Source organism: Quercus lobata, chromosome 6 (assembly GCF_001633185.2).
Source record: "Quercus lobata isolate SW786 chromosome 6, ValleyOak3.0 Primary Assembly, whole genome shotgun sequence".
NCBI classification, from domain to species: Eukaryota; Viridiplantae; Streptophyta; class Magnoliopsida; order Fagales; family Fagaceae; genus Quercus; species Quercus lobata.
Window position 1 is genome coordinate 24,465,390 of NC_044909.1, and position 72,089 is coordinate 24,537,478.

Genomic DNA, 72,089 nt, shown 5'->3' on the forward strand with positions numbered 1-72,089 from the left:
AACACTATTGGAAAATTATTGGTGATGAAGTGTCGGCAGTGGTTCTAAATTGCTTGAATTCAGGTTCCTTCCCTCAATCGTTAAATAATACTTTCATTACACTTATTCCTAAGGTTAAAAGCCCTTCTCTTGTATCTGAATTTCACCTTATTTCTCTTTGTAATACTCTCTATAAAATAGTGTCAAAAGTTGTGGCTAACAAGTTGAAAAAGAATTTTACCTAACCTCATATCGGAGTCTCAGAGTGCTTTTCAGTCAGATAAAGACATCTCTAACAACATATTGGTTGCCTTTGAAACCTTACATCATATGAAGAATTAGAAGTAAAAAAAAAAAAGGATTCCTGGCTTTGAAGCTTGACATGAGTAAGGCGTATGACCGAGTTGAATGGGGGTTTCTCAAAAAAGTCATGGAGAAGATGGGATTTGGTGAAAAATGGGTGAAGTTAATCATGGAGTGTATTAGTACGGTTTCCTACTCTATCTTGGTGAATGGAGAACCAAAGGGTGATATTAAACCTTCTAGAGGAATAAGACAAGGTGATCCTCTATCACCTTACTTGTTCTTGTTGTGCTTAGAAGGCTTAAACCGGTTGCTTCAAGCGGCAGCTAGGGAGGATGAGATCAGGGGTTTTTCTTTGTGTAGGAATCGACCACAGATCAGTCACTTGTTCTTTGCAAATGATACCTTGCTCTTTACTAGAGCGGTAATGGGTGATTTGGTTAAAATACAAGAGATTTTGACTCTATATGAACAAGCTTCGGGCCAGCAAATAAATAGAGGGAAGACGACAATCTTTTTTAGCAAGGCTATCACTGAGGAAAGAAAAGAAGAGATCCCAAATTTTTTAGGGGTGGAGGAGGTTAAGGAGTATGAAAAATATTTGGGCTTATCGGCGGTGGTGGAAAAAAATGAGAGAGCAAGCCTAAACTATATTAAGGAACGAGTATGGAATAAATTGCAAGGGTGGAAATAGCAACTTTTATCCCAAGCAGGTAGGGAGGTTCTTCTAAAAGCCGTGGTCTAAGCCATTCCAACTTTTGCCATGTCTTGTTTCAAGCTTCTGGTGGGCCTTTGTCATGACATCGAGATGTTAATAAGGAAATTTTGGTGGGGGCAAAGAGGGGAGCAAAGGAAAATTCATTGGAGAAATTGGGAGGTAATGTGCCAGCCAAAAGACCAAGGCATTTTGGGTTTCAAAGACTTGGTAAAGTTCAATGAGGCGATGCTTGCAAAACAGGTCTGGAGGTTGCTGCATGATCAGTCTTCTTTATTTTTCCGGGTATTCAAAGCCAAATATTTCCCCCATGGGATGGTGTTTGAAGCAAAAAAATCATCTGGGTCGTACGCATGGCAGAGCATCTTAAAAGCTAGATCAGTCATAGAAGCTGGTTTCATGTGGAGAGTAAGGGATGGCTTAACCATTTGGGTGTACTGGGATGAATGGATACCTGGAAATTTCCCCTCAAAGATTAGCTCACCACAAAAAATTGCCCCTAGAGATGTGCGAGTTGCTTACCTAATTGACCAAGATACTAAGTAGTGGGATGGTGCGAAGATTAACCCCCTCTTCCTACCGTTTGAAGTAGCAAAAATAAAATCCATTCCTTTGTGTACCACTAACCAGGCTGACTGCATTGTTTGGCCAAGGTGTAGGGATAGTGTCTATTCAGTAAAGTTCGGATATCAATTACTTTGTGAGCTGGACGCTCAAAACAGAGCATCAGGATCAGATATGACAAGCAAGAAAGCTTTTTGAAGGCACCTATGGAAGATGAAGGTACCGAATAAAATAAAAATTTTCTATGGCGTGCATGCTCTGAAGCTCTGCGCACAAGATGCAATTTACTCCGGAGGAAAGTGCTTGACGATCCGACATGCCCATAGTGCGGTACTGAAAATGAAAGCACGTTGCACGCGTTATGGGGGTGCAGTCAGCTACGTTTGGTATGGGATAAGGTCTTTGGATGGATTTTTAAAGACTACCCAAGTGTATCGCAGGTCACTGATCTGGTCGCCCTTGTTGTTGAGCACGCAAACCAACTGGAATTGTTTGCTATGATAGCGTGGTTTATATGGGGCCGAAGGCATAAGGTGAGGTGTAATGAACCAAGTGTACCATTGGGAAAAATATTGAAGAGTGCCGCTACTCTATTGAGGGATTTTCAAAGCCAATCCCGGTATGGTATGAAGGCTTCAACACAGCGAAACACTAAATGGAAACCACTAGAAGGGGCGGTAGTGAAGGCAAATTTTGACGGTGCTATGTTTGCTGAATCGAGCCAGGCAAGGATTGGGGTGGTTGTCAGAAATAATAGGGGGTAGGTCATGGCGGCTTTAGTAGAGAAGGTAACCAAACCAACGTCCACAAAAGTACTGGAAGTCTTGGCAGCACGTAGAGCAGTCCAGTTCGTGCTTGAACTGGGTTTTGAGCATTCCATGTTTGAAGGTGATGCAGTAACGATTATTAAGGCACTTGCTGATGGAAATTGCTCTATCCCTAGCTTCGGCCACATTGTAAAAGACATTGAGTCTATTAGTGGTTTGCTACAAACCAAATCCTTCTCTCATGTTAGGAGGTAGGGAAACACCGTGGCCCATGCCTTAGCACAGAGAGCGAGGCCTTCTTTTCCTGTTTTAATCTGGATGGAGGATGTTCCACCAGATATTTATCATTTTGTATTTGCTGATTTTTCTAGAGCTTAATAAAATGCTACTGAGTTTGGATTCTCAAAAAAAAAAAAAAAAAAGCTTTCCCGTGCATCACACGAGTTAGCAACTAGTAATCTGTGAAAAACCAAACCAGGCTTATAATCGATAAGCACATGCACATAATATGACATATATGCCATTTAATAAACCATACCAGGCAGGCACTAATAGCTTAAACTCCAAACTTTCTGAAGTACGTCAACGATTAAAAACTATGGCCCTTCTTTTATTCTGCCCATACCCGTCCATTTATTTAATTAAGAATTGGTGAAAGATGGTTTATTCATTGCATATTTAATATGTAAAGTTGAGAGAAAATTTAATTAGGTTTTAAATTGGATTCTAATTGTTGTCTAATTTTGAGCCACATATCCTATTTAAGTTTTTAAAATTTTTGTTCTAGTTCAGTTAATGAGGTGCAAAAAACGAAGGGTCTAATTTAAATAAATCATCAACATCTCAATAAACAAAAAAAGAAAAAATAAAAAAAAACAGAAAGAGTAAACTCATGTGTATATCTAAAAGAAATTAAAAAAAAAAAAAAAAGAGTATAATTTGAATCCATATATGTGTGTAATTATAAATTTTTTTAATTGTACCGTGCATATGTACGTGTTATACACTAGTTGAAATAAAGGTCGGCAATTGATGATTATAGAATTAGGGTGAATATTGTATTAATTGTAACATATATATATATATATATATAGTATTATATTAATTAATTGGTCATAGCAATTGGTTGGTGGCCCAGGCTGAAAACAATAATTAAAATAAAAAAGGATGGAATTATCAGTTGGTTCATCATCATGAGTTGAGAGTTGTCCTCTTCTCTCGATTTCATGGCTTTTTAATTAACTAGTCGCTAACCCGTGCGATGCACGGGAAATGTATTGAGTACAATATATAATTTAATCTTTGTTTATTTTACTACAACACCAAAATTGAATTTGTAAAATAAAATCATATAGTTAAAACATTTGTTAACAGCTATACGTTTCAGACATTTATTAAACTATATTATTATTATTATTATTATTATCAACTTTAAAGTATTTTAATATATGACACCAACATGCTTCAAGAAAATGTCCAACATTGAAAACAATTTCGAAAACAAACTCAACTAAACAGTTTGATGAATAAATATATTACAATCTATAATATAAGCCAAGAAATAAACTTTGAAACCAATATGAACAAAATCCACGTCAAACAAAACCATTTCGATCATTAAGAATATGACTCACTAAAGTCATGAAAAACACAGGATTCATTACAAAAAAAGAAAAAAAAAAGAAAAAAGAAAAAAAAGAGGCATCTTTAGTCTTTATAGATTTTGCCTAAGTATCTAGATACGATGACACATACTCACACAAAAATCATTAAAGAAAGAATCAAAGAACATACACAACATGTACATATGCTATGAAAGTAAAAATAAGAAAAACAAAAGAGACGTAAACACGGACAATTAAAGAAAAAATATAGGAAAAAAAAGTTAGGAATAGAAATATAAGATAAAGATGGGTTACCCTCAAAAAGAATAATCCATGGATATTCATTGAAATCTTCTAGATAATTTCTGATAATAGAAAAAACAAAACCCAAAAGTTATGATGTTAAAACTTCCAAAAGGCCAAAAAAAAAAATTAAAAAAAAATCAGAAGATTCAAAGCTTCAAAAGTATTGAAACAAAACAATATATATATATATATATATATATATAATTACGCAATAGAGAAATACAATAGAAAGAAGGGAATCCATGATTATAGCTTTTCTACTATTGAAATTGGCTAGACAATTAAATGTATTGCAAAAAATGAACTTAAAAATTCATATGTAAACCAAACAATTAGAAGATTTTGAGCCAAGAATTTATTAAAACAAAACAAAAATTATGTGACTACACAATGGAGAAATATAATAAACAAAAAAAATATGTCTACACAACATAGAAATATTAGAGAAATATGAGTTACCTTTTAAATGTTAAAATTCAAAATATTAAAACTTTTAAAAGGTTAAAAAAATTTGAAGATTTAATTAAAAGATTCAGGCCTAGCAATTAAATAAACAAAACAACAATTGACAAACTTATAAGAAAAAGCAACAAATCTATAATTTTTATTGAACAAATCAAATAACCCTAACCTTGATGCATTGACCGAAGAAGGAGAGGAGTCCAATACATAAGTGGAATATGTGAATTGTGAAGCATGAGCCGCCCTCAAAAAAAATCTTGAAGAAAAATAAGTTTTAAGGAGAAAATTGTGTTGCGGCAAAAGAAGATAATAGCAGATCTAATCATAAAATCTAAAATAAAAAGAATTTAAAATAAAAAAAATAAAAAATAGCGGTGACCAACGGCCATACATATAGATATAAGATATTGACCAACCTTTATAAAAAGATGTCAGTTTCAATATTCACTTTGTGGTGAGGGTCCTCAACCCAGCGAGTGCCATCTCTCTGCGACAAGAATCCCTAATCCCCTTTTCCTTTCTTCCTTAGTTTCTCTTTTCCATGACTCTCATACCTTGTAAAACCAACGTAATTTATAGAGACTAAAATTAAGGTGGGCGTACTCTTTTTCTCTATCTTCATGGAATATTTACAATGAAATTACTAATACAGTGCAATGAAGTTGCTCATATTTTGGAGGGACTTTTACTGTCAATGATTTGAGTAGGAACGGTCATAACTAATAAGCATTGTCAATGTTCATAGTTAGAATATTTCTACGAAACTTACTGGTAATTAAGTTTGCTTTGCGGAGTAGGTTAGCATTGGAGACTTGTTGATTTGGAAGAGACTGGTAGACAACTTCGATGCTTTCAGTTTGGCCGTAACCTTTTCTTCTAATTTTGGGGCTTAGGTTTTCTACGCAAGCAATTCTTAAATAGGAGAGAGTAGAGGCGGTGGGAGAGTGTCCTTATTTGGCTAGAAGTCTAATTTGATTTGGAAAAAGAAAACAGTGATGAGGTGGAAAATTTAATTTAATTTAAATTTAATTTAAATATTGTGCTGACGTGAAAAATTGTGGGAGTTTCAAAAGCTTCGGTTTTATATATATATATATATATATAGATTTGTTTGGTTGACTTCATGACCATAATATATATAATATGTCACCCTCGATCTCTCTCTCGGTGACTCGGTCCTTCTTAATTCTTATACGTACAAGCTAGCTAGCACCTTTAATTAAAAGTAATAATAAGAAGTTGCTTTCGTTGAAGAGAGAGAGAGAGAGAGAAAGAGAGAGAGCAACCTCCATTATTCACTAATGTCTTATTCTTTTCTTTTGAGAGCAACGTTACGTTACTACCCCTTTTATTTTATTAGGTGGAGAGAGAGAGGACCCTCCTCAATTGCACAAGGATACATTTCATTTTGTTAATTTTTATTTTTTATTGGTCACTTTTTTTTTTCCTATCAAAAAAAAAAAAAGTGAAAAATTAGATTTGCGTATGCCATTAATATATATATTTTTATTATATATGGAGATTAATTGGTACACTGAAACAAATGTATAATACACCATTGTATGATCATGATGCAATGCAATAGAATATGTAACTTGGCTGCCGGCCGGATTACTCCATGCCTCTTCCTGATGTGTTTTATATATATATATATATATATATATATATATATATAAAAGAGCAGTGACAATGCCCAACCTAGACACATTTTTCCAAAATGGTTTCAACATATAGTATATGATCCACTTTTGACCGATTTGGTTCATATTAATTGGAACTGAAAATGCAGCACCTTATTTCATTACCGCCACCCCTCAAATGCTTGAAGAAATTAAGACAACCAGGCTTTGGCTGTCATTAAACATATATATATATATATATATATGCTGTTTAATATTATTTATAATGTTCCTTTCTCCAAGTGAGTTCTATAAATAAATGTTATTTTTTTAATTAGCCCAAAATAATAATAAGGTTCTATAAATTAATGTTAAGCTCCTCCTAATTTATATATGGATAGTGATAGGTAAGGTGGCCAATTACATGCATCTCAATCAATTGTTTTGTTAATGAATTATCAATTATTATCTGCATTTTTATCTCCTGTCCTCCTGCCCCTCCTCAACACAGAAAACAACAACTTATTTTTATTATTTTCCGCTTATTTTAATGGTATGGACCACATTTATACTAACCCCTTGATTGTGCTATCTATGAAAGCTACCTTGGCTTCAATAAGGCAGTTGTACAAAATTTGTTCTCTAATTCGCAGCCTAACACTTTCCCAAAAAAATAAATAAATTGCAGCCTAACAATGGCTTAATAATCATCTTTATTATATTTTAGCTGTAGCACTTTATTTTTTTAGTTTATTTTTTCGGACCATCATTTCATTAATTCATGAACTTTAATTTTCATGTTATGTTTATAATATTTTTACAATAAATTTTAAGTGACAAGTTGTTAGTTTTTGTTATGGATGGGTAAAAAAATAATTTAAATTGTGTATTCAAATTAAAATTGATGATGCCGTAAATATCACTAGCGAGCTACACGATCGTCGCACGCTCCTAACGATATTTGCACAGAAAAGAGAAGACCTAACAGAGAGCATCGGTGTGGTGCTGGCCGAATACCCTCTGAAAGTCAAGTTAGAACTATTCTCACAACTCTAGAGTGCTAGAGAAGGGTAAATTATGCGTACCTCGATTTGTGAGGGTATTGGAGTTTTTATAGTAGTCAAAGGTTGGTCTCTCTTTCTTGGTGTAGAAGTCTTTTCCTTATAGGAATCCTCTTGAATAGTCCCAAATGTGATGGACAAGACATTTCCTTGTAGAGAAGATCTTCATTAACGCGCATATCTTCCAGAATCCTCTTTGTGCTAGAATTCTATTTACCTTGGGATTCTATGGTGATTAAGTGTGTGTCACAAGTATTTCCCATCTAGGGTTTCTGCTGTATCTATCCACATCAGACCTTTGCACAAGTTGGGCTTGCCCTCTATCGGCCCACGGACATGGATCCGTCAAGCCCATTTAGTGGAGGTTCGTCAGGCTATATTTTTACCCTCTTCAGTTGCTCCCTTCACCCCATGGGTTTGCCATCCTTGAGTGGAAGGACCCGTGGGGTGACGGTTCAAGGTTCTGGGGATGACGATTCAAAGGCCTGTGGGTCGATGGTTTCAATGCGGATGTCGTGGACTGCACCAACGCCTGACAGGTTGTCTAGAAGCCATTATGACGTATGACACATGTTGCTCTTCGATTGGATTTTACCTCGGATCGAAGCATCACTTCGTCTTCCGTGCACTTCCTCTATAAATACCATACTCTTCCTTTCTCATTTCTCCATTTTTAGTTGAAACACACTATCAGAGTGCTACTGTCATCCTTGTCAGAGACCACTCCGTTCAGTCGCTATATCCGTCACCAACACACTTCCTCCGTTCATTCACAAAATTGGTAAGTACTTTCTTTTTACAAGCCTCTTTTACCTGCAGATATACTTTTTTTATTTTCTTAGACTTTATACACTCGTCATCACTTCTAGATCCATTAGAGTCTTAGGTTTTGTCGTCACGTGTAGACAATGTCTAGTGCGTTAAGTAACCAGTTAGTTATCCGTGACAGGGCGGATTACGAGGAAGTATACCCGTCCGGTCACAAAGACTAAGAGAGTCCAGGCGAAGAGAGGAGTCTGTCCTCCTCTTCCTCGTCCTCAACAAATAAGGATATGGAGATGGCTGAACAAGAGGAGGTTTCTGATGACAGCAAGGAACAAGCACTAAAATCCGTCATAGGTGCTGATGGACTTAGGGAGTTCATCATGCTACCGGAGTGGACGGTGAATAATTTTAAGTTCACCATCAAGGAGAAACACTTCAACATTCTTAGGGATAATTTCCAAATTCCAGATAACATCCCCATCTGTCTGCCCTATAAGTCAGAGAAATGCTATTATGAAGGGGTAGAAGGTGTCGGGGTGTATGAACAGATGTTGAAGGCGGGACTTAGATTTCCACTAAGCTCCCTTCACCATGAGCTCCTCAAATACTTGGGCCTATCCGTCAACCAAGTGTCTCCAAACGCCTGGAGGGTCTTCATAGTGATGGAGGTCCTGTACGGTGCTATTGTAGATGGTGCCAGGAGGCTGATGGTGAGGGAATTCCTTCACTGCTACCATCCAGATGAGATAGACAAGTCAAAGGGGATATATAGTTTCGTGCCTAGGACTCTGTTATTGAAGGTTATATTTGAAATACCAGACTCCAATAGGGATTGGAAGAGCTGTTATTTCTTCCTAGAAGGTGACGAATGGATATGTCGTCCAGGGGACACGGAACACATGCCCGTCGACACGACTTAGGGCATATTGCATCCGTCCAGTATGCACCCGTCCTAGTGTGTGAACTTTTTACAACCATTCAGTTTATTATAACTTTTCCAACAATTTTAATTTTTCTTCTTCTTTGCAATTAGACGATACCCACAAGTTGAACTTGAGGAGTTCAGCTTTCTTAAGAGAATTTTTTCTAAGACGAAGCCGGAGGAAAGGACTTGGGCAAAATTAGTTACACTTAATACCATCCATTGGTATTGTGACGGACCTGAGCCAATGCCAGCAGCTGTCAAATACGAAGCAAAAATTCGCAGACGTAAGTCCGTCGTCCTCATTCTATTTGAACAGTCTTCATTTTTATCTTAGTAATTAACTTCACTCATTTACCTTTACAGAAATGGACGATGCTAAGAGGAGAGCACTAATTAAGGCACAGGCTGCCAAGAAAAAGGAGACCGGCGATATAGCTCTAAAGGGAACGGACTCGAGCAACCCGTAGACAAAAAGGAAGCATTTGTCCAAAAGGGACCATCCTCCCAAGAAGCCTAAGGTCCCTTTGGAGCCTGTTGTAGGGCTAATGGCTAAGGGTGCAAAGACGATCACTCTAGTGAAGCATGGGGCAAGCAAAGGCCCTATGAAGGCTCTGTCCACCAATCAAGAGAAGCCACCCGTCCTCCTCCGCGAAGACTCTAAACCTGCCTTGGAGCAACTCTCATCCATCATTTTGTTGGAGGATTATGAGGACTTAGGCAATCACTCCACGGATGCCATGGGGGAGACGGGTCTTTTTGCAATCACTTAGGTAATCATGCCCGTCAACTTTATGTCCATCCTTTTCAGTTGGCTTTCCATCTAACTCCCCTTTTTCTTGTGTTTCAGGCCATGGTTATGATGAAAGGGCTGATGGGACAGTGTCTTACACATGAGACAGCCTTGGAGCGTGTACAGGCAAAGGTAGAGCTGACAGAGGATGAGCTGAACCAGCTCCAAGGCTAGAAATCCAAAAATGGAGAAAAAGTTTGAACTTTTGGGGAGGGTGAGAAAAGAGCTCGAGCAGAGCACGGAGGAGGCGAAGAAGGCCCTTGAGGCTAAGGACAAAGAGGTACAGGACTTGAAGGATAGGCTCTGTCAGGCTAAGGAGGTGGCAATATGTGAGTACCATGACTCCAACGCCTTGCTATCCGAGCTGGGAGACTCTTTCCTGCAGGGTTTTGACGACGACGCCCTCCGTTAGGTTAAGAAGGTCTACCTCGACCTGGATGTTTCAAACATTAAAGTTAAAGATCAAGCTCAAACCTTCGTCATGCCCGTCGCCTCAGAGGATACTGACAATCTTTTTGCTGAGGATGCAACTCAAGGCGACGGAGAGTCAGCTCAGGCATAGAATGCCTAAGGTCAAGTTCAAATTGAGGCTGATGACACCCGTCAGGAGAAGGACGAAGACCCACAGGAGTAGATTTATTATTATTATTATTATTATTATTATTATTTTTATTTTATTTTTTTATTTTTTGTAAACTGGGAGAAAAATCTTTAGCTTTATCCATCATTACATTATCTATGTTGAACAATTCCCCTCAAAGGGTTGTATATTTCTATCTGCCCATTTTGGTTTAATTGCTTGTTTCATGGATGCTTTGAATGTAGTGGGACCTTTTTTATATCCGTCCACTATATGCTTTAAAGGCCTTTAATTTTACGGCCATTGAGCTAAAAACCCGTCTTTAAAAATGAATCCGTTCACATTGTGTTTTGGAGTTTAAGTTATGTTCGTCTTAATGTCTAGAGGGATCGTCCTCCTTATGGACTGTTTAGACTTCCTTCCTCAATGGATGATCCGTCCACTTTAATTTTCACTTTCTCAGGTGGAACCGTCCACTTTTAATAGAATTTTCATCCTGTATGGATGAACCGTCCACTTCATGGACTAGGTGGTTTATACCGTCCATTTTTAGACTTAGAATTTTCATCATTCGTCCAGTCTCTGGACTTTGTTTATATCCATCCACTTTTGTGGACTTAGAATTTTCATCCTCCTGGGATGATCCATCCAGTCTATGGACTTTTATTTTATACCCGTCCACTTTTGTGGACTTAGAATTTTCATCCTTCTGGGATGATCCGTCCGGTATCTGGACTTTGTTTATACCCGTCCACTTTTGTGGACTTAGAATTTTCATCCTTCTTGGATGATCTGTCCAGTCTATGGACTTTGTTTATATCCGTCCACTTTTGTGGACTTTGAATTTTCATCCTCTTGGGATGATTCGTCTTGTCTATGGACTTTGTTTATATCCGTCCACTTTTGTGGACTTTGAATTTTCATCCTTTTGGGATGATTCGTCCAGTCTATGGACTTTATTTTATACCCATCCACTTTTGTGGACTTAGAATTTCCATCATTCTCGGATGATTCGTCCAGTATCTGGACTTTGTTTACACCCGTCCACTTTTGTGGATTTGGAATTTTCATCCTCTTGGGATGATCTATCCACTCTATGGACTTTATTAGAATTCAGGCAGAAAAGACATAAATGTGTCTGAATATTCTTTTTTTTTAAAAAAAGTGTTTGTAGAAAAGTACCTGCCCCCTTGGGCTTAAGAAGAAACTTAAAGTATTGTAGCAAAAATTGTCTAAGTAAAACTGGTAATTGTAGTAAAAACTAAAAAAACTGGAAAAAAAAAAATCATCGTTGCTCTTCATATTATCCCTATTGGTAGTATTTCTGTAGGTGCTCCGTGTTCCATGGGTGCTGAAGCCTTTGCCCGTCCAGTGTCTTGAGATGGTAGGTGCCCTTCCTCTGCCATGATGTGATCCTGTAGGGTCCTTCCCAGTTGGGGTCGAGTTTTCCTTACGAAGGATCTCTAGTAGTGCCCATTACCTTCCGTAGTACAAGATCTCCAACCTGGAAATCCCGAAGCCTGACATTGGAGTTGTAGTGTTTCGCCATGAGATTCTGATACCGCGCCATCCTTTGCTCCGCTATCACTCGTACTTCGTCCACTAGGTTGAGCTGAAGGCGCATGGCTTCTTCGTTCTTATTCTCGTTGTAGTTCTCCACTCGATAGCTTGTGAGCCCTACTTCTGCTGGGATGACAGCTTCACTTCCGTATGCTAGTCGGAACGGTGTTTCTCCAGTTGGTGTTCTTGCTGTAGTTCGGTATGCCCATAGAACGCTTGGTAGCTCGTCCGGCTAGATACCCTTTGCCTCCTCGAGCCGAGTCTTGATGATCTTGAGCAAGGATCGGCTCGTGACTTCAACTTGTCCATTGGCCTATGGGTGTGTGGGTGACGAGTAGTGATTCTTGATACCTAGCTCTGACCAAAAGTCCCTAAATGCGCTGTTGTCGAATTGCTTTCCGTTGTCGGAGACAAGCACTCTGGGTATCCCGTACTTGCAGATGATATTCCTCTAAACAAAACTTCTAATGTTCTTCTTCGTGATAGTGGCTAGGGCTTCTACTTCCACCCACTTAGTGAAGTAGTCGATACCAACCACCAGAAACTTTAGCTGCCTAACTGCTGTTGGGAAGGGGCCCATGATATCTAGTCCCCATTGAGCGAAGGGCCAAGGGGCCATCATGGGGGTTAGTTCTTCGGATGGTTGCCTAATGAGATTACTGAACCTTTGACACTTGTCGCAGGTCTTGACATAAGCTTGTGCGTCCTTCAACATTGTAGGCCAATAGTATCCTGCTCAGATCAACTTATGCACTAATGATCGTGCCCCCGAGTGGTTTCCACAGATACCCTCGTGGACTTCTCTCATTACGTATTCTGCTTCCTCGTGGCCTAAACACCTCAGGTACGGTCGAGAGAACCCTCTTTTGTATAAAACATCTTTTATCAGCACAAATTGTGATGCTTGGACCTTCAACTTCTAGCGACGTCATTCTCGTCTGGTAAAATGCCAGTCTTCAGGTATGATACCAATGGCGTAGTCCAATTGCTTTCAGAATTTACTTCCTGCACATTTGTTCCGTCATCAATAAGTGAGGAGACTTGGACAAATGACAATACCTGTTCGGGGACAAGCATAAATTCTGCCGAGGTTGCTTTTGCTAGTCAGTCGGCGCATTTGTTTTCCCCCATTGGGATTTGAACGAATCTGACTTCGAGGCTGTCGATTCGATTCTTCACTTCTTCTAGATACCTCTTCATCCTTTCATTCTTACACTCATAGCCGCCATTAATCTGACTTGTTACTACTTGTGAGTTGCAATCCACGACCACGTTTTCAACACTTGCAGCTTTTGCGAGGTCTAGCCCTGCCACCAAGGCTTCATATTCGGCCTCGTTGTTAGTTATGGGGAAATCCAGTCAGATCATGCACTCGATCTTATCCCCCTCCGGGGTTTGGATCACCATGCCAGCCCCTCCCGCTCGTTTATTTAAAGATTCGTCTGTATAAATATTCCACTGTCGTGTCTCCTCTGCCCCCTGGCCATCCTCGAGGGTGAATTCAGCGATGAAGTCAGCCATTACTTGCCCTTTTATAGCTGTTCGCGGACGGTATTGTATGTCAAACTCGCTAAGCTCCACTGCCCACAAAGCCATTCTGTCACGACCCAAATCCATGGAACATGAATTCAGATGCATGACTAACCTGCTAAACTTATATAACTCCATAAACATAATTAATCCAAAATAACTTAATAATCCAAAGAAACAATACTCTTAAAAACCTCTTACAAAAATCTAAACTCCACAAATTGGAAATAATCTCCACTGTATAAAACATGAATTGCAAAATAAAGGTAACTAAAATTCTATAAGTCTTCAAGTAATACTTAAATCGCCTACAACTTCCATGCTCTACCTTGCACCTTACAAAGCGATCCAAAGGTTCTATATTCCCAACTACACTTTAATCTGAAAATTGTAATTGATGGGGTGAGCCACACATCCAGTAAGTAATTATAAAGAATACACAACGGAATAGAGTCAAGCAAAGCACGAGTATTTTGATTTTTCACAAACTCATTCAATGATATCAAAATAATTATTCCAAAACATATAATGAATCACTTAATACATATGTAATCGTATCTTAAAGTCATTTGAAATCACATACATATAATTGATCAGAGCACAGTGTCACATATACACATCACATATTCTCACATACAATCCTGTGAGCGGATACCAACATCTAACCCCTGCTGGTGAGGGATCAACACATATTCTCACATACAATCCTGTCAACGGATTTACACATATATCCGATATATCTAATCAATTCTAAAAACAATTATTTTGAGTCACATATCACAAAGCAAAGTTTATACAAAATATAATAATTTACTTGATATTAACAATTTCTTTTCAAATACAGAGGCATATCAAAGATCACAATATCGAATAGAACATAAATCAAAGGATGCTTGACTTTCTTAGAGAGTGAATAAGAACTGAAGAGTTTATATAAATATTTTACAATTCTTGAGTAAGTTTGAAAGCTCAATTTTCTAAAAGAAAAGTTTCAAACACCATTTGGAGAATAGGAATATGACTTTAAAATCACTTGGTTTTACACAATTTAAAGAACAAGAACCTTTTTCGAAAACTTACTTTGAAACTCAATTATTTTTGGAAAATAGTTTAGTTTAGAAATCATCTTTTAAATGAGATTGGGACATTCAAAACGTCATTTAAAATTCGAAGTTTCTCTTTAAAACATTGTCTAAAAGTCGAAGTTTCTCTTTCTATGATATAAAAATAATGCTTTCCATAAACTTTAGAAAACGTAAGCTTTAGAAACATAACTTTTGAAAACCTTTGACTTCTAAGAACCTAAAGAATAAAACTTGTGCATATTATGCATAATTACTTACAGCACTTGAATCACTCTGAAAGTCTAGCTGAAACACCCTCCAAAAAGTCTCAAAATACTCTTAAATAGGACCTATAATCAATCATGAAAATTACTTAATATCCTCCACAAAATATAAAGCTTATAGAACTATACAAATAGACTCACTAGGATTATACTTTGCTGAACTAATAACACTTTCAACACTAAATTAACGTTTCTCTAACTAATGGTATTCTAATCAATCATATGTCCTTGCATTAATCGAAACTCATTTAACCATGAGGAATGTAGTAGCAACACTTTAGGATTTAATATATAATCCCAATGCAACCGGTGGGCCAAAACCAATATGACTTTGCTCATGAATTTAACATTCATTGACCCTACGGATTTAATATGAGAATTTTGGTATGAAAAACTCAAATCTGTCCTTATCCTTTTAAAAAATATTTGTAGACGTGTTGAACCCTGAAATGGTTCATTGTGTTTGGAATTTAGTCAACACCTAGACAATAGACTACCAAAGCCATCAATTCATCCGTCAGAGAACTTGGACCTTGACATAGGTGAAAGCCAACTAGTGGCACATGGTGGGGTCGGGTGCAAATTCTCCAGCAAAACATAAATAAACCTTATGGTATAGATCAGTAGCCCATAAGTTCTTATAGCCTTAGAAAAGTGATGCAAGTCTTATGCATAGATTTAATATATAATAATCCAACGAAACAACGTTTAAGCCCTCCTAACGTTAAACCCATCCTGTTATATATATATATATATATATATATATATATTAATCCACAATTGAAATTTTTCAGCCGTGTTCTTGAATTAGGAATTGAAATTCCACGAATCTGTTCAAGAACCCACATACTGGGCAGTGGGCAATCCAAAATTTAATAGCGTAAACAACAATTCTAGGAAACCAAAAAGAAACCCCTTTTTAACAATCTAAATATCACTAAAGTTTTCCATGATAAAATTCTAACTCCTTAATAATTTGTTTCTAACGGTGAGAAATCATACCTTGAACAATTGGTTGCCTCTTCAATTAACTCCAAGGAAAAGTACACCTCCTAGCCTCCTTAGTGATGAAACCCTTTTTATGAAAACCCTAATTATCTTTTCCTCCACCTTATATTTTAACACTTAAGAGATGTGGGCTTGGTGGGGTAGTGGGCTGAAGTTTAAAATCCACTTGACCTTATCTCTTTAGTTTCCAAGAAGCCCATAAAACATCTTCATCCTTTTTATTTATTTATTATTTTAATTGCCGCACCAAATTGTATGCACTAAAATTTTAATTTTCTCACCTATTTGTAGCACCACAAAATTGTCTACTCCCATCTTTCTATGCACACACATATAGTACCTCAACTCTAGATTAAAATTGACAAGGTACAGTGATAATCATAAAATCAAAATTGACTGTAGCCTCAGGGCTATTCATGGCTCTTCTCAAGGGCTTGTCTGTCAAGACAACGATGATATGTGCTTAGAAGTACAATTTGAGTTTTCGTGCTGCGGTTATCAACGCAAAGGCCAACTTTTCCATCTAAGGGTACCTCTCTTCTGCTCCTCGAAGCGCTCAGCTTGTAAAGTAAATTGGTCTCTGAGATCTATCTTCCTCTCTCACCAAAGCTGCGCTAACAGCGGCTTGTGAAACAACTAAGTATAGGAAAAGCTCTTCTCTTGGCTTGGATGGACTGAGCAATGGGGGAGATGAAAGATACGCCTTTAAGTTGTCAAACGCCATCTGGCATTCATCCGTCCACTCAAACGACTTTCTCAGAGTGCAGAAGAAAGGCAGACATTTTTCCGTCGCTTTCGAGACAAACCTGTTCAGGGCTGCGATTTTGCCATTCAAACTTTGCACCTCCTTGATCATCCTCGGCTGTTCTAACTCTACTATGGCCCATATTTTCTCTGGGTTAACCTCTATACCTCTTTGGGATACCATGAAGTCCAAGAATTTCCCTGCCGTCACTCCAAATGCACACTTGCCTGGATTCAACTTCGTGCTATATGATAGGAGGGTGTCAAAGGTCTCACGGAGGTCACCTAGGTGATCATCTTTGTACAGGCTCTTCACCAGCATGTCATCAACATAAACTTGTATGTTCCTCCCAATCTGGTGCGTGAACATCTTGTTCATTAATCTTTGGTATGTCGCTCCAGCATTTTCGAGTTCGAATGACATCACCTTGTAGCAAAACAGTCCCTGGCTGGTGACAAAAGAGGTCTTCTCTTGATCGGCTTCTTCCATTTTAATCTGGTTATAGCCTGAGAAAGCGTCCATGAAGCTCACAAGCTGGTGTCTTGCGGTTGAGTCTACCAAAGTATCTATCCGAGGGAGTGGATAGCTATCTTTGGGGCAGGCCTTATTGAGGTCTGTGAAGTCTACGCACATCCTCCATTTTCCATTGGCCTTTTTTAACCATGATGATGTTTGCTAACCAATCGGGGTAGTACACTTCTCGGATGAAATCTACTTCAAGCAACTTTCGTACTTCCTCAGCAATGGCTTTGTCCCGCTCTTGAGCGAATACTCGTTTCTTTTTCCGGATTGGGGAAAATGAGGGTGATACATTCAGCTTGTGAACCATAATTGAGAGGTTGATTCCTGGCATGTCCTCATGACTCCAGGCGAACACGTCTTGATTGTCTCTTAGGAATGCCGTGAGCTCTTGGCGTACTGGCCAACTTACCAGTGTACCCACTCTAGTTGTCCGTTCTGGCCTTTAGTCATCAAGGATCACTTCTTCTAATTCTTCAACCGGCTCTGCTACTGTCCTTTCTTCTCCTATGCACATTGTTTACTGATGATCATCCATCTCCAACATAGCAATATAGCATTCTCGCGCTGCTACCTGGTTCCCGTGTAGTTCTCCTATTCCATACTCCGTAGGGAATTTGATCATTAAATGTAGGTCAAAGTTACAGCCTTCCATGAGTTGAGGGTGGGTCATCTGAGAATGGCATTGTAAGCAGAGGAGTAGTCGACTACTAGGAATGTTACGTCCTTTGTGATTTGCTGGGGGTAATCACCTACTGTTATTGATAACGTGACGGCTCCAATGGAGAAAACTCTCATTCCTCCGAAACCAACGAGAGGGACATTTACTGGGACTAACTGTTCTCTATCAATCCTCATTTGCTGAAACTGCAGTTGTCGACCAGAACCCGGTGCATGTTGTAGTCTCATACCCTCAAGCTGACAACAAGCGCATTGTCATGTAGGTGGTGTAGCCTTCGAGCATCTTCTTCTGAAAATCCAATGACAGGGTTGTCGATTCGTGCCATCTTGGGTATAGTGCCCGTAAGCTGGACGTTCTGGAGCGTTCTCAGGTAGGTCTTCTAAGCTTCTTTGGATGACCTAGAAGTTGCCGTGCCCCCTACGATTATCTTTATGTCTCCAATGGGCGGCCTTGCGCGCTCATTCTCCCGTCGCAGGGCCTACTCTTGGGATGGATCCGTTCTTTCCTTACTAACAAACCTCTATACCTTCCCCTGTCTTATAAAGGCCTCTATCTACTGTTTTAGATCATAGTAGTCAGTTGTGTCATGCTCGTGGTCTCGAGGGAAGCGGCAGTACTTGTCCCTTGGCCTCTTGCTGGGATCTCCCTTCAACTTGCCGGGGAATATCAAGGCTCCTTCGTCTTTGATCTGCATTAAGACCTGATCTATTGGGGCAGTTAATAGGGTGAAGCTTGTGAACCTCCCAGTGGGGGGTTTGGTGCGTCTATCATCCCGACGTTCTCCGGTCCTAGCCACCTTTCGCCCTCTATCCTGCCATGTGTCCTCTTGTCTTTCCCTTTTTTTGGGCTTATCCTCACAGGCTAGCAATGCGTCTTTCGTGTTCATATATTTGGTGGCCCTATAAAGCACATCTGACATGATCTTTGGATCGTTCTTGTATAGAGAAAATAGGAACTTACCCTTTCATAACCCATTAGTGAATGCTGCTACGAGTATCTTGTCATCTGCTTCATCAATTGAGAGGGCCTCCTTGTTGAAATGGGTTATGTAGGACTTCAACGTCTCATCCTCCCGCTACTTAATGTTCATCAGACATGCAGAAGACTTCTTGTATCTGTGCCCTCCAATAAAGTGCGAAGTGAACTGGGCACTCAGCACCTTGAAAGTACTGATAGAGCTAGGCATTAACTGACTAAACCAAATTCTCACAGCACCCTTCAGTGTTGTAGGGAAGGCCCTACACATGATTTCGTCTGCAACTCCTTGACGGTGCATCAAGGTCTTGAAGGTCTCCAAGTGATCTAAAGGGTCCTTGATTCTGTCGTAACTGTCTATCTGTGGCATGCGGAATTTATGCAACAGAGGGAAGCAATTGACGGAGGCAGTGAACGGTGAGTTGGTTCGGTTGATTAGGTCGTCAAGATCGCTGGATACTCCTCCCTTGAGGGCGTTCATCATAACTTCCATTTGCTCCTTCATTGCCTGCATCTCTGCGACAATAGGTGGAGCCGTATCCATGAGGGTTGGGAGGCTTATGTTTTGTCACTTCGGTCTGCTTGGGGCATTACTACCCTCCGGTTTCTCCTGGTTCTTGCGATTAGCACTGGCACCTTCTTGATCTTCTTCTTGGTTTCCCATCACCGTGTTCTTCTGCCGCAACTGTTCCTCTAGGGTCTGGTTTTGTCTGGTGAGTTGCTCCACTGCCGCTGTAAGGGTTAGGACCTGTCTCTCCAGGGCAGTAGGTTGTGGCTCGTCTTCCTGAACGTTGTTGGTGGTCGCCATTGAGCGCGTAAGTACCATGCAGCTCTTTGTCCGAGTAGCGTTTGTATGGCCTACAAGTTGCAGTCAGGATTCCCACAGACTACGCCAACTGATGATGTCGTAAATATCACCAGTGAGCTACACGATCATTGCACGCTCATAACAATATCTGCACAGAAAAGAGAAGACCTAACAGAGAGCACCGGTATGGTGCCAGTCGAATACCCTCTGAAGATCAAGTTAAAACTATTCTCATAACTCTAGAGTGCTAGAGAAGGGTAAATTATGCGTACCTCAATTTGTGAGGGTATTGGGGCTTTTATAGTAGTAGAAGGTTGGCCTCTCTTCCTTGGTGTAGAAGTCTTTTCCTTATAGGAATCCTCTTGAATAGTCCTAAACATGATGGACAAGACATTTCCTTGTAGAGAAGATCTTCATTAACGCGCGTATCTTCCGGAATCCTCTTCGTGCTAGAATTCTATTTAACTTGGGATTCTATGGTGATTAAGCATGTGTCGCAAGTATTTCCCATCTAGGGTTTCTGCTGTATCTATCCATATCAGACCTTTGCACAAGTTGGGCTTGCCCTCTATCGGCCCATGGACATGGATCCGTCAGGCCCATTTAATGAAGGTCCGTCAGGCTATATTTTTACCCTCTTCAAAAATCAATAACAATTTACCGTGAAAATATTCTAGATAGACAAACACACGTATTACTTCTCTTCAAATTAATTTTGTCAATAGCATGAAAAAGTATACCTAGGTTTCAAGATCTTTTTCTTCTTTTGTTTTTGTAACTTTTCTTAAAAATAAAAAATAAAAATAAAAATAAAAGAAGAAGAAGAAGAAGAAGAAGAAGAAGAAGAAAAAAAAAAAGCTTAGTAAGGTTACATAACTTGTTGTGATGTCCTCGCATTGCATTGCTATTTGCTGCACCAATTATACAGTTTGGCATTCAAAGTGGATAGAGGTTAGGTGCATGGTCTCATCAACGTACCAGACTAAGCAGTAAGCAACAACCCCACTGGTCACTGCAATGCTCCTTCTGCTATCACTACATTGGAAATTTGTAGTACATTTTTGTTTGTCAGCTTGTTTTTATTTATTTATTATTTAAATTTCCAATATATGTTTGCATGAGTTTCTCTTCCCATCCCATGAATAGGAATATGTGGAGAGGTCTAGACTGGCCGCTCTTTTGTCTTCTTGGCCTTCTATCCTTTTGGACCGGCTTTGTCTCTCTTAGAGCACTAGCATCTGAGAATGCAAAAAAGTTCTATTTTACATCCTTAAAATATATTTTACTATCTTATTTTATAACTCACCCAACATCTTAGTTTCTATTTTTACATACAACTTATTAAAATAATATAAACTACACTAACAAATAATATAAAAAATTCAGTTTCTCTCTTTTCTCTTCCATCTCTCTTTCCTCTCTACCTTTTTGTCTATCTCTCCATCAATCCCACACAACATCTTCCACTAAAACTCACCCACAAACACCAATCCTCACCACCAAAATTACCCAAAAAAAAAAAAAACTATCACCACTAACCATTGAACCAACCAACTAGCCACCACCACTGAAAATCCTTACCAACACCGAAACACTCACTGCACCACCCACAAACCCAACAAACACAAACACCAAATCCCCACCAAATCTAACCCAAACTCTAACCAATCTCCACCCACAGTGAACCCATCCCACCACCACCATAGCAACCCCCACCGCCACCACTAGAACTTGCAATTGCACCAATACCCACAACAAGAAATCAAAGCAAAACCAAAAACCCAAACCCAATCTAAGATAGAGAATCAGAGTGAGAGAAAGAGTGAGAAGGAGAGAGAATTAGAGTGAGGTTGCCTCCAGTCTATCGACGCTGATCTCCAATCCACCCGTTGACATTGATCTCCAGTCCACACTATCGATGCCATCTCCAACCACGCTGTCAATGACATCCCTAGTCCACGCCGTCGACGCCATCTCTAATCCACACTAACCTGAAAGAGAGAGGAAAGAGAGAGCAGAAGAGGGAGAGAGAGAGAGAGAGAGAGAGAGAGAGGAAAATGAGAATGGTAGGAGATCAAATGAGTGACCATGTGAAGTGTGATTGAAAGAGAGAGAACAAGGAGATATTTTAATAATATATATATATATATATATATACATATATTTTTTTTACATCCTCAACTACAGTAGGTTCTATACATAAGAACCTGCTGTTCATAATTGCTAAAATTATTTAGAAACCCATACTCGGATGTTGTTGATTTTTGGGAGATTTGGATGTAAAATAGCAAGTAGGGGTGCAATGCCAATGCTCTTATTCACCCAACCAAACCAAATAATAATGTGAGTCATTTTCATAGTGATATATAGTTGTGAGAGACTGTAAAGGGGTGCTCTCAAAAAAGAGATTTGGATGCTTAAGGCACCTTTCTTTTGGGTAATTGTATGGAGTCACCACTTACTTTTTATACAAAAAATAAGAAAAAATAAAATACAGTTACATGTCCGAAAATTCCTCAAATGTTATTGATGATATACGAAAATCAATAGGCTGGAATACTTTGGGCTATGGTGATGGTTGGTGGTCCTGAAAAGAAAGAAATATCTGTCAAGGGTGATCAGTGTAACCCAGCCATGGACCCTCCAACAGTTAAGTCAGTTTTCTCTCTAGAACACAAGGAAGGGAAAAATAGTGGATGGTCGGACTTACCTTGGGTGAATAGAACTTGATCCTTTTATAGAAATTTAGAAATGGGTCTACTTGTTTGGATCCACCACAATCATGGGTGATGTGGGTGGTTAATGGATGAAATGGGGAACGTGGAGCAGACTATGGGGAATTCTCTCCACGTTTTAGGAGTAATGTATTATAGCCTGATTACATGGAGCCTTATGAGAAGTTTTCATGTAGAATTCACCAAGTATTCTATGGTCGTCCATGCCCTTGTGTCAATCCTGGACAATCACCATTAAGTGGTAATTACCTTATGGACGAGTATAGGTCATACTTGATACCATTATTGGGATTTTCTCCTCTTAAGGTTTTCTGGGTGCAATCAAGTTATGGTTGTGATATGATTGCCTGGACGAACACTATGGATGAACATTGTTAGACAAGCCCTATCAGTTATTAATTGACTATGGAAATACAATTACATCATGGTAGAATAACTTTACAAGACTTTGGTCCTAATACAACCTATGTAAAAATTACAAAGCTTTGATCCTAGTTAAAATCTACCAAAAAAAAAAAAAAAAAGACAAAACACTAGTCCACCTATCCAAAAACCTAACTTCGGGGGCTAGGTTATGGAATGGGAAGGTGTTAGGTACCCATCCCGCCCAGACGAAGTCTGGTCTTCTAGACTCTAATGACCATTATATACCCTTTTGTATGATGTTGAATGATATGTTGTAACACACATAACAAACACTTGGAAAAAATTAATTTAAACAAGTTTGTTTTATGACTATGCCCTATTTTTGAAGAAAAATCATATCTATTTTGAAAAGTATAATAAAAAAAAATAAAAAATAAAAGAGATTTGAGATTTGATTGGTAAAAATTAGATTTGTTTTTTTGTAGAGGGTAAAAAGAAAGATTTTGTGAAGAAAAATCAGATCTGTTTTTTGTAAAGTTAAAATAAAAAATAAAAAAAAAATAAAAAAAACTGAGATTTGATTGGTAAAGATCAAATCTATTTTTCTGTAAAGGGTAAAAGGAAAGATTTTGTTAAGAAAAATCAGATATGTTTTTTGTAAAGTTAAAAAATTGAGATTTGATTGGTAAAAATCAGATCTGTTTTTGTAAAAGGTAAAAAGAAAGATTTTGTTAAGAAAAATCAGATATGTTTTGAAAAAAAAAATGAGATTTTTAAAAGAGGACTCATATTCATAATTCAAATCTATAATGCATGCATCACATATTTAAAAAAAAAAAAAAAAAAAAAAAAAAAGTTGACCTAACTCTTAATTCATTCTTTGAAATTTCAAAATCTGCAATTTTAATTAATAAGAAAAAACTATTTCAGAAAAATTTTTAGATCTGTATTTAATGAAAATACAAATTAGTTTTGTGACCAGAAAAAAATTCCAGATCTGTATTTAATGAAAATATAGATGGTTTTGTGACCAGAAAAAATTCCAGATCTGTATTTAATAAAAATACAGATCTGTTTTGTATTTTAGGAAAAAATGTTTTGGTGATTATTAGTAGATTTTGAAATCAAAGAAAAAAATAATTAAAACATACAATCAACTAAAGAACATATCAAAGAAAATTCTAACTAAGCATATGAGCATGACAAATATGAATTAAGAACAAGACATAATACAATCAAACATATTAACCAAATTTATGCAATGAACAAACACAACATGCTAATAAATGGAAAAGAAAAATAGATAGAAGAATGAAACTAAATACCTCTTGCATGAGTGTACCCTTCAATAGAAGAATATTTTAGAAATCAAAGAAATTTTCATTTCTTTGAGGTCTAAAATACTTTACTTACAAAAAAGAAATTCTTAAAGCTAAAACTTCCAGAACGTCTTTAACATAAGGGGAGCAGAGAAGTCAGAAAAGAAGAGGAGCCTGAATTTTGATCTCTTTCCTCTATTTATAGAGGCTGGGATGCTTAAAAAATAAGCTGAATAAGATCAGATATGAATTGGAACGCGTTCTTATCTCTAAAAATCTAAAAAAGATAGTTTTTATCTTAATTAGGAGGTTCCCGAGCCAGACCGAGCATTTGGGCCAATCGGCACTTGGGAAGTGCCAATCTGCACTTGCCATGTGTTGATTGGCACTCCAAGAGTGCTGACAAGCCCTTTTGGGTGCCAGGCTCGCTTTTCAATTTTGGTTCAATTTGGACTCATTTTTTGAGGATTTTTTAGCAAGAAGTTGCACCTAGACACGTTTTTAATTTGTATTCTAAAAATTCATCCTTTTTTCTTGATATCCAAGTCTTTAAAGTAATAATTATCTGATAGATATATATTCTAAAAAAACTTAATTATCCACAATTTCTTTGTTATTTGATCATCCACTTTATTCCCATGCAAGTAGGCCTATTTTTGACACTAACCAACAACCAACAACCAATCACAAAATTATTTAATTAATTTTAATTGTTCAACCAATTAGAATTAATTCAAATTAATCATGCGTGATTGGTTCCACCCAAACAAAATCCATGCAGACCGTGAAAACTTGATCATGTGATATCTTTCAATCCGACGGTCTGATTTAAGAATCAGACATACCGTCGTGACCGTTAGAATTTCAAGATCATTTTTATGATATGCAATGAATGAATTAATGCATGTAATGCAACTCTAAATTTTGGGTATATGAATGGTCACTCTAGTCATCTTCCAAGATTAAATTATGGGTGCAAAATCAAGTGTCTACAGAATGCCCCTCATTGACAGAGCTTGCAAAGCGAATGTCATTGTAAAACAAAGACACTAATTTTAGCAGCCATGATTTAATTGAGGTTGACTTTTCAAAGATTACCTAGCCCTATAACCTAAAACGTTAGGACATAGAACTAGTGTTTTGTTGTTTCGAAAAATGAGAATTGTGAATTCTTAATCTACTTGATAATTGATAAACCTAAGGTGACTAAGAGGCTTCTCTATCTCAGTCTGGATCTAGGTGGATTGAGAGGCTTCTCTATCTCAATTTGCATGTGGGGGTGACCAAGAGGTTTCTCTATCTTGATTTGAATGGAATGTAACCGAGAGACTTCTCTATCTCAGTTTGAACCTGGGACGATTGAGAGTCTTCTCTATCTCAATCTAAATCTGGGGGTGACCAAAAGGCTTCTCTATCTTGATTTGAATGGAAGGTAACTAAGAGATTTCTCTATTTTGGTTTGAACCTAAGGCGATTGAGAGGCTTCTCTATCTCAATCTAAAACCGGAGGTGACCAAGAGGCTTCTCGATCTTGATCTGAATGGAAGGTGACCAAGAGGCTTCTCTATCTTGGTTTGAACTTGGGGCGATTAAGAGACTTCTCTATCTCAATCTGAAACTGGAGGCAACCAAGAGGCTTTTCTATCTTGATCTGAATAGAAGGTAACCAAGAAGCTTCTCTATTTTGGTTTGAACCTAGGGTGATTAAGAGGCTTCTTTATCTTAATCTGAAACTGGAGGCAACCAAGAGGTTCTCTATCTTAATCTGAATGGAAGGTAACCAAGAGGCTTCTCTATCTTGGTTTGAACTTGGGGCGATTAAGAGGCTTCTCTATCTCAATCTGAAACTGGAGGCGACCAAGGGGTTTCTTTATCTTGACCTGAATGGAAGGTAACCAAGAGGCTTCTCTAACTTAGTTTGAACCTAAGGCAATTGAGAGGCTTCTTTATCTCAATCTGGAACTGGGGGCGACTAAGAGGCTTCTCTATCTCAATTTGAATATGGAATGATCAAGAGGCTTCTCTATCTTGATCTAAATGGAAGGTAACCAAGAGGCTTCTCTATCTTGGTACCTGAGGTGATTGAGAGGCTTCTTTGTCTTAATATGAAACTTGAGGCAACCAAGACGCTTCTTTATCTTGGAACCTGAGGCGATTGAGAAGCTTCTCTATCTCAATCTGAATTTTGAATGATCAAAAAGCTTCTCTATCTTGATCTGAATTTGAGGTGACCGAGAGCTATATCTGGCTCAATCTGAAAATTTAGAATTTCTCTGCAATAGACAAAAATTCATATTAGATCTTAATGATCGAGAACTGAAATTTACTTAATAGATTTATCTTTTTTCAAGATTTGTGTTCAGGAGATTTTTTTTTTTTTTTAACTTGTTCATGGAGATTTATCCTTTGAAGATTTGTTCATGAGATTTGTTCATTTTCATGAAGATGTGTTCATGGAGAATTGTCATTTGGAGATTTATTCAGGAGATTTTTCTTTTTGAAGATTTGTTTAGGAGATTTTTTCATTTTCATGAAGATGTGTTCATGGATCTTTGTCCTTTGAAGATTTGTTCAGGAGATTTTTCCTTTTGAAGATTTGTTCAGGATAGTTTTCCCTTTTCCATGAAGATGTGTTCATGGAGATTTGTACTTTAAAGATTTGTTTAGGAGATTTTTTGTTTTGCAGATTTGTTTAGGAGATTTTTTCCCGTTTGAAGACTTGTTCAGGAGATTTTTCCTTTTATGAAGATGTGTTCATGGAGATATGTCCGTTGAAGATTTATTCAGAAATTTTTCCTTTTGAAGATTTGTTCAGGAGATTTTTCCTTTTGAAGCTTTGTTCATGGAGATTTTTCTCTTTGAAGATTTATTCATGAGATTTTTCCTTTGAAATTTTGTTTTGGAGATTTATCCTTTTAAAAAATTAGGAGATTTATCCTTTGAAATTTTTTTAGGAGATTTGTCTTTTTGAAAATTTGATTTTAGGATATTTTTCCTTTTTGAAAAATGTTTTAGGAGGTTTATCCTTTTGAAATTTTGTTAGGAGATTTGTCCTTTGAAAATTGAAGTTTAGGAGATTTTTCCTCTTTTAATTTCCAGCAAGAAAAACAAGAATTGATTTCTAGTCAGTTAATTTGTATAACTCATGAACTACCACTCTTTGATCTTTGTATTTGATGACTTTGATATGTATGGACTTATTCTTGTAAGAGCTTGATTCAGAAAAGTTTAGAGTTTACCTGATGAAGCTTTGTGGTGTAAAGGTTTGAATTTACCTAACAGGTTTCGACATAGGTGATCTTACCTGAATGAGGCATAGTTGGATGCCCCTAGTCTGCAAATTGAAACGTGATTTTAAAAACTTTGACTTTTGAGGAAAAGATGATTTCTTTTTTTTCAAAATGGATGAAGCATGGCTGAATGCCCCTAGTTTAAAAATGGATGCATGATTTTTGGAAATCTTGATTTTTTTTTTTTTTTAAAGATGATGATGATGATGATTTTTTTTTTTTTTTTTAAAGATGGTTGAATGCCCCTAGTTTGTGAATTGATGCATGATTTTTGAAAACCTTGATATTTGAGGAAAATATGATTTTTTTTTTCCAAAATGGATGAGGAATGACCGAATGACCCTAGTTCAACATTCAATGTGAATTTTGAAAATCTTATTGTGTAGGGACCTTCAATAAAGCAAAATTTGAGTAAAACAAGATCAAAATCACAAAACTGGGTAGAACAAGGACTACTGGGATGATGGGCCAATGGGCTTTGTTGGAGTGCCAATTGGCACATCTTGAGTCTTCTCCAGTTGTCGGGTTTTCAACCTTTTTTCTAGGACATATGGTAGCACCTAAACTGAAGATTGATGTTGAATGTTGAGTATTTAAAAGATCCATGTCCACCTGCTGCAAAAGATTCTTTCCATGAGCTTGTTAGTAATCAGTTATTACAAAAATGTTTTAGGCCAATGCCCCTAGTTTAGACATGCTTGCACAAAACATTTATGATATGCTTGCACAGAAAACTGATACCATGCTTGCATATTAAAAAAAATGGTGAATGTCCCCAATGCAGATACGCTTGATGCAAAACAGATGCTCCTAGACTAAATTCACACAAAGAAATGTCTTGATTTTGAGCCTTTCAATTTTTTTTTTTTTTGAGTAATTGTGATCGGACCTTTAGAAAGGCTGCCTATGTACCTTTCTCATAGAGGATCAAGTCCAAATGTAGTTCGAAAAAAGTTATTTGAAAAATTATTTTTATTTTTGAAAATTTTGAAATGTAGATTTTTCTTTTTTAGTAATTGGGATCGGGCCTTTGAAAAGGCTGCCTACGTACCTCTCTCATAAAGGATCAGGTCCAAATGTAGTTTGAAAAAAAAAAGTTTTGAAAAATCTTCTTTTTTGAAATGAAGTTTCTTTTTGGGTGATTGTGACCGGGCCTTTGAAAAGGCAGCCTACGTACCTCTCTCATAGAGGATCAAGTCCAAACGTAGTTTGAAAAAAAGTTTTGAAATTTCTTTTGAAAAATAAATTTTTGAAATGAGTCTCTTTTTTTTTTTTTTTTTTTGGAAAAAAGCAATTTAGTTAGAATGAGACTTTTTTGACAAAAGGTGATCCTTTGGACAACCTCTTTGACCAATCATAATGCTTAATTGTTAACTCGATCTCATTGGCTAGGAAGGATTTGAAATCATTAAAAGCATGTACTCAAATTTGCTTCTTCATTTTGAAAATTTGTAGATTAAGTCTTCAAAGACAATCAAAGAAATGAATAGTGAGGACTCTTGGAAATCCCATATGTTGGGAACAAGCAAGCAAGGGAAAAATCCTAAGTTTGAAAACTTGAAAATTTTGAGATTTTTTTTTTTTTTTTTTGGAAATTTTGTTCTCTTGAGAGTTATTTTTTGTTGGAAGCAAACAAAGGGAGTGTTTGGAGCTTAGAATTTTTTTTTTTTTAAGTCACTTGAGAATTTGTGAAATTTTGTCTTTTAAAGATATCAGCCAGTGCGGCTTGATAATCTTGAGCAGTTTTCCTTCTTAATCCAAGAGAAAATATCATCAGAGCTAAATGTGTGCTTTCAATTAGCAGGACTTCAAGGAGGGCTTTATTCAAAGGTTGTAATGTAGGCCGGGTTCAGGTTATTGAAAGCAAGGATATAAAAGGCTTAAAACCCTTATGATATTTCCCAAGTATGCAATACTTTAAATTCAAGCATTGGAAGATTTATTTTACATATTTCATCATTGACTCTTGTGCTAAAATCCTTGTCATGCTCATCATCTTTTCATTGGTCTTCGTTGATTCCTTTCATTTGGTCTTGATTTTTTAGTTTGGCAACTTCCTCTTTCGGTATTCTTAGCATCATATTTTGTGGTCAGATCACTCACTCTCATTTTTGTTTTTCTCCTTTTTTTGAAAGAATTTTTTTTTTGCCCTAATTTTTGCCTAGACCACCCTTTCAGGTTTTTAGACTAACAGGCTTTTTTTTTTTGCTCTAATTTTTGCCTATACTGCTCTTTCGAGTTTTTAGCCTAGCGAGCTTTTCTTCTTCTTTTTTTTGAATTTTTTTTTTTTTGGAATTTTATTGGCTTTCACTCAACTGCATTTTTTTTTTTTTTTTTTTGTTCTTTCTATTTGACGGACTTCCATCTTTCCTAGATGAATTTGTATTTCTCCTTGATACCCTCTTATCCTTTCTAATGGACTTTCATCTTTCTTGACTTGACTGAACACACTATTTTTGTTGTTGATGAAATGTGTCTTACTTTTTCTTTTCCTCATCTTCCTCAGTTTGATTAAATTTCTTCTCTTGATGAATTTCATTTTTGCTCATCCTTCTCAACTTGAATGATCTTTTGTGGAATCTCATGTCTGTCGTGTCTTTTTGATGAATCAATATTCTCTCACAACTTGATGAAAATTCTTGCATTCACTTCTCTCTTCTTCTTTTTTGGTTAAATTCTTTTCTAGCTTGATGGCCTTCTCTTTTTTCTCACAATTTGATGCTTTCTTAAAAACTTATCTTTCCTTGATGGATTTTTTTTTCTTCCTTCCTAGCTTAATGAATTGAACTTTCACTTTTCTTTGATGAGCTCTCTTTCCTAAACTTGATGAACTCTTCATCTTTTTCTTCCTCTGAATCAGTCTCATTGTCTTTATTGAGGACCTTACCAAGTGGTGTTGAATCCATAAGGTCAACACTTCCTCATCTTGAGATTTAAGCATGCATACTTAATTTTCCCACCCAAGGTTTAAGTTTTTAGTGGATTCATTGAAAAATAGGCTAACTGTTTAAAGGCTCAAGTTGACTAGCAATGGATAACTATTGTAATAAGTGTCAAGGAATAATATGGATTACCAAAGATGGCCTCCTATCCCTAGTGATGCTTTCTTGTAAGCACAGTGACTTAAACTCCTTTAATAAATTCTTCTTGGAATAGAAGTGTAAATGCTCCAATGATGTGAAAAATTCTGTAGAGATTGGGATTGAGTGTATGTGGTTTGAGGAATTTGGATGAATGGATAAATTTCTTTGATTGCATTTTTGGACCTTTTCTTATCATATTTTTAATGTTTAGCAAAAGTCCTTACATGGATTGAATGAAGTTAAATCCCTCTTTGGAACAAATTGATTGGTAGAACAATTAATCATCATGATTTGGAAGAAACTTTGCCAAATGGATCATCTTGTATTCTCTTGAAAAGAAGGCTTTTGAAAAAAAAAAAAAAATTGGATTCTTTGAAAGGGAGGCTTTGGGAAAAATTTTGGAGTCTTTGAAAGAACAAAAAAAAGTTTTTAGAAAAAAGTTACTAATTTTTTTTTTTTTTTTTTTTTTTTGGAAAATGAATTGAAATGACTTGAAAGCCCAAAGCCCCTAGTCCAAAAGATTTTTTTTTTCTTCTTCTTCTTCTCTTTTTTTTTTTTTTTGAATTTTTTATGTACATATGAACAACATGATGAATCAAATGCATCAAACACAACATGGATTTTATTGAGTAAATGACCAACTAGAAAACAAATGCTAAATAAACAATAAAACCAAAGAGCCAATCTAAAAACTTGTAAGATGAAATTCAAGCAAAATCTGGATGGCTGGCTGATGATGGCAGAGTAATGACTTGTTTGTCAATCAGATTTTGAATGGCATGTCGCAGATTGATGCATTTGTCTAACTGATGGCCAGGTTCTTGATGATATTTGCAAAACTCATGTGACTTGTAACCTTTAGGCAGTGGGCTTGGAGGAGGTCGAGGTTCAAGTGGGTTAAGATACCCTTCAAGTTTGAGCTTTTCAAACAATTGACTCATAGGCATGTGGAGTTCATTGAACTTCATTTGAGGCCTAGAATTGACAATTGATGATGTTTGGGGAACTACAAAATTGATTTCCTCCTCATTGGTGGTGTGGGTTGCAACTTTCTCAAAAATGAAGCCTTCTTCTTTCTTCAACATGCCATTATTGATAGCATCTTCCACTTGAGTACCAGCTATGACCAAGGCTTTGAAGTTTGGAAAGTATTGGGTAAAAAGATGCTTGTGGAATATGGGTAACAAATTCTTCACCAGCATTTGGATTTGCTCTTCTTCACTGGGTCTTGTGATCATCTGGTCAGCCTTGTCTCTCCATTTGGTTATGAAGGCAGAAAAGGACTCCTGCGACTATTGTTTAGTGGTCTCCAAATCTCTCCTCGTCACATCCACTTCTATGTTATACTTGTACTTGTCGATGCCTGGCCTTGATCGGCTAAGCGGAAAAACAGTTGAGACTGCACCTTCGTTCGACCACTTGTCGTGGCGACCGCTCCCGCTCGCACAGGGCCCCATTGGAGGACCCTTCTTAATGTGTATGCGTGTGTTTCACGCATAGCTTCGGGTGCTCTCTCTCTCAGTGGAGGAAGGTAGGTCTACCTTTGGTGTTATGGCAGGAATCTGGGCCAAATTTTAAGGGATTACCAAAGGTAAGTGGAGTCGCCACCTATTCGGTTTTTCTAAGGTGTGATTAGTCACCTGTTTCTAGTTGATTTTATTACCAATCCCAGGCTAAGAAAACGATCATTTTTCCTAATCTAATATGGATGGCAAAAAAAGAAATCTTGATTCTTAGGTTTGGAAGTTTGGTTACGTGTGGCAAAAGTGTTAGGCACCTTACAACGTTTGTCCAAGGACAATCCTTTGTTTTGATAAAACTTTAATTTTTGGAGATTGGCAATAAAAACATGATTTTGGCATTGGCTTTCAGGGCTTTGCATACATGGGGGCTTTGAAGTTTGGCTTTTGAAAGGTGTGGTCCCAATCTATGCTTTCCTATGGCATTTGAGCTGAATACCAAATTTCCATGGTGAAAATCTGGCGACACATCTAGCCATAGGCATGGCAACACGTGTATGGGCATGTGAAAGCTAGCCCATAGACATGGAAGAACATGAATTCAAGCTTATAAGCATGTACGGATGCAGATCTAAGATAAAAACATGGCAAAAAGCATACAAACACATAGATCCGAGTAAAGCATAACCATAGACATGATATCAAGCATGTGAGCACATAACCCTAACATCAATGCAAAGCAAAGAGAGGAACGAAACAAAGGAAACATGGCATAAAAGCCTAAGCATGAAGATCTAAACATATAAGCATGAATGGATGTAGATCTAAGCATTAAACATGGCATAAAAACCCTAAGCATGTAGATCAGGACAAATAAACATGTGAACAAGCATAAAAGAACACAGATCTAAGCTAAAAACAAGATAAAGCAAGAAACATGTCAAAGAAAGCAATAAAACATATTATTCTAGTAAAGAAAGATATATGCTAAAAAAGAGATCTAGAAGGTTAGGGGTGTGGATGATAGCTAAAAAAGCTACATCCACACCCCTAAACCCCAAATCCCAAGTGTAGAACCAAGGAAAAGAAGATCGGGTGCAAAAGCAATACCTTGTGTTCTTGGGGAAGAGGGAAGAATCAAGAGATTTTGATGTGTGTTTTTTTTTTTTTTTTTTGGAGTGTTTTTGGGCTTTTTTTGGTGTTTGGAAGAGGGAAAAAACGTAGAGAGGAACTGGATAGAGAAAGAATTTCAGAAAAAATGTGTGTCCCCCCAGTTTGATAGGTGCCTAGGGCTATTTATAGCCCTAAGTGCGTTTTTCGAGGTGATAGCCATTGTAGGGCCGCTAGCCTTAAACCACCTTTGATCAGGCTGATCTTGACACTTTTGGATAGATATTCATTTTTAGTTTCTAAAAATGTATGGAACTAAAAAATTCAACAGTCGGATCAAAAGTTATGCCTCTCAGAAGTTTGCAGTGCAATGATCAGTACGTCATCTTGGTTTTTGTGATATCTCAGCCGTTCTAACTCCGATTTTGACCTATGAATAGTCTTTGGAATGAGAATTTGATGATCTTATCAATGACATTGGTTTCAACCCGTTTTGGCAGACAGATCAAAATTAGGATTTTTGGGCCCACCCAAGATCAACTTTAGGTCAAACATAGTTAAAGTTGCTAAAAATCTCCGAGAAGCTCAAGTTTGGTGTAAAGCTATGAAAAATGTTGTTTTGTGGAAGTTTGGACCTTGTTTGATCTTCGGTCAACCTTAGGGCCGACCAGGGGCATTTTGGCTGAAAAAGGCACTTCAGGTGCTCCAGTCCCTCAACGGGTTACGCCACATCACTCTAGATGTTCTTATGGCCCCGTAAAGAGAAAATGATATTTTTGGATTTTTCGGGGTCCAGCACACAAATCGAGGGAAGACAAAATACGGTATCAACAATTGCCCCTTCTTTATCTGATATCTTGAGTGCAATGAGAGGTGTTGGCTAAACAACGTGATTTCGAATTTCGTTACCCCCAAATTTGTGTGCGGAGACTGTTCATAGACCGAGATCGGGCCTTACATGCTTGGCCTGATTTGATATAGCTGCTATTGCCCCTTTTTTTTGGGTTTAACCGGGTTTGGTTACAGTGGCCTATATAGGGCCACTAGGCAGCCCAGGCCCTATAAAAGGTCTTTTGGGCCCCTTTTAGCTCATTTCAACTCTTTCTCTCCACTTCTTACTTTCCACAAATTTTCCTAGAGGACTTATAGCTCAGCGGGTTCGTGCTTTCAGCTTTAGTCTACCATTTCAATTAGCTATTTTTGTCTATTCTGGGCTCGTGGTCAATGTCCATTTTTCTTCTTCTCTTTATTTTTTATGCAAAATGTTAGTAGTAGTACGATTAGAGATGCATCTAGTGTTTATTTTATTTTCTTGGAATTTTCATAATCATATGTATTTTTGCCATTATTTATGCTATGCTATCTTAGGAATATGCACATGTATATTTTTGTTTTTGATATATGAATGCGGGATGTGCGGGAATTTAAATTTGAAAATAATATGCGGGATACGAGAAAGGGTACTTACCGAGTAGTCGAGGATAGTGGGAAGGTGAGTCGTACGAGGGATCCGGGTAGAGATACGGGGGATCCGGGTAGAGATAGAGGATATTAGAATAGCAGCCCCAGGTAGTAGAAACTTAAGAGATTTTCAAAATTTAGTGTCAAAATGCTGGTGAGACGTACGGCATTGCCGCTAGTTAGCCTCGAAATTCGAGAAATCGAGGTAAAGACAGAGGATATCTATCCCAGGTAGTGTTAGGTAGAAATAGAGGATATCTGAATAGAAGTCTTGGTCTTAGGCCAGGTAGAAATAGAGGATATTTGAAAAGCAGTCCTGAGGAGAGTCAGGTAGGAACAGAGGATATCTAAAAAACAGTTTTGAAATTTGTGAAGTAGAAATAGAGGATATCTGAATAGCAGTCCCGAGGAGTGTCAAGTAGGAATAGAGGATATTTGAACAGCAATCCTAAAATTTTCCCAGTAGAAATAAAGGATATCTGAATAGCAGTCTATGATGGAAAAATGCATGTGCGCAGTGGAAAATTAACGGATGTACTTCATTCGAAATTGATAACATGTGCTATGTAAATTTCAGAATATGAGAACAAGAGAGTGTACCTTGGTGTGATGAATTTCAAAACAAAGATTGAAAGCACTTGAAAATACTTTTAATCTTCACTCCAATTCCACTAACGCCTAAGATGTGTGGTCTCTCAATCAGTAATGTGAATTTGTTAGAGAGAGAATTAGAGTGTCCAACCCTCACATCCACCATTTCATGCAAGTTGTTGGTTTTAAAAATCTGTATGTTTCTCTCTTAATAACTGATTATCTAATTGGGCTAGCCTTTTGGGCCTTTCCAATTGGGCCCTAGTATGTGGCTTGGAATGGGACCAAAAGGGACCAATAAGACACTAACTCCAATGGGCCTTGGGTTTTTCTATCAACTCTTGATAAGTCCAAAGTTACCATTAACTATATTTAATACCACTATATAAATATAGTTGCACTCTAGGTCTTATCTATAAATTATATCTCAAGACTTTATTGTACATGCAAACCCTTCATAAAATATTCATAGTAATATAAAGTTATAAATGTAAACTGCCACTTTGTAGATTACTACATCTTAATCCTTGAGTACCCAATTTAATCCTTTTAAGTTATTCATCATATATTCATATATTCATGGATATTGTGTTATCCTAAAAGACAATGTTGTGATAAAGAAGGATAGTGTTTATCTGTTCTGGCAATATTGTGGATGGTCTTTATATTTTAACTCCTGATAAGCATGAATTATATAATTCTGAATTAGATAATAACTCTCATGTGAAATCATTAAAGAGAAAGTTTCCTTCTACTAGTGATGCATATCTTTGGCACTTGTGTTTGGGTCATATTAATTCAAATAGGATTCAAAGACTGATCAAAGATGGACTTTTAGAGCCCATGGACTTTGATGAATTTCCAGTTTGTGAATCTTGTTTGGAAGGTAAAATGACCAAACAGCCTTTTAATGCAAAAGGTAGAAGAGCCCAAGATTTGCTAGAGCTAGTGCATTTTGATGTATGTGGTCCTATGTCAACCCAAGCAAAAGGAGGCTATGAGTATTTCATCACTTTTGCTGATGATTACTCAAGATATGGTTATGTGTACCTAATGAGATGGAAGTCCGAAGCCTTTGAAAAGTTCAAAGAGTTTATGGTTAAAGTTAAGAATCAATTGGGTAAACGCATAAAGGCCATTCGATCTGATTGTGGCGGCGAATACCTTTTTGGGGATTTCAAGGATTATTTAACTCAAAATGGGATTGTATCCCAATTGGCTGCACCTGGAACTCCCCAACAGAATGGTGTAGCGGAAAGAAGGAATAGGACTCTTTTAGAAATGGTTAGGTCCATGATGAGTTACTCAACTTTACTGATTTCTTTTTGGGGTTATGCCTTAAATATAGTAATACATCTTTTGAATTTAATTCCATCAAAATCTGTTCCCAAAACACCCATGGAATTGTGGAGTGGGCGTAAGCCTAGTATGAAATATCTCCACATTTGGGGTTGTCCTGCACATGTGTTAAAAGGGAAGCTTGATAAATTGGAACCAAAATCAGAAGTGTGTTTGCTTGTAGGTTATCCAAAAGAAACTAGGGGTTATTTATTCTATAGTCGTAAAGATAACAAGTTTTTGTTAGTACAAATGCTAAATTCTTGGAAAATGACTATATGAATAATTTTACTCCTAGAAGTAGAGTTGTGTTGGCTGAAATATACTTGTAAGAGAACAACCAATGGATGAAACTAGGGATGATGTGGCTGTATTAGATACACCACAAGATACTACTCATGAGACGTTTAGTACACAGGTGCCTCGTCGTAGTGGGAGAATTGTTCAGCCTCCTATAAGATTCCTAAGTTTGGGAGAAACTTATGAAGCTATCTCAGAAGAGGCTGAATTGGATCCCTACACTTATGAAGAGGCAATAAATGATATAGATGCACATCATTGGGTCAAAACTATGAAATCTGAATTAAATTCTATGTATTTCAATCAAGTTTGGGATCTTGTAAAGGCGCCTAATGGCATTAAACCTGTTGGTTGCAAATGGGATTACAAGAGGAAGAGAGGGATAGATGGAAAGGTTGAAACCTTTAAAGCAAGGCTAGTGGCGAAAAGGTATACACAAAAATAAGGTATTGATTATGATGAAACCTTTTCTCCAGTAGCAATGCTTAAATCTATCAAAATTCTCTTATCCATTGCTGCTCATTTTGATTATGAGATTTGGAAAATGGATGTCAAGACTACATTTCTTAATGGCAATCTTGAAGAGGAAATCTATATGATGCAACCGGAAGGTTTCATAGCAAAGAACCAAGAGCATATGGTATGCAAGTTGAAAATGTCCATTTATGGACTTAAGCAAGCATCTAGGTCATGGAACATCGGATTTGATCGAGCAATCAAGTCATTTGGTTTTGAACAAAATCTTGATGAACCATGTGTGTACAAAAGACATCGAGATAAAGTAGTAATGTTCCTAGTGCTTTATGTTGATGATATTCTACTCATTGGAAATGATGTAGGGGTAATGTCATTAGTAAAGGCTTGGTTGTCAATCTAATTTGATATGAAGGACTTGGGTGAGGCTAACTTTATTTTAGGGATCAAGCTATGGCGAGATCGCAAGAATAAAATGTTAGGCTTATCACAAGCAGGATATATAGATAAGGTTCTAGAACGGTTTAGCATGCAAAACTCCAAGAAAGGATTACTTCCTTTCAGACATGGAGTTCCTCTGTCTAATGACCAAAGGCCTAAGACTCAAGAGGAAGTAGATATGATGAGACAAGTTCCTTATGCTTCTGCAGTGGGAAGTCTCATGTATGCCATGCTTTGTTCTAGACCAGATATCTGTTATTCAGTTGGCATGGTCAGCCGATATCAATCAAATCCAGGACCAAAACATTGGCAAGCTGTAAAGCATATTCTCAAGTATCTTCAGAGAACGAGAGATTATATGTTTGTTTACCGTTGTGAGGATTTGATTCCCATTGGCTATACAGATTCAGATTTTCAATCGGATCTAGATTTCAAAAAATCCACTTAAGGATGTGTTTTCACCTTGGGAAGTGGAGCCATAAGTTGGCGGAGTATTAAGCAATCTTGTATTACAGACTCCACCATGGAGGCAGATTATGTTGCTGCTTGTGAAGCAGCAAAAGAAGCTGTCTGGCTCAAGAAATTCCTTTTGACCTTGGTGTAATGAGAATGGAGCAAGTTCCAATCACATTGTTTTGTGACAATAGTGGAGCAGTTGCACAATCTAAAGATCCAAGGAATCACAAGAAAGGAAAGCACATTGAGAGGAAGTACCATATCATTCGAGATATTGTTGCTCGTGGAGATATGGTGGTAGCAAAGATTGAAAGTGCAAATAATCTAGTAGATCCATTTACTAAAGTCTTGCCTCAAAGGACTTTCGAGTCACATTTAGAGGGAATGGGAGTTAGATTAGTGCACAATAGTCTTTAGGGCAAGTGGGAGATTGTTAGAATTAGTGCCCTTAAATCCTATTATATGATGCTATGTATTATATTAAGTATGACATTATGTATGACTTAATATTATGATTAATAAATTTGTTTTATTATTATTTGAAATAATGGTAACATGAATATTCAGACATTATCATATAGTCCATGAGATGTATAGTATGTGATTTATGTAATTTAGACACAGAAGATATAAGTCACAAGTTCTTTGTAAACTCAGAATTTTAGTTCGTAGTCGGTGATGAAATTGGGCATTTCATCTGTAAAGACTATAACATATCAACTATGATGATTTGTCTTGATCATGGAAGTGGAGACTTCTAGTTGATATGTTGATACGTTTTAAGAGTTAAGACATATTGAACTGGACCGCTGTGAGATTTATTATTCTCCTAATGACTGTCAAATGAATAATAAATCTCACGACTTATATTTACATGAACTCTTAATCCTGAGAGAATAATGGACCTGATCATAAAGTGTAGGTTACTTTGATATATCAGGAGTGAGATCTAAAGTAACGGTCAAAACCTCAGTATGTTGGGCAACCACATTTAGTGTTGATGGAACATATATTCTCAAGATGGAATGCATAGTCTCTTAACGGAGATACAAAATATTCCCTTGAGATAAGTTTAATGGGTTTGTTATTTAGAGAGTTAGGCCTAACCACTTCGGTAAGAAATTACTAAAGTATATATTTATGAAATTGGATTTCATAAATATATGATGAATAACTTAAAAGGATTAAACCGGATACTCAAGGATTAAGATGTAGTAATCTACAAAGTGACAGTCTACATTTATGACTTTGTATTACTACGAATATTTTATGAAAGGGTTGCATGTACAATAAAGTCTTGGGATATAATTTATAGATAAGACCTAGAGTGCAACTATATTTATATAGTGGTATTAAATATAGTTAATGGTAACTTTGGACTTGTTAAGAGTTGACAGAAAAACCCAAGGCCCATTGGAGCTAGTGTCTTATTAGTCCCTTTTGGTCCCACTCCAAGCCACATACTAGAGCCTAATTGGAAAGGCCCAAAAGGCTAGCCCAATTAGATAATTAGTTATTAAGAGAGAAACATACAGATTTTTAAAATGAACAACTTGCATGAAATGGTGTATGTGAGTGTTGGACACTCTCTAATTCTCTCTTGAACAAATTCACATTACTGATTGAGAGACCACATCTTGGGCGTTAGTGGAATTGGAGTGAATATTAAAAGTATTCCCAAGTGCTTACAATCTTTGTTTTGAAATTCATCACACCAAGGTACACTCTCTTGTTCTCATATTCTGAAATTTACATAGCACATGTTATCAATTTCGAATAAAGTAGATCCGTTAATTTTTCGCTGCGCACATGCATTTTTCCATCATCAATTTCATGTTCCAACTCTATTGTCTCATTCATGTCATCAATATCCTCGTTATAGCAATAGGATGATGTACCCGCTTGGGAATTAGAATAGATCCTATAGAACAGAACATATACAAGAATGTCATGTTCCAGCTCTATTGTCTCATTCATGTCATCAATATCCTTGTTATAGCAATAGGATGATGTACTCGCTTGGGAATTAGAATAGATCCTATAGAACGGAACATATACAAGGAAACATAAGATAATTTGTACACCCATATTCATAAGAAAGCAAGTAAAGAGATAAATGCAAAAACTTCCTGAATAATATGCTGGATAATTTCATTAGTGGATTATAGATAGGGGGATAACAAAGTTCGTGCTTGATAATGATAAAAGGGGGAAACAAGTTTTTGGAAAATGCAAACAAGGAATGCGGGAAACAAGAAATAAACATGCAAAACAAACTAGATATGCTATTCCAACTCTTTTAGGCAATTGGAGGACCCAACCACATGATAATTGAATACTTCTTACTCAACCAGTGCAACCACAAAGTAGGGCTCAACAGTCCAATGGCCTACTATCTTGCTTGGCACATAAGGCCTGATAGTAGTAGTCAGATCATCCCCTGGGGATATGATGGCATTTACTGAGAATTCTTCTGGACAAAGACGGATGAGGCAAGCAAGATTTGATTTCTCCTCATATGATTCCTGTGCTACTTCTGATCTAATGGCCTCAACCGGAGCCGAAAAAGTGACCTTGATGTGGGGAATAGACATCCCTTGGCCAATGCACTTCCTCTTCTTTCCTTTGGAAGCCTGAAAAATTTCTTCATTGGAGGGGTCATAGCCTAGACCAAAACCTCCTTTGTTGTCCGGGAGTTCGACCAAAGAAGTCTTCTCGTGTCCTACAACACCGAGGCCTTGGCCTAACTGATAGCCGAATTTGAGAATCTCTTTAGTGGCCATTAGAGTAGCAAAGGGCCATGCTGACTCGAGTTTTGAAGCTCTAGAAATCAGCTCGAAACTATGAAAGGTTGCCTCCGAGAAGGCATTAGTGCCAATGTAAGGGACAAAAGTCTCTTTGAAGAAAGTCAGGGGTTCCTTAGCCATAATAGTGACCATCAGATCCTTGGATGGGAACTTGAGTCTTCAATGAAGAGTAGAAGCAACCGTGCCTGCGGCGTGTAGCCAAGGCCTTCCTAAAAGCATGTTATAAGGGGAATCCACCTTTCTTGAATGGCCAACCGCGCCCGCGGCAACGATCATATCCTCACACTTTATTATAATGTACATAGGCAAAGCGTGGTCCCTACCTTTTGGTGGTAGTTCATTATTCGTAAAGGAAATCTGGTTGGTGGCTAACATCATTGAGACCATACCTTCAAAGGAAGATTTTGTAGCACTTGTAGGAACACGTGTCTCTTTCAAGACCTTCAAGAGAGCATTGTGGTGGACCTTAGAGGATAGCAGTAATGCCAAGATGGAGGTCTGAGCTAGCGACTTGTTTAGCTGCTGAATCACATTGTACTTTGAGTTCCTAATAACTTTCAAGAACTCCTTGGCTTCTTCGGTCGTGACTCTATTCCTAACGGGTTCGGCTATACCTTTACCAATCTCTTTTCTTCTCTTTTCCAACTCTTCGGAAGTATAGCAATGGCCACTCCTAATGAGCCCAGATAGACCTGAAGAGATATTGGAGCAGACCTCCTCTTTTCTGGTTCGAGTGGAGATCAAGGACACATCGTATTTCCAGGGGACATGATGACTATCTTCATAAGGGAATGGCTTCGGCATGCGAATGATAACACCCTCCTGAGTTTGCAGATTGGGCGCTATAGAGAACGTCTTCGAATTAATGACCACCAAACTTGACAGAATAGCTTCAAGGGCTTTTAAGCCGAATACCCCCAGAAATTCCCAAGGTAGGCTTTGGCAAAATAAGAGGATCAAAACCTCGGATAGCGGGAACGATGGCAGTCCCTTCCTGTACTGACGATGAAGCTGATCCTGTGACTGTAGGCCATGCGAGAACTTAAGAAGCGAATCTTCCAATGGCAGGCAGGGTTTGCCTTTTCTCTGAATCTGACGACCTTAGATCTGTAGGTGATTCTACGATCTCCTCAATGACTACTGAAGAGGGAGGTGATGGAGTAATCTGGCCAAGGTGTTTTAGTAAATATTCGTCCCACTCCTTCTTTGACCCAGTTGATATAGCATTGCAGCTAGCTCTTGACTGGACAGTTGGAGGACACAAGCTGGCGGCCATACAGTCACCTCTTCGCACAATTTCTCTTTCAATTTAGATGATACAGCATTCGACTAGACTCTGCACTTGTGCTTGAAGCACTTTACAATCAAACAGGGCATGACTATCTTCACTGTCAAAGAATGCGTAGATTCCCTAATCAAATCCTAGGGTTCCCATACCTTTAAGATCAAGGTGGCTCTCTTGGACCAAAGCTCGAAGCATAGCCTTCCACAGGAATGATGATGAGGAGAAATCCAGAACCCTTTCTTTCACTATGATGATGGAATTCACATTCCCATCTTGATGGGGAGGCAAGGGGTTGGTGATGATATTCAAAGCGGTTGCATTATCGAACCATATCAGCTTGTTGTCAAGGAGGTCCTGGTCACAGTCTCTCAATTGGAAACATTCCTTCAGGGTATGCCCCTTGGCCCTAAAATGGTGTTTGCACTTCTTAGACAGATCAAATCCTGGTGGAGGAGGACCTTCTTTGGGCCTCGAAAATAGTAGGGTAACTAGCTTCCTTTCCAGTAGGTAAGCATAGAGATTTGCCATAGGCATGGGCAACGGAGTGTACTTCCGGTTTTCCCTCCTAAAGGGACGAGGTGGTTCTAGCCTCCCTCTATAATTAAAGGCTCTATTAGGTGCTTGAGCAGACTGATTTTGTTGCTGATAAGGCCTAGCAGCCGAGGGAGCATAGGTAGAAGCAACACCCCTAAGCCTTTCTGATGCATTATCGACTATATGAACATTGGCTTCCTTGGTTTTGCAACCAATCATTCTCTTGACTTGTTATTCAGCCATGGAACTCAGAGACTCGGCATCCATGATCTTCTTGCTCTTAATACCCCCGTCAATGCGCTTCCTAATAGGGATGAGGCTAGTGAAATGAGGGACTTGGGTGCTGATCATCTTCTCATAGTAAGGAGACTTAATGTTGTCAATGAACCACTTGATCATCTCATTTTCCATCATGGGAGGTTGCATTTGTATGGCTAGCTCACGCCGCCTCTGGGCATACTCACAAAAGGATTCCCCACTCTTCTTTTTTTTCCTCTAAAGAACTGTGCAGTCGGGAGCTATCTCAGAGTTGAACTGGTAGTATTCTAGGAAAGAGTTGGCCATTTCCCTTCAACTTGAAGTCTTTTCCAATCTCACATACCATGTGACCGTAGGGCCAGTTAAACTATCAGGGAAAATCTGGCAAAGCAGAGGGTAATTATCCCCATAGGGAGCCATCTTCATACAGAACATACGCAAGTGCGCGCAGGAGTTTCCTATACCATCATACTTGACGAATTCTTGTGTCTTGAACTTGGGAGGCATAATGACCTAAAGGAAGTTGGTCAGACTGTCTAGATCAACACTTCCATGGATGTTGGAGCCCTTTATGATACAAAGCTTCTCAGCTAGAGTTTCCACTTGGCTCTTGACTTGGCCATACCCTGATTCGGGGTTCTTGTCCTTTGAAGGATCTGTCTCTTGGTCGCTGCCCTAGGGTGGTACATGGTGGCCCTACTCCTATAATGGCAGAGGCTGATTTCCATTCTCAGCTTGGGGACCTCCTTGGCTATGACCGAAAGAGTTTTTCCTCCTCTTACAACTAGTTGTTGTACCATGCGCATCAGTTCTGACTTTTTCTCTTTCATTTTAGCGAACTTAGCATGATCCACTTCGGGAGTTGAAGGCCCATTAGTAGACATCTCTCTTGCACGAGACCTAGTGATGATGGGATCACGATGTGGTGGTAGCTTAGACTGTTTCTTTTTAGCAATCTTTTGATCCTTAAGAAAGGGAAGTGAAAGAAACGGGTTTGCATTTGACAAGGTGGAAACACAACACCATAATCTAGTTAGTTTATGCTCTTGGTATTTAACATGCACCTACCATTTTCAGAAAAATTTGGCTTTGCACCCTTGCTCGAGTATTTATCAATGTGAGTTTCTACTTTGATGCAAGATTAATGCACAAGATGGGCAAGTAATCAAAACTTTCATGACATGCTTAACAATGCGGGAAGGACCCTTCCTTTGATTACGGGCTTGTACAAAATTTGCTTTTACAACACTGGGTTCATTAGCTCCAATAATGGGCCTTTTGCAATACAAGAAATGTAACTACGAGGAAAAGCTTGACTTCTGATGATGTGGACCTCTCGAGGGAGCTCTTGGACACTTGTACCTCTTGACAACATGGATCTTTCGGACCTTTGGATCTCTTGGGGGAGCTCTTGGATTCTTGACATCTAGGACCTTTTGGCTATTTCGATATCTTGGCAATTCGAATCCCTTGGTAATTTGGACATCATGGGCCTCTTGGTAATTTGGATCTCTTGGAGGAGCCCTTGGATTCTTGGCATCTAGGTCTCCTTGGCAATTGTGACATCTTGACAATCTAGGCAACTTGGACCTCTTGGACCTTTGGATCTCTGACAGTTTTTCAGCAGCACCCCTCGTTTAAACAGAGTTTCAGTTACTTACCACAAATTTTATCTTTGCACAATTAGGTGATGGAACCAATTAGTGTATGCATGAGTGTCCTTGTAGGGTTGTAAACCCTTAGGGATAGGGTATGGTCTAGCATGTACTAGCAACGGGGTTGCTTTTTCTAGGGGTTTAAACATGAATGTTGTGCAAGTAGGATAGAAGGAACTTGGAGTAGAGCACAATTAATTTGGCGTAAGCAAAAAGGGCGCACCTGTACAACATACTTTCCCCTGACCTCTAGCCCTAGAAGGGTATCCTTTCCTAGGCTTGGATGTTTACTCTTTGGGCTTTTCCTAGTCTTGGTGGGCTCTGGCTTGATCTAGTCCTCACGCGTTTGACATAACTAGGCCAACTGTATGCAAAGGCTTAACTAGTAGGTGGTTCCTGTCCTAGGGTACTCAATCACCATACCCCTTCCTTCATGGAAGTTATGGGGTAGGAAGGATCAATGGGGCCTTTTTAGCAACTCCTGTCCACCCACGGACCCATAAGTGCCTACAACATCAGCCCCAAATCTAACTATGGGTAACATTGTCAATGTTCTGTCCATACACCTACAGATGGGGTGATGAAATCCCCAAAAGAGGTGAGACCTCGCCAGCAGTGCGGAGCTCGAGTTTGGCTCAAGAGGGTGTATATGTCATGCAATTCTTAACAAAGGGGAAAGACTTTTTCAAAGCACAGCATATATATATATATATATATATATATATGGAAAGCGAATAAAGATGTAGCGGAAATTAAATTTTGCTACCCTATGTTTGCATGTGAAGGAATGCAGTAAAGCATGTGAGGGAAGCGGTAAAGCCCCATGTGGAAATACCTTAGAACCTCCCTTTTAACAAAGGATTTTTTTGGAAAAAGATTTTTGCTCTTTTGAAAATGGTCTTCTAGGATATAGTAGAAGCCTTTTTCAAAATCAAAGCCTCGGAGGTCAATGCCAATTTCTGTGTTTTTGAAAGCCAATGTCCAAAGATTATGGTTTTATCAAAAGCTCTAAAGGCTAAACTATCGTCAATCCCTAGTGGAGTCACCAATCTGTCAATGCCCAGCCTCGACTGGCCAAGCAGAAAAATCATCGTCACCACACCTTCGTTCGACCACCTGTTGTGGCCACAGCTCCCGCAGGCGCGGGGCCCCGTTGGAGGGCCCCTCTCGATGTGTATGCGTGTGTGTTTCACGCGGAGCTTCGGGTGCTTTCTCTCTCAATGGAGGAAGGTAGATCTAACTTTGGCGTTATGGTAGGAATCTGGGCCAAATTTTAAGGGGTTACCAAAAGTAAGTGTTGTCGCCACCAATCATTGGGTTTTTCTAAGGTGTGATTGGTCACTTGTTTCTAGTTGATTTTATTACCAATCCTAGGCTAAGAAAACGGTCATTTTTCCTAAGCTAATATGGATGGCAAAAAAAAATCTTAATTCTTAGGTCTGGAAGTTTGGTTATGTGTGGGGAAGGTGTTAGGCACCCCACAACGCCTGTCCAATGACAATCCTTTGTTTTGATAAAACCTTAATTTTTGGAGATTGGCAATAAAAACATGATTTTGGCATTGGCTTTTGGGGCTTTACATACATGAGGGCTTTGAGGTTTGGCTTTTGAAAGGGTGTGGTCCCAATATATGCTTTCCTATAGCATTCGAGCCGAGTACTAGATTTCCATGGTGAAAATCTAGCAACACATCACCTTACTTTCGCAGCAGAAATTAGGCATCGCTTTGCCTTAGGTGACATAGACTGTGACGATCACACCGAAATGGGGGAACTGGTATATATACATACATCATGCACAATGTAAGCACACAGAGATAGAAAGTAAATGCCTACATCCTTAGAGCATGGCCCAAAATATTGGTGTAGGAAAGTAAATAGGGGTCACCATACTCTAGAGATGAGGACGAATGGTACAAGGCATGATATACCTAATACAAACCATCTAAAGGAGAAAGGGAGGAGGAATGAAAGGGTTTAAAAGAGTACATAACTAAAGGGAAAGCTAAACTCCTAAACCTACTGATTGCAGTGGCTTGGCTCATATTCGCGTGCTCACATCCTCGCCCCTTTTGCTTGTGTTCGGGAGATTGTGCCCTAACTCCATGCGTCCTCGCTCCATGTGCGTACATGCAAAGGCAGAGACAAGAAACCAGCAGATAAGCTATGGAAGGAAAAAAATGCAAAAAGCACAAAAAAGAGACATAAAGCAGATAAACATGATAGACATGGCAAACATAGAAACCAGGATGCGAGCAAAAAGGGAAACAAAGCAAGATAACAAACAAATAAGGGCGGTGTCCGCAAGGGACAAATGTAGGTTTGGATCGGATGTCCATAGCTTCATTGTGTTGAAGCATGGACGACACACTAGCAAGCAAGACTCATGCATGGACATGTAAGCAAGCGTGTAAAGATGCGTAGAGAGCCAACGAGTGGCGCAAACAAGCATGGCAAGCATATCATCGCGTGAAGTGGAAAAGGGAAGGGTGAACATGGAGCAACCCAACATTCAGAGATACCTCCCAAGTGGTTACATCCAAACATGGCCTTCTGGGCATCAGATGCAACCAAACAACCACATACCCGCTAAGGGCGTCAAACGTGGCAAAGCCTAGAACAAGAGAGGCTAACACAAGCATGAAGCATAGAACCAGGCAAGCATAGACATGCAAATAAGGGTAATCCAAACCCTTTGATATGGGCCAAGGTGTATGGATGATGACAAAGACCATAGGGTCTAGATCAAGTCCGAACCAATAGGCCAAAACGCAAGAAAGAAAGGTAAAGCGACAAAAGGGCTACAATAGCACATGACAACACAAACATAGCCTAGGTCTAAGCACACAAACATGGTGAAAGTTCAAATAGTGTATAAAACACCCTTGAACGTTTAGACCCCCAATTACAAAATAACCAATTCAAGCTTTATGACAAATAACTAGTGTGCAGAAAATGAACACAAGCTATAAACAGAATTGGTAAACAATCTAAGCCAATTAGAATCACATCCACAGCAGAAAATAAAAGGTAAAGATTAAGGAAAGGAAGATGCAAACACAAGGACAACACAACGATGTGTTATCGAAGAGGAAACTGAAACCCTCGGCGTAAAACCTCTTTGCCGCCCTCCAAGCGGTAAGTAATCCACTAGAAAATGTAGTTGGGATACATGAACAATAATATACCCTCCAAGCCTAATCTACCCAATGTACCTAAGCCCTCCAACCTTCTTGCTCCAACAAGGTTGCGTCGAACTTATTTCTTTTCTAGCTTCCCGAATTCCGCTACTTGATCATAGCATCAACCAATGTAAATTGGTTCCTTCCTAACTACTTCCCAGAACACCAAACAGTCCTCTCACAGTAATGGATATGGTGAGAAAAGGTTTTGGTAAAAGGCCTCTCAAGGTTTTAACAATGGAGAGGAAGATATTAGAGGAATTTGAAGAGTCTCTTATGTGAAGATTGTGGATAAATCAATCTTGTTTTACTCTAGAGTTTCTCTCTCAAAATTCTCTCTGGAAGCTCTCTTTCTTTCGTGGGTATAAGGGGTATTTATACTAGGGTGAGAATGGAATGTGAAGAGTCAGGTTTTTCAAAACAGGGCTGGCTCGTGGCTTGGCCTCGCGGCTTGACTGAGTCGCGAGATCCAACCGCGAGATAACAGAACGGCCAGTTATCCTTTTTTTGTCCTATAGTACTCCAGCTAGCATGACGCTTCAACTTTTGGCATGCTTGGCACGTGTGCATTTTCTGGCGGCTTGCAGCCGCGAGTCACCCACAAGATCCAATTGCGAGTCTCTGTTTTTCTTGCACAATCTTAAGCATTTCATCACACTATTCTCACTCACTACCCTTACAAAAATCCCACCTAAATACAGGGTTACTAATTGCTGAAATACAAACAAATTTGGCACGGAATAAAGCCAATAAGATGGTTGATTAAATTCAACCTTACAATCTCCCCCTTTGGCTATTCTGTGACAAAACCCTAAAACAGATTCTAGACTTAACATGTGAGTTGGGAATAGTTGAACAAAACTCACTCACACCTAATTTTAGAAACTGTGAAGCTCTTGAATCATATGAACATGAATCTCCTGAAACACAACAATACACTATGATCATTGTATGTAGAGAAGCATGAAATGCATATGAAGTAGGCAATATGTGATTAAGCAAAGATAGAGTTAAGAAACAAACCATGGCTTGATCAAACAAGCAATCACTACAAGGTAGTGACCACAATGCTCATTCACACTTGGAATGAATACTTGGACATACAAGCTAACAAGAACAATGCAAGTCACTTGTACGCCCAACACTCAACCAATGCATAATACACTAAGTATATGCATCTAGGAACAATCCTACAAGGACACGAGAGTGACAGTACTTAACAAGAAAATGCATGACATTTAGTTAGAAGTACTGATTTAACAAAGTATAAAGGCTGCATAAAGTATGGTACAGACCATAAAGCCTACAGATAATGAAAATAAACCCTAAAAGCTTACAAAAGCAACATGGGTACAAACATAAAAAGCTGAAAAACAACTTAAAGTAAAATATTGAAACTGCTTGCTGAAAAACTCCCCTTTTGATAATTTTCTCCCCCTTTGATCAAGCTATCACTCCCCCTTTCAGTGTATTCCCCTTATGACATCATCTCCCCCTCTTTGTCATGGAATAGCTATATATCCTCTTCTAGCTTCCTCTGAATCTGATCCAGTTGAGGTTGTAGGGAGGTAAACTTCATATCCCACCGAGTGCTGTGATGGTGTAAAGTAGATGTGAGTCCGGACATCTTGGTACTCAACTCGTGGACAGATGTCACAATGTTGTCGAGTTTTTCGTCAAGGGAGAAAGTGCTAAAACGCGAACCACTGTGAGATGTAGAGGTTTCCGGTTTGACTCTCTTCCGACTATGACCAATGCTTGCGTTGAATGTACGCATGTTGATTGGACTCGGTTTTGGGCAGGGAGATTCATCTGCTGTTGGGTAAATTCCTTTAAGCTTCAAGATCCTAGAAATGAGACAGCAAAAAGGAACACATATTCGTGACTCAGTTCGTAGAACCGTTTTGTGCAGAATGTGAAAGATATCAGCATAGATGTCAATTTCTACATCAGAGATTAGGTCATAAAGAAATAAGGCACGTCTGAGGTTCATATACCCAATGCTGGATAGGGGGTACAAGTTGTGAAACATCACTATTGTAAGCACCCTCAGTTTCGGAGGAAGAGAGGAAACGTTGACTGAGTTTCCCTTGGATGAGAATTCCAAGTCCTGTCCAAGACCATCCTTAAGTAGTTCCTCATCTAGACATAGATCATCATAAACCGGTGTGTTTAAGCATTGGTCGGTTTATGTGAAGGATTTTTGCCAAATATGCAGGAGAGATTGAAAAACTTTTTCTCCTAACCCAGCACTTAAGTTCTTCTCCTTCCACAATTGCATTGGCATAAAATTCCTTTACCAAATTCTCATAAGCTTCATCCAGATCGGAGAGAAGGTAATTCCAATCCTTGTGGGCAAACCATTTTGGAATGTCAGTGTCATGAAGTGACGATTGGTCAACAGGTCTTTCCAGTAATGGTGTAGCATTTCAAAAATAATTCTTATGAGTCTGAAAGGCAGCATAGGATCTGAACTTCTTGGGATCGAACACTCCTGATGGAGAATGAGTCCTTTTTGTTTGAGGTGAGTAGTCATCGACATTAATGACAGGCTCCTTTCCTTTGGAACAACCTCCTTTCACAACTGCTTTCTTGAATGGAGACATTTCCAGTCTGCATCATGTAATAGAAGAAAGGAAAGAACACAATCCAAGAGACATTATTAGCAGAGGGTTAGTTTCAAAATATGAAGAAAACCCTAAGAGCTAGATGGGAATGTCTAGAAAAAGACAATGAGAGACAATAATGACCCAATGTTGTCACAATATAGAGTAGATCAGAATATAACCACCGAAAAACACAAAATGAAGACACCAGACAATCAGATACCCAAACACAGTCAAGAGATATACAAATATCATAGAGAACACAAAATCCACGAGGAAAAGGCAATAACTATGAAAAATGAAGAGTAGAGGACAAAACTCATACCTTTCCTTGAAGATTGAGAAAATTGTGACAAAATAGTGGAAGATTTTGGATTTGACCACGATGGTGTTGAAATATTGAAAGTGAGACCAGAAAATGAACAGTCACAGGATGCAAGAAGAAAAAAATGAAGACCCTTTTTGAGAACAGAGCTGAAAAAGAACTTCTTTTTGCAAACCATGCGATTTTCGCGACTGAGGTAAGTCGCCAGACAGTCGCTAGTTACACCCGCCAAAACACGTTAAGCCAAAAGTTTTGAAAAATTTGCTAAGCGTTTTTCGCGACTGGAAATTTCACTCGCGAGGGAGTCATGAGCTGAGCCGTGAAAATCTCTGTGTACCCCTCGTGACTGGACCTTCCACTCGCGAACAAGTCGCCAAAACTGACCCTCAAGCTCGCGATTGTGGCATGCGACTTGACAGACCCGCGACTGAGTCGCCAAAACAAGGAAACACTGTTTTTGAAATTTTTTGTTTTTGTGAGAAAAAAATACTTTCCAAAAACAACTAAAAAACACTCAAAAATCTTTTTGTGTTTGAATCAACAAAGATTGAGCATGTGAAAACACATTTTATCAAGTACAATCACACAAATGAATATGGCATTCATTGAACATAAACTTGTGTGTTATGTGTGGGTATCAACAATGAGATAGTCCTTAGTTTAATGTGAAGTTTCAATGATCAATTCAACCAAGGCATACACAATTAGCACTAGATCATGTGACCCATCTCAATTATAGAAGTATGCATATATGACCTCCCACTAGACTTGATTACATAATTTGGATCTTTACATTTGACTTCACTTTCAATCATAACATTTGATCTTTTTGATTCTTTTGAAACAATCACCTCTCATTGTGAGAGCAATATTTGATATTTCACCTTGATGAGATAGCCTTTGGCTTTTTGAATAATCATACACTTTATTTTTGGTTGCTTTCCCTTTCTCCTAGTCGAATACTAGTATGTGTGACAAGCTTTTGCAACTCAATATCTCTTTACATTTTGGAGATTTACATTTGGTGAGCTCTTTTTAGCAAAAGAAAATAAAGAGTGGGAAGATATATAGGCACAAGTCTATGCAAGTCTCAAAATCAACATAACTATTCACTAATTATTCATGACAAGTTTGAAGATCTATTTACAATAGTCACATAGATTTCAAGATTTCTCCCACAGTGATAAGAGTGCAAAGGAACAAGCTACACTCATAAATGCACAAAGCTATTAGCACAAATGTACAAGGCAAAACAAGTTTTGAGACAAGACTCAACAATGTCAATCAAACTTTTTGATTTTCTGCTTTTTATGTGGTTTATGGATTTTTGACATAAAAGAAGAAAATGATTGATCAAAAGCAACAATGTAAAAACAAAAAAAACAGACAAAGCAATTAACAACCAACATAATCATGCTATACAAATAGCTAACAAAGTAGTGTGTGCCCCAACAAACAAAATAACACAATATAAATAGGTGAAGCACACATCACACAAGAGATTCAAGGAATTGTACCAACACCAATGGTCTTACGAAGGGATTCAAACCGTGGACCATCGAGAGGCTTAGTGAAGATGTCCGCTTTTTGATTGTCAGTGTGTATGAATTCAAGACACACAACTCTTTCTTCTACCAAATCTCGAATGAAATGGTAACGTATCTCTATGTGTTTAGATTTTGAATGCTGGACCGGGTTCTTAGAAAGATTGATGGCACTGGTGTTATCACAGAAGACACACATTGTCTCTTGAGGAATTCCATAGTCATGGAGTAACTTCTTTATCCAAAGAAACTGTGTGCAGCAACTTCCAGCGGCTATGTACTCTACTTCAGCAATAGAGAGAGACATGGAATTTTGTTTCTTGCTCAAAACGAGACAAGATTGTTACCAAGGTAGAAGCAGCCTCCTGAAGTACTCTTCCGATCGTCCACACTACCAGCCCAGTCAGCATCTGAATACCCGGCAAGGCAAGCATTTGAGTCTTTTGAATACCACAAACCATAGTCTGGAGTTCCATTGATATATCGAATAATTCGCTTAACCGCAGTCAGGTGTGATTCCTTTGGAGCAGCTTGATATCTAGCACAAACACCAACGATGAATGCAATGTCCGGTCTACTAGTTGTAAGATAAAGTAGACTCCCAATGATACTCCTATACAAGGTAGGACTCACTTCCACTCTGGAAGAATCAACATTCAGTTTAGTAGACGAGCTCATGGGAGTGGAGGCATGTTTTTTGGAGTCTAGTCCAAACTTCTTGACAATGTTTCTAGCATACTTTTCTAGTGAAACAAATATGCCTTCCTTTTTTTGTTTGACTTGAAGGCCCAAGAAAAATGTGAGTTTCCCCACCATACTCATCTCAAATTCTTTCTTCATCTCCTCAGAGAATTCTATAGCTCGATCTTCAATGGTAGCCCCAAACACTATGTCATCAACATATACTTGTGCCACAAGGAGATAATCTTCATCATTTTGACAAACAAAGTCCGGTCGGCATATCCCCTTTTGAATCCTCTATCTAGGAGGTAATGTGTAAGCCGATCATACCAAGCTCTAGGAGCTTGTTTTAAGCCATAAAGGGCTTTCTTCAATCTCAACACATGATCAGGAAAGTGAGGATCCTCAAAGCCTTTTGGTTGTTCAACAAACACTTCTTCATTTAGGTATCCATTTAGAAATGCACATTTTACATCTATTTGATAGAGTTTGAAGTTCATAGTGCATGTAATGGACATGAGAATTCAAATAGACTCAAGTCTTGCCACAGGAGCGAAGGATTCATCAAAGTTTACTCCTTATACTTGAGTATATCCTTGAGCTACTAACCGAGATTTATTCCGAATTATCTCTCCATCTTCATCAGTTTAGTTTTTGAATATCCATTTGGTGCCTATGACATGAACATTTTCAAGCCTTGGAGCAAGTTCCCACACATCATTTCTCATAAATTGATTCAGCTCTTCATGCATTGACTCAACCCAATTCTCATCTTGAAGAGTTTCTTCTACCCTTTTTGGCTCAAATTGAGCAAGGTAGCAATGGTATGTTACATGATTGGCCAAAAGGATGTTTCCTTTTCTGAGGCGAAGACCTTCATCTAGAGACCCTATAATGTTGCTCTCTGGATGGTTCTTAATCACTCTTGATGATGGCTTCTTTGATATGGAGACTTCATCATTCCGTGAGATGGGAGGATGAACTTCTGGAGGAGTGAGAGGACTTGTTGTTCTAGACATTGATCTTGTTTCCATTCTTGGGTTCATGGGAGTTGATTCTTATTCCGATGTAGATCCTTCAACTTCTATATCAAGAGCTTTGACCTCAACATCGGGTTCTTTGGTGCTCGGCCCTTCTCCATTATCAATCATCTCTACCTTTGTTAAGGCATCATCAATCTTGACATTTATGGACTCCATCACTGTCTTAGTTCTCTTGTTGAAAACCCTATACACCCGGCTAGTAGTAGAGTACCCAAGGAAAATACCTTCATCACTTTTTGCTTCAAATTTCCCAAGGTTCTCCCGATCATTTAGAATATAACACTTGCTTCCAAACACTCGGAAGTACTTTACTCTGGGCTTCTTTCCATTCCAAATCTCATAGGCGGTCTTCTTTGTTCTCACTCGGAAGAATATTCTATTGCCAATGTGACACGAGGTGTTCACGGCTTCTCCCCAAAACTTTTGAGGTATTTGCTTGTTTAGTAGCATAACTCTTGCCATTTCCTGAATCACCCGATTCTTTCTCTCTACCACTCCATTTTGTTGAGGAGTTTTGGGGGCTGAAAATTCCCTTTTGATTCCATTCTTTTCACAAAAAGACTCAAATCTTGCATTCTCAAATTCCTTCCCATAATCACTTCTTATCTTGGCAATAGGAACCCCTTTCTCGTTTTGTAGTTTCTTGCAAAGGATTTCCAACTTTTCACATACTTCTGATTTTTCTCTAAGAAATTCAACCCAAGTGTACTTGAGTAATCATCTACAATGACCATAATGTACCTCTTTCCTCCTAGACTTTCAGTTCTTGTAGGCCCCATTAGATCAACATGAAGTAACTCTAAACACCGTGAAGTAGCAATCACATTCACCTTGTGATGGCTTGCCTTTGTATGCTTTCCCATTTGGCATGCACCACAAATAGTCTTCTTCACCTTTCCAAACTTTGGAAGTCCCTCAACTACTTCAAGTTTAGACACTTTAGCTACTTGTTTGAAATTCACATGCCCAAATCTATGATGCCAAATTTCCAACATGTCAACACGAGCACTTCTACACGAAATGGGTACCGTAGGAACTACTCCATAGCAATTATCTGTAGTCCTATTTCCCTCCAAGACTTGAATCCCTTCTTCATTGATGATTAAGCATCCCTTCTTCGAGAATTGGACAAGGAAATCCTCATCACATATTTAAGTGATGCTCAAAAGATTTGACTTCAACCCTTTGATGTATAATACATCTTTCAATAGAGGTAATCCAGGTATCTCAATAGTCCCTTTACCGAGAACTTGAGCATGACTTCCATCACCAAAAGTCACATAGTCACCAACCTTCTCTTTGAGTGTGTTAAACAGTGATTTATCTCGTATCATGTGACGAGAACACCCGCTGTCAAGATACCATAAGTATGAATTAAATACCTTCAATGAGGTATGCATAAATAAGCTCGCATGAGACAAACATTCTTGACCTTCAAACAAAATTTTATCTTCAATTTTCATGCTTCTATTAGATTGACATTTCTTTTTCAGATTATCAATCTTCTCACACAACATTCTATTTTTTCTTTTGTACTTCTTAATCAAAGATTTAGATTCAGATATGATATTGTGTAAGATGTGATTCTTATTTTCAAAGTACTTCAGCATGTGAACAAATATCCTAGCATGTTTCTTTGTTTTTAATAACTCTAAGAGTTCATTGTTAGGACACCCTTCAAACATACTCATAAAGTCTTTATCACAAACACTTAAACCACAATTCAGCATGGCTTTTTCCATAATAGCATCCATAACAAAGGGGTCTAGGATCGCACTTAGGTAATTAAACCACAACAAGTGCACCTGCTCTGATACCAATTGAAAGTTCAAATAGTGTATAAAACACCCTTGAACGTTTAGACCGCCAATTACAAAATAACCAATTCAAGCTTTATGACAAACAACTAGTGTGCGGAAAATGAACACAAGCTATAAACAGAATTGGTAAACAATCTAAGCCAATTAGAATCACATCCATAGCAGAAAATAAAAGGCAAAGATTAAGGAAAGGAAGATGCAAACACAAGGACAACACAACGATGTGATCGAAGAGGAAACCGAAACCCTCGGCGTAAAACCTCTCCGCCGCCCTCCAAGCGGTAAGTAATCCACTAGAAAATGTAATTGGGATACATGAACAGCAATAGACCCTCCAAGCCTAATCTACCCAGTGTACCTAAGCCCTCCAAGCTTCTTGCTCCAACGAGGTTGCGTCAAACCTATTTCTTTTCTAACTTCCCGGATTCCGCTACTTGACCATAGCATCAACCAATGTAAATTGATTCCTTCCTAACTGCTTCCCAGAACACCAAACAACCCTCTCACAGTAATGGATATGGTGAGAAAAGGTTTTGGTAAAAGGCTCTCAAGGTTTTAACAATGGAGAGGAAGAGATTAAAGGAATTTGAAGAGTCTCTTATGTGAAGATTGTGGATGAATCAATCTTGTTTTACTCTAGAGTTTCTCTTTCAAAATTCTCTCTGGAAGCTCTCTTTCTTTTATGGGTATAAGGGGTATTTATACTAGGGTGAGAATGGAATGTGAAGAGTCAGGTTTTTCAAAACAGGGTTGGCTCACGGCTTGGCCTCGCGGCTTGACTGAGTCGCGAGATCCAGCCACGAGATAACAGAATGGCCAGTTGTCCTATTTTGTCCTGTAGTGCTCCAGCTAGCATGATGCTTCAACTTCTGGCATGCCTGGCATGTGTGCATCTTCTGGCGGCTTGCAACCGCGAGTCACCCGCGAGATCCAGTCGAGAGTCTCTATTTTTCTTGCACAATCTTGAGCATTTCATCACACTATTCTCACTCACTACCCTTACAAAAATCCCACCTAAATACAGGGTTACTAATTGCTGAAATACAAGCAAATTTGGCACGGAATAAAGTCAACAAGATGGTTGATTAAATTCAACCTTACACATGGCATGGAGCACACAAGCACATGGAAGATGACATAAAGCAAGCAGAGCATAGATCCGAGCACACAAGCATGTGAAAACATAGATCTAGGCATAGGCATGGCAATACGTGTATGGGCATGTGAAAGCTAGCGCATAGACATGGAAGAACATAAGTCCAAGCATATAAGCATGTATGGATGCGGATCTAAGCTAAAAATGTGGCAAAAAGCATACAAACACATAGATCCGAGCAAAGCATAACCATAGACATGATATCAAGCATGTGAGCACATAACCCTAATATCAACGCAAAGCAAAAAGAGGAACGAAATAAAGGAAACATGGCATAAAACCCTAAGCATGTAGATCTAAACATATAAGCATGAATGGATGTAGATCTTAGCATAAAACGTGGGATAAAAATGCTAAACATGTAGATCGGGACAAATAAACATGTGAACAAGCATAAAAGAACATAGATCTAAGCTAAAAACAAGATAAAGCAAGAAACATGTCAAAGAAAGCAATAAAACATATTACTTTAGTAAAAAGAAAGATAAATGCTAGAAAAGAGATCTAGAAGGTTAGGAGTGTGGATGATTGCTAAAAAAGCTACATCCACACCCCTAAACCCCAAATCCCAAGCATAGAATCAAGGAAAAGAAGATTGGGTGCAAAAGCAATACCTTGTGTTCTTGGTGAAGAGGGAAGAATCAAGAGACGTGTTTTTTTTTTGGAGTGTTTTTGGGATTTTGTTGTTGTTATTGTTGTTGTTTGGAAGAGAGAAAAAACGTAGAGAGGAACTAGGCAGAGAGTAAATTTCATAAAAAATGTATGTCCCCTTGGTCTGATGGGTGCCTAGGGCTATTTATAGCCCCAAGCGCATTTTTCGAGGTGGCATTTTTCGCGTTTTTCAAACCACCTCTAATCAGGCTGATCTTAACACCCTTGGATAGATCTTCATTTTCAATTTCTAAAAAGTATGGAACTCAAAAATCCAACAGTCAGATCAAAAGTTATGGCTCTCGGAAGTTTGCGCTGCAGAGATCGATACTTCATCCTAGTTTTTGTGATATCTCGGTCGTTCTAACTCCGATTTCAACTTATGAACAGTCGTTGAAATGAGAATGGTGCTGGTTTCAACTCGTTCTAGCAGCTGGATCAAAGTTTGATCTTCAGGTCAACCTTAGTCAAACTTGGTCAAATTTGTTAAAAATCTCCGAGAAGCTCGAGTTTGGTGTAAAGCTATGAAAAACATTGTTTTGTGGAAGTTTGGACATTGTTTGATCTTCGGTCAACCCCAGGGCTGATTAGGCATTTTGGTTGAAAAAGGCACTTCGAGTGCTCCAGTGCCCGAACGAATTGTGCCACGTCATTCTAGATGTTCTTAAGGCCCTATAGAGAGAAAATGATATTTTTTGGATTTTTCGAGGTCCAGCACGCAAATTAAGGCTGATAAAATATGGTATCAATAGTACTGATTGTGAAACTCGCAGTAGATGTCCTCCTAAATCCTTGCTCTAGCATCATCTAGGTTGAGGAACCATCTAAGAGCGGCTCCAGTCAAGGTATTTTGAAACATTTGAGCAAGTAGTTCTTCAATTGCTCCTAGGGGCTGCATAGCCTTCATATACATCTTTAAATGGGACTTTGGGCAGCTAGTCCCATCGAACTTGTCCAAGGTAGGCAACTTGAACTTGGAAGGCAATCTCACATCTGGGAAAAGCAAGAGTGATTAGTAATCCATGAGGCCTTCCATCTTGCAAGCCCTTTTGATCATCTCTTCCACCTTATTTATCCTTTCATTAATCTTCTTCTCACCCTCCAAGATAGTGGGATTCTGATTGGTCTTATTCTCTTCTTAGCCACTCTTCAAGTTCTAAAACTGTTGTACGATAAGGTTCATGTCTTCCCTCAACTGGATTTAACTTGCTACCATAGTGTTCAGTAGCTCTTTAGTGTTCGTTGGCTCTTCAGTGTTTGGATGTTCTTCCCCTTCTACCATTGGTGATGGAGTCTTCGAAATGTTGCCACTGTGGAGTGCCTTCTATGCTGACAGGCCTCAGTACTGTGATGGGCTTGGAATTGGAATTGCTAGCTTGAGTGTTGTCCTTGGATTCTCTTTGGAGTCTTCCCTCTGATCTTAACCAAATTCTCCCCTAAGAACAGGCTTGGTTAGGTCAAACAAAGCTAGGTCCCCATTTACATCAATTTATCAAACAAACAAACACACGCAAAATGCAATGCAATTTTGACATGGACCGACCGAAGGGTAGGTTCTAAGTCATTACATTGTAAGGAGGGTTTGTTGTTTCATTGTTTTCCATAGCTAGGACGTTACACCTCCCAACTTGTAATGTAATGAACATTACGTAAGTCTAAATGACATAGTTTATCCTTTATAGTCAACAAGAAATGATCTAGTGACTTTAGGCTATGAGTTGGTGAGTTTGCCACTGGGTACCCGAATCTAATGAAGGCCGATGATCCATGGTTACTACCACCATATGTTGAGATAGGTGCATGCATATTTGTTGTTTTGATGGAATACACTATGACAGTTAGGGAAAGCTTTTAACAATCAACATGGCAACACAAACAAAAAAAAAGATATAATCATATAAACATCTCAAGACATAGACAACCAATCAAACAACAACATCATACAAAAAAAACAAGGGTATATAGTTGGTCACTTAAAGTCTAACATGAAGTGTAGTACTCGACATCCCTAGTGGAGTCGCCACTATGAGAAACCGCAAAGGGGTGCTCTCAAAAAAGAGATTCGGGTGCGTAAGGCACCTCTCTTTTTGGTAATTGTGTGGAGTCGCTACTTACTTTTTATACAAAAAATAAGAAAAAATGAAATACAATTACATGTCCAAAAATTCCTCGAATGTTATTAATTGACTATGCAAACATAATTACATCATGATAGAATAACTTTACAAGGCTTTGGTCCTAATACAATCTATGTAAAAATTACAAAGCTTTGATCTTAGTTACAATCTACCAAAAACAAAAGACAAAACACTAGTCTACCTATCCAAAAACATAAGCTCGGGCGCTAGGTTACGGAATGAGAAGGTGTTAGGCACCCATCCCACCCAGACGAAGTCTGATTTTCTAGACTTTATTGACCATTATATACCCTTTTGTATGATGTTGAATGATATGTTGTAACACACATAACAAACAGTTGGCAAAAATTAATTTAAGCACATTTGTTTTATGACTATGCCCTCTTTTTGAAGAAAAATCATATCTATTTTGAAAAGTTAAAAAAAAAAAAAAAAAAAAAATAGAGATTTGAGATCTGATTGGTAAAAATCAAATCTTTTTTTTTTCTTTTTTTTTTAGAGGGTAAAAAGAAAGATTTTATTAAGAAAAATCAGATTTATTTTTTGTAAAGGGTAAAAAGAAAGATTTTGTTAAGAAAAATTAGATCTGTTTTTGTAAAGGGTAAAAAGAAAGATTTTGTTAAGAAAAATCAGATATGTTTTGAAAAGTAAAAAATGAGATTTTTAAAAGAGGACTCATATTCATAATTCAAATCTATTATGCATGCATCACATATTAAAAAAAAAAAATTTTGACTAAACTCTTAATTCATTCTTTGAAATTTCAAAATATGCAATTTTAATTAATAAGAAAAAACTATTTCAGAAAAATTTCCATATCTGTATTTAATGAAAATATAGATCTGTTTTGTGGTTGAAAAAAATTCAGATCCATATTTAATGAAAATACAGATTAGTTTTGTGACCAAGAAAAAAAAGTTTCAGATTTGTATTTAATGAAAATACAAATCGGTTTTATGACCAAGAAAAATTCAATATTTATATTTAATGAAAATACAGATTGGTTTTGTGACCAGAAAAAAATTCCAAATCTATATTTAATGAAAATATAGATTTGTTTTGTATTTTAGAAAAAGAAAATGTTTTGGTGATTATTAGCAAATTTTGAAATCAAAGAAAAAAAAATTAAAACATGCAATCAACTAAAGAACATATCAAAGAAAATTCTAACTAAACATTTAAGCGTGACAAATATGAATTGAGAACAAAACATAATACAATCAAACATATTAACCAAATTCATGCAATGAACAAACACAACATGTTAATTAATGGAAAAGAAAAATAGACAATAGAATGAAACTAAATACCTCTTGCATGAGCATACCCTTCAATAGAAGAATATTTTCAAAATCAAAGAAATTTTCACTTCTTTGAGGTCTAAAATACTTTACTTACAAAAAAGTTCTTAAAGCTAAAGTTTTCAGATCGTCTTAACATAAAGGGAGCAGAGAAGTCAGAAAAGAAAAGGACCTTGAATTCTGATCTATTTCCTCTATTTATAGAAACTGGGATGCTTAAAAAATAAGGTGAATAAGATCAGATATGAATTGGAACGCGTCCTTATCTCTAAAAATCTGAAAAAGATAGGTTTTATTTTAATTAGGAGGTTCTCGGGCCGGGCCAAGCATTTGGGCCAATTGGCACTCCAAGAGTGCCGACGGGCCCTCTTGGGTGCCAGGCCTGCTTTTCAGTTTTGGTTCGATTTGGACTCCTTTTTTGAGGATTTTTTAGGTGGGTGTTGCACCTAGACATGCTTTTAATTTGTATTCTAAAAATTAATTCCTTTTTCTTGATATTCAGGTCTTTAAAGTAATAATTATTTGATAGATAAATATTCTAAGAAGACTTAATTATCCACAATTTCTTTGTTATCTAATCATCCACTTTATTCCCTTTCAAGCAGGCCTATTTTTGATACTAACAACCAATCACAAAATTATTTAATTAATTTTAATTGTTCAACCAATCAGAATTAATTCAAATTAATCATGCGTGATTGGTTCCACCCAAACAAAATGCTTGCAGACCGTGAAAACTTGATCAAGTGATATTTTTCAATCTGACAATCCGATTTAAGAATTGGACATACCGTCGCAACTGTTAGAATCTCAAGATCATTTTTATGATATGCAATGAATGAATTAATGCATGTAATGCAATTCTAAATTTTGGGTATATAACTGGTCACTCTAGCCATCTTCCAAGATTAAATTATGAGTGCAAAATCGGGTGTTTACAATAGTTCTAAGTAATATATGTGAATGACATATTAAATTGAATTGGATTAAATCTTAACTTATGGCCATTCTCAGCTAACTGCTCTAGATAGGCTACATTTTTTTTAATAGATAATTTGATAGTTAGGGAGTGTGGAGATTTAAACCCTAGATATTTTCATTGAATACACTAAAAAATGTAAGCCATTAAGCTACGAGACTCTTATAAATGGTTCATAAATTTTTTTTTTTTTTGGGGGGGGGGGGGGGTGTTAAGTGTTCTTCAAAGTGATTCAGTCTATTTGGAACTTGACTTGTACTTTTGATCTTTAATGTGATTTTTCACCAATATCATTCTTGCATTTTTCTAGCCAATTGCAACTTGAGAATTCTGTCTTTTATTCATTTAAAATTCAAACAAATTTGACATGAGTCTTGTAGTTCAATCGCAAACATAACTCTCTCTTGTTAAAGAAAAAAATAGAGTTTGAATTCTCTATCTCCCATTGTTGAAAAAAAAAAACCTACAAATTCATTTGAAATGTCCACATTAAAATATACACTTCAAGATTGGAGCTTCTAAAGAATTCATTTAAATTCAACATTATTCAACATCTAGGGGGGGAAATACGCACTATGCATCAACAACTACTATCACCCTTTGCATGTAAATGATATTCTTTTTACAGTTAGACGGTAGTGTCTTTGGAAATAGGAAGGAAAGGAAAAAATAGAAAAAATAATATATCTTTCTTCTGTTTTTTTTTTTTTTTTTTTTTTTTTTTTTTTGAGAAGCATCTTTCTTCTGTTTGGTTTGCAAAAGGAAGGAAAATGAAAAATATAGTTTTACCCATATGTCCTTGTATATGTATATTTAACATATTTTAATAATTTTTGTTTAGTTTAAAAAAAATAGAACAATTTTTTTGGTATTTCATAAACTTTGAATGACATTTACAATGTGGCTCATCAAAATAGAAACAAAATTTGCTATTACCTAATCTATATATATATATATATATATAAAACCGAAGCCTCTGCTAGCACCACAATTTTCCACGTCAGCACAATATTTAAAAAATAAAAAATAAAAATAAAAACATTATAACACCTCAAAACCCTAGCAACCTTACCCTCAAAACCCTAGCCACATTACCCCTCTCTCAAGTTAAGAAATATAAAGCCACAATTTCTGCAAACTCTCCCTCTCCAAACGTAAATATCAAATTCAACCCCTTTAATTTCTCTTTATATTTTTGAGGCTTCTATAGAGTTATAGTGAGTTATGCTGATTTTGTTTTTTGTGTGTGTGTGTATAGATGGTCATAATACTCCGGTATTCCAAGAGAAGTTTGTGTTTTCGTTAATTGAAACCCTTAGAAAGATAAGTGTTGCAATTTGGAACAGCAATACAAAAGACGATTTTATTAGCAGCGGAAAGTAATTACTTTGTCTCATATTTTTGTTTTTTGAATTGATTTTGTGTGCTTTTTAGACCCTTTTGGATCAATTTTGTTAATTGGGTGTTTTTTTTTTTTTTTTTTTTAGGGTCTAATTGGGGAAGGTTCTGTCAAAGGGTTACGACGACCGCACTTGGTGTCTGTATACTAATAGTGGGGGGTAAGTGCTATAAATTACTAACCCTTTTAAGTGTATAATCTGTTTTTAAAATTATCTATAATATTTTGTCCTCCGAAAATTTTATCTCTTTATTTTATTATATTGTGTTTCTTAAGCTATAGACAGATTTTCTTTGTTTCTTATTTTCAATAATAAATCATTTTATTGCAATACCGGTAATTGTTTGAGAAATCCAATATGTTCATATCTCTATAGAATAGGGAATAGTAGAAACCAATTTTATTACAACTACTTAAATTGAGTTGACTTAATTCCGTACAATTACAAAATATAGCATGAAAGATAATGGAATTAATTGTTGTAATTTTTATTTTCTTTCCATGTTTTGAATTTCCATGTTTTTATTGTTGATGAGAAATTAAGGCTCAGTTACACAATATGTGTAAATTCTTCAGAAGGCTACTTTAAATAGTAAGTCAATGCGTCTCTTACATTTGGGTATTAGTTAGAATTATTTTCAAATGATTGTACCAATAAAAGTGAATGTGTATAAATTTTGTTTAACTATCCCGTGCATCGCACGGGTTAGCGACTAGTACTTTGTATATGGTAAGCGGACAAAAGAAGAAAAAAACGATAGTTATAAAAGTCAAAACTAACCGAAAAATGATAATAGATGCATTATGATATTTATAAAACATAACCATAATATGCATAGAAGTCAAAAGAGGGGAAAGGAGTAGTAATAAAAAATGAGTGATGGAATTATAGCAATTTATAAGAAAAAAGAATTTGTTGTCAAGGAAACTCTTTCCTTCCATTTCGTCTCCTTTTTCTTTCCCTTCTCACAATCAGGCAATGGAAATGATCTCCTTTCTTTCTTTATCTTTCTTTTCTCTTTTCCTTCCACTTATCCAAACATAGTTTAAGTTGTTGGAACAATTAAGGAGTGTGTATATGTGTTAGATTAGGTTGAGTTTGGAATACTTTTCAACTAAATTCAACCTTTTTAAGCTGAGAAATCTCCAACCCAACCCATAATATCTATAAAAACCAAATAATCTTAATATGTATTATCATGGGTTGCAGATCATTTCGTCATACTCAATAAAAAATTTGGACTTTCTTTCAACTATTTAAATACACTATTCGATAATGATTATGATTTACTATAATTGAGCATAATATTTCAACTTAATTCAAATTAGGTCTCAAAACTCTAAAATAAATCAAATTAAAATAATTTTCAATTTTTAAAATAAATCAAACTAACAAATTTAAAATACATGTACATTTTAAACTATGAATAAGATTGACATTTTTTTCAAACCTAAACCAACCCAATCTAAGATTAAAAAAACAAATTAAAATATAAATAGAACCTAACACAATCCATCAATCCACAAAAATACCAACCTAAGGCATTGGGTTAGGTTGGATTTGTAAAAGTGGTGGGTTAAATACATAACCCTAGAAAAAACCTCATTAATTTGGCACCAAAAGACTAGATTCAATCTCATTCTATGTTAACTGATGAAAATCTATATGTTAGCTAACAAATAATGGGAGGGGTCTAGGGAAATAATCTATAATGGTTCATCTTCTTCATCACTTAATTGTTTTATTATAGTTGTATGTGATAACTGATAAGCAACTAATAATCATATGATTTACATATTCTTTCCATTTTTTATAAATTACAATTGAACAATATGACTTGAAATTGAATCACAATAAAATTATATAATCTTGGGTTACAACTATGACATTCAATCTCTTTATCATGAACTAATAAATTACTGTTTAAGATAAGAGATGAGTTATAATTAGTTTAATTAGGAAAGTTTTTTATTATTGAATAAGGGATCAGTGATCAAATTCCTTTTTTTTTTTTTTTAATTGAATCCTGCTTAAACCAAAAAAAAAAAAAAAAAAAAATCTATTGGTGTATCGACATGATGGTAAAGAGAAATTATCATTGAGTGGATGTCATAAGATCAAATCCTTTGAAACTATTGAAAGAGAAGAAAAAATGGTGACGGATTTTTTTCCAAAATAACACCATTTTCCTAACAATTTCGTTAGTTAGAAATGTTTCCAAATTATTTAGGAAACTAGCATCTCAAGTCTCTTAGTCTCGAGTTCACTGTAGCAACTCGAATCTTAGAAACTTGAGTTCCGTGTTGGCAGAGTTGAAGTGGAAAATTATCCACGTGGAACTCGAGTATTAAAGACTCGATTTCCCTAATAAACAAAGCAAACCAGAGAAGACAAAAACAAAAACAATGAAGAAATAAAATTAACGAAGCAAGTCAAGCAACAAACTAGAAAAGCAACTGCAGTGATGAAGATAATGAAGCAACAAACCAGAGAAGCAATGGCGAAAGCGTAGGGCGAGGGAAATTAGCTCAGACTTAATGTGGGTGTGGTTTTTGCACGGGTGTTTGTGAATTTGTTCCTAAGGTGGGTGCTCTTCTTCTTCTTCTTTTGCCGTAAGTTTTTATGGGTTTATTCCTAGGGTTGTTTTTGATTTGGGTCTGGTGGGTTTTTGTGGGTTTGTTCCGTGTTCTTATTCTTCTTCTTCTTCTTCTTCTACTGTGTGTCTTTGTGGGTTTGTTCTTGGGGTTTATTTTGGATTGATTTGGACCTAGTTGGTTTGGAGAATGAAGAAAAGGAAAAATAGTTGGGCCAAAGAACAAGAAAGGAACTTGAGTTCCACGTGGATTTTAAGTCCACCTTAGCTCTGCCAGCACATAGAACTTGAGTCTGTTCGACTCAAGTTGTTACAGTGAACTCAAGTCTAAGGGATTCAAGATGCTAGTTTGCTAATATGTTTTTAAAACCTGCTAACTAACGAAATTGTTCTTAAAATGATGTTATTTAAAAAGAAAATCCGATGGTGACAATGGCAGAAGAAAGATGGGAAAGAAGCAATGGCAAGCAAGACTTATGAAGAGTTAATAATCACTTTGTAACTATAGTTGGATTTTCTTGTAATTGGTTGTTGGCAATATAATATGCTTGAGTTTATTATGGTTTGGTTGAGATTTATATTTTTATTGATCTTGATATACAAGACCTAGATGTTGATTGTGTGGTGAATTGGGTTCCCTCTAATTGGGCTCTTTTAAGTTTTAAGTTGAAATGGTCAGTGAAGATTAGAGAAGAGTGATGGTGGCAATAGCAGAAGGAAGAGGGGGTAGAAGCAATAATGAGCAAGCAAGAATAAGGGTTGATGATCTCTTTGTAATTATAATTGGGTTTTCTTTGTTGGTGACGTGATATGCATTTTTTTATTATATTTTGCTTAGATTTATGGTTTTGATTGATCTTGTTGATTGTTTCTTATTGGGTTCTCTTAAGTAGGAAGGGCTAGTGAGGATTTTAGATTTTTTTTTTTTTTTTTTTTTTTTTTATAACAAAATTGAGGATTTTCAGATTTTGAATGTTAGGAGAGATAAAAAATAAAAAAATAAAAAAAGGGAGAATTGTAGAAGAAGGAAAAAATGGCGGTGAGAAAGAAAGAAGAGGGCAATGGCGACGAAGGGGAAAGGAGAAGGAGCAACTAGAAGCAAACTGACATGGAGAAAACAAAAAAGGAGTTAGGGGTAAAATGGGAAAGAAAATACAAAATTATGTCATTTAAAAAGATAACAAAAATTTAGTTAGTGATTGTAATAAAAGGAATATATTGAACTAGTTCCAAAATTTTGAGGATAAATTCAAAAGAAATTCTACCTATCCCTTTTGATTTCAATGTAATCCGCTTCTCAATTCCGCCTTGATCTAATGCATTGCTACCCTCGTGATGATACATAGATCAATACATAAGACTCAAGAACCCTCATCTCCTCAAGAGTAATGTTAGAGACAACATTTAAAAAAAAAAAAAAAATTCACAAGTTTTAACATAACCTGTTGTTATTGGAGTAATATCACTTTCACTTAGGTCCATAACTAACCCCACTTTGATTATACACTAATTAACATGTCAAGTTAGCTGTTTTATTATTATTATTATTATTTTTTTTTTTATAATTTTATTCTCTAAACTTATTGCTCCTAAAATCATCTCAATGCATTCCCAAATATATGACCGTTAATGCCATGAGACTTGAAACCCACCATCACAACATTGTGGAAATTAGTGTCATCATAATTACACAACAATATATAACCTTCATGACTTAGGGTTGCTACGCCCTCAGGTCTAAAAAATTGGACATTCAGGGTGTGTTTGTTTAGAGGTGAAATAGGGTGGATGAAAAACTTTAGAAAGAAAATGAGAAGGAAAACTTTTTTGGAGTGTATTTGGTTGGGTGGGAAGGAAGGAAAATAAATTGTGGGGTTTAGGTGTTTTCTCTCTGAACCCACCAAAAAGTTCTCTCCAAAATGAAGAGAAAACTGAGAGAGGAAAACTCATGAAATGAGGTTTCAAAAATACCTTTGGAATTCACCTCCAAGTCTCCAATGTTTTTGTTTTGTTTTGTTTTTTTTCTATTACTAACGTGTGTTGGCTTCCTTTTTAATTTTTTTTTCTTTCTCTGGGACCAACGTGTTGGCTTTTTTTTTTTTTTTTTTTTTTTTTTTTTTTTTGCTTGCTTTTGTTTGGACATGTTGGCTTCTTTTCTTTGATTTTTTTTTTGGTGCTCATATGATTATTTTCTCATTAATTTTGGTTGGTTTTTGTTTTTGTTTTTTTTAGAAAACAGTTTTGGGTTAATTTCTTATGCTTTTTTTTTTTTAATTTTTTTTACTGAAGTGTTCATCTATACACAATTTTTAAAAAATATAATGTGTTACTTTTTTGTTTTATTTAATAGGGACATGATGGTAAATTTATACAAACTTTATTTTTAACCAAACAAAAAAGTTTTATATCCCTTCACTTTTCCACCCTTCCAACCAAACATAAATAAGGGAAACTAAAATTTTTTCTATCTTCCCACTTTTCCATCCTCTCTTCATTTTCTATCCTCCCACTTTTCCATCATTCCAATCAAATGAACCCTTACTGTCTCACATATTGTTTTTCCACTCACTAAACACACAACACATGGCCACCCATTGTCATTGCCATCGCAATTTGTAACTTATCCACCTGCTAGTGAACTCTAGTTCAACTGGCACATCCTCTTCTTATAAGTTATAGGTAGAGGGTGATGTCATTTGTTCAAAAGTTGTTAGGTGCATGTATAGCTTAAAAAAAAAAAAAAAAAAAAAAAAAAAAAAAAAAAAAAAAAAAAAAAAACTCATCTACGTCAAAACAACCCGAGAACTAGTAGTAGGCCTTAAACATGAAACAATAGCAAAGCTTCACAAAAAGAAAGACCAATTTGATCAAATACTCGATGAATCCAAAGAAAACCAAAGAAAAATAGGGAAGGGTAAGTGATGGAGAAAGGGATAGGCTAAGAAGAGAATTGGATTGGGTCCTTTAAAAAATTGTTGGAGGTGAAGCCCTAGGTCATGAGTTGACCAAAGCATTACTTGGCAAAGATGTCACGATTAATGATTATATGGTGGCAATTGGCTCTCAATAGGTGTTTGTGGTCGTTGGGAGAGAAGTTGTGGAAAATTAGATTAAGGCTGAGTTTTTTTTTTTTTTTGGGAATAATATTACCTAGTAATTTGATCAGAAAATCTGATGGGATATTTTACTCAAATTATAAAATATTAAAGATAACTTGAAAATTATGGGAGCTCAAAAAACAATAATATTTCTAAAAGTAATTAATAAACATAAAATATTTTGTATTATGTAAATGATGAAGAATTTTATGGTACGTACATTTGTCTGTTTGTATGTACCATACTTACCTATTCTTTTTTTAGATAAACATACTTACTTACTTACTTACCTATTCTTAATGGTTGATCTATAATTTGTTAAATTAGTTTTTAGATTGTATCTTATTAAACCAACCATTAAGATTAGGTAAAGGTGATACATACAATAGAATACTCCGCTTCGATGATATATGATCCACATGGAAATACTCAAAATGCATATGAGCCACACGGAGTAGTATATACCTCTTAATGTAGGATATCACATACTCCTATTATTTTAATTTTATTTTATATTTTGAACTTTTGTTTTTGTCAGATTCTTAAAAAAATAAAAAAAATAAAAAAAAAAACTTTTGTTTTTGTCATCTTTAATTAATTTTTTTTAATGAAATTGTATTTAATATATCATTTGAATTTAGAAGAATAATAAAAAGAAAAAGAAAACTAAGACTTGCCAACAGGATAACACGTTGCCAAATCTGATTAGCCTCTTTTATAGAAGTAGCTTCGTACAGTCACACTCTCCCACAGCCCACACAGACAGACAGACAGACAGAGACAGAGAGAAAAATGTAGAGAGAGAGAAAGAGAAAGAGAGAAGAAGAGACAGAGACCCAACAAGACATCGCTGTCCAACCTCTGTGATGCATGCCCTTCCTTCCTACTTCCTAGCTTAAATTCACTCCTTAAATATATATCTTATGTGATGTACTCTCTTTCTCTCTCTCACTCTCACAGTCACAGACACAGAGACACTACTGTATCATCTTTACTCTCTTTCTCTCTCTGACCAAAAAATCGGGGCTCCGAGCCCCGAACCCAGGTACCCATTTCCTCCCAATCCGGATCTTTCCCGAGAAGGAAAATAAAAAATAACGAGTGGGTTTGGTTTTCCTTTTCCAGGGAGAAATGTATTCGGCCATTCACTCGCTCCCACTGGATGTGCAGGGATCTCTGGACGGTACGAACCTACCGGGTGATGCTTGCTTGGTTCTCACTTCGGATCCAAAGCCCCGACTCCGTTGGACTGCGGAGCTCCACGAGAGGTTCGTCGACGCTGTGACCCAGCTCGGCGGCCCTGACAGTGCGTATACGCTATTACTGTTACTACAAATTTTACTCCTACTTTTGTTTCTTGTTTATAATTTTTGTTCCATGCTATCTATGCCCCTTTTGAGCTACAATTACAAATGTTGGGTTTTTGTGCTTCTTCATTGGGGTGTATTTTATTTTTGGTTGTGGGTCTTTGTCAAATAAAAATGATGTCAGCAATGGTCTCTCGTGAAAATGATGTTGCGGTGATCACAATTTAACACATCAAATCAAATGTTGTGAAAAATACAAAGAAAGAAAGATGTGAAATACTTTCTTGGCAGGCCAGAGTTGTTATTAGTTCCATTTTTTTTTTTTTTTTTTTTTTTTATGGGAATTATAAGTACATGTTGTTTGGCTATGTTTCAAGTTTGGCTGCATATATAATATATAGTCCGTCATGTCATTATTGTCATCACTATGGGTTGTGTTGTAATGCAGCATGTACCTCATGAATTTTATGGCTACCACATGCTGATTCCTCTCAGTTATTATACCATTCTCTCTCTACCGGAACTACCTATCATTACTTTCAGTACATCTTTTTTTTATATAATGACTATATTTATGCATCAATAATAAAGCTACTCTTCAAATTTTTATTTTTATTTTTTGGTACGATATCTAATCCTAATTATCCAGTTACCTACACATTGTGTTTTGGAACCAATTTAGTTCAATAATTTTAGTGTACTAGCTTTTAAGACAAACTAAAGCAACCGCCAGGCCTTTTTTTTTTTTTTTTTGGAAAGAATATCCTATAGTTTATGAAGTCTGCTAATATGTGATGGTTCAATGGTAGTATGGAGATTTATGCTCAAATTCTAGTGTCTGACTTTCCAACCTAATAATGCGATTTGTATTGTATAGTTTTGAATAAAACAACAATTTTTTTTTTTTTTTTTTTAATTGGGAATTACCCACGTGCCGAGTGGTTCTTGAACCCATGACCAAATCCATTGCTGTACTTTTACAACGGGAGGAGGTGTTGTTCAAGCTAGAGCTCATGACAATGTTTGCTATCAGTTGTCGTCATTAACAAACTAAGAACATTAATAAGTGAATACAGATAAAAGAAAACTGAAATCATGATTGTCTCATTCATTAACATAGTTTCCCCAACCACGAACAAAGGACAATAGAAAAACCTGGCCAATTTGTAAGTCACTAGGCTTCACTTCATATCTAATCCTAATCATCATATTCCTTATCACTTTTAAGTTTTAACTTTTCTTGGCTAAAAAATGGGCCCTTGTATTTTCATTTTCACTTTTCAAAGTTTTAGGAACTCTTAGTAGTTTGGGAAAGCTTCACTCCTTTGTCTTTGGCACTACCTTGCACTAATGCATCACCACTACTCTCCTATTCTTTCCAGTGCCAGTCCCACCAATTGGATTGGCTAGAGCCACAGTGTACTTCTGCCATGATCACTATCACCATGCTGCTTCAATGTGGGAGCTACTGCACCACTTTGTCATGATGACTATTGTTGCTTACATAGTCACCACATACCACTAGTGGCACTACTGCCTCTGTGATACACTCCCAAGTTGACTACTTGCCTTTTCTAAATATATTTTATGTTATTGTCTTCCCTGCTCAGTTTTACATAGGAAAGACATAATATTTTCTTTTCTTTTCTTTATCTTTCCCCATTTAGAAATGAAAGAGAGTCTTTGTA

General features: G+C 37.1%; 2 protein-coding genes across 3 annotated transcripts in view; one reads left to right on the forward strand and one right to left on the reverse strand.

Moving 5' to 3' along the window:
- Nucleotides 1–41,005: 41,005 nt before the first annotated feature.
- On the reverse strand, nt 41,006–42,884 carry LOC115950024. The gene is made up of 2 exons (XM_031067278.1): nt 42,284–42,884; nt 41,006–41,688 (listed from the first exon to the last, which is right to left on the reverse strand). Exons 1-2 carry the CDS (start codon nt 42,882–42,884, stop codon nt 41,006–41,008), a joined length of 1,284 nt encoding a protein of 427 aa, XP_030923138.1.
- A 26,968-nt stretch (nt 42,885–69,852) lies between these two features.
- Nucleotides 69,853–72,089, forward strand: part of LOC115994856 (protein PHR1-LIKE 3-like) — a 6,223-nt gene continuing 3,986 nt past the window's right edge. Inside the window, exons 1-2 of one of the 2 annotated variants that reach the window (XM_031119153.1) lie at nt 69,853–70,139; nt 70,220–70,400. In XM_031119153.1, coding sequence (XP_030975013.1) covers nt 70,226–70,400 — 175 coding nt within the window. In that variant the 5' untranslated portion in view covers nt 69,853–70,139; nt 70,220–70,225. The remainder of the gene's footprint in view (nt 70,140–70,219; nt 70,401–72,089) is intronic. The other variant, XM_031119154.1, reaches the window with a different exon arrangement.

What these genes read in the sequence shown, in the direction of transcription:
- LOC115950024 (XM_031067278.1), bottom strand. Translation starts at nt 42,884, where the DNA reads ATGATTGGTTGCAAAACCAAGGAAGCCAATGTTCATATAGTCGATAAT. An exon ending in GAGCCACCTTGATCTTAAAG is followed by an intron (nt 41,689 to 42,283) that starts GTATGGGAACCC and finishes CGTTCTCTATAG; the next exon opens with CGCCCAATCTGCAAACTCAG.